The following is a 72,089-nucleotide window of genomic DNA, read 5'->3' as shown; positions in this document are numbered from 1 at the left end:
AACAATGAATATCATTTCACACCTATTAGATTGGCCAAAATGAGAAAAAAGGAAAAATATCAATGTTGGGGAGATTGTAGGAGAATTGGGACATTGATGCATTGCTGGTGGACTTGTGACCAGATCCAGTCTTTCTGGAGACCAATCTGGAACTATTCCTAAAGAGCAATAAAACTGTTTATACCCTTTAATCCAGCTATTCCAATTCTAGGTCTATAACCAGAAGAAATTATAAAAAAGTGGAAAAGTCCCACATGTTCCAAAATATTCATAGCAGCCCTTTCTGTAGTGGCAAAGAATTGGAAATTGAGGGGATGCCCATCAATTAGGGAATGGCTAAACAAGTTACGGTACATGAATACTATGGAATATTATTCTTCTAGAAGAAACCACAAATGATCAGTCTCTAGAGAAGCATGGAATGACTTAAAGGATCTGATGTGGACTGAAGGGACTAGGATCAAGAGAACAATGTACACATCAACCACAACATTATAAGATGAACAAACCTGATGGAAGTAGCTCCTATCAGCAGATCAGAGAGCAAGGACAAGCATATTAGATCAACTATGGACTACATTACTACATTATCCCCATCTGGAGGAAGAACAATAAATCAAAACAAAGCACACACACACACACACACACACACACACACACACACACACACAGCAAAATAAAGCAAAAAAAAACAACCCTTGGACAGAATGGGATCAAGATGCCAGCATGAAGGTAGGAATCTCCCTGGAAACTCAATCCCCCTAAAACTCCAAAAATCATCAAATTATAACTCTAGCCAAAATTTAGAGGTGCAGAACCCATAGAAAGACTGATCAATAAAATTTCCCAGTCCAAGACATCTTATAAGATCCACAGAAAAGGTGTGTTTCACCAGAACAGGAGTTTGAAAGAGCCATAGAGGACTTCTGGCCCAGATGGTGGAGAGAAGACAGGCATTGTACTAAGGTCTCCCAATCTTCCCTCATATATAATATGAAACAAAGCTCTTAACAGAAATCCAGTCAACAAAACCCAGAAAAGACAAGCTAGGAGAAGAATATCTACATCAAGTTTTGTCTTCTAGGATTCTGGTGAAGTGGGTGCACAAAGCAGAGACTCTGAAGGGAAACAAAGGGTGGGGTGAGAACCTGAGAGCAGGACTAGCCTGATCAATCACAGAGGCATTGGCTGGGAGCCTGACAGTCTGTGGCTTACCAGCAGGGCTGGAGGAAGAATTCCAGTGCAGGAGAGTTACAGACATAGATCCCTGTACTCCTCTGGTGTGGAGGAACAAACACAATTATAGCTCCCCGCCCCCAATCCCTCAGGCTCAGGTGTGAGCAGCAGAACTACATCAGCTCTGAATACAGAGAGTAATTATCCTGCCTCAGGGCATAGCCCACCATTGTTCAAAGATAAACATATACAGCAAATTCACCCACCACCTCCAGGCCTAGGGAGAGGGCCTCAAATCATGACCACAGACACTCCAGAGAAATCAAGCAGCACCCCCTACCGTCTGGCCCCCATGGAATTACTAAACTCAGTGAATAAAGCATCTAGGATCTTAAGACCAAACCTCTGTGAACCAATCCCTACTGCAACACAAGATCTTAGGAAAATGAAGAAAAGCCATTGAAAAGGAGGGTCCATAGAAAAATTTCTAGAAGGAAAAGACCCTAACACATAGAGACCTAGAGCCTCTGAAGAGAATATGATTTGGTCTCCAGGACAGAAAGAGTTCCTTGAAGAAATAGGGAAGGAGTTTAAAAATCAACTGGATAACTTGGGAGAGAAAATTAACACTTGCAAAAAGAAAACAAATCTTTGGAAAGTATAATTGAACAAATGCAAAATTAAAATGATTCTCTCAAAACCTCATTTGGCCAAATGGAAAACACTTTAAAAAACAGAATTGACTAATTGGAAAATGAGTTGCAAAAGGTAAATGAGGAAAATTCTTCTCTTAAAAAAGGAATGGAGTCTGTGGAAACTAATGACTTAATGAGACAACAAGAGACTGTTAAACAAAACCAAAAAATCAACAGCAAAACCACTGATCTTTCAAGAATAGATCAAGTAGAGATGACTTAAGAATTACTGATCTTGATGGAAACACTGAAGAGAAAATAAAAAGCCTTGACTTAATATTGCAGTATTTAGTGATTGAAAACTGCCCTGATATCAAAAAATTAGTGGTCAAAATAGTTATTGAGAGAATTCATTTGTCCCCTCCAGAAAGAGATCCCAAAATGAAACCATCAAGGAATATTGTGGTCAAATTCCAGAACTATCAGATAATAGAGAAAATCCTGCAAACAGCCAGAAAGAAACAATTTATATATACCAAGGAGTCACAGTAAGGATGACACAGGACCTGGCTGCATCAACATTAAGGGATTGAAGGGATTGGAATGTGATATTCTGAAAAAGAAAGGGAGCTTGGAAGGTAGACAAGAATTCATTATCCAGCAAAATTGATCCTTCTCTTCCAAGGCAAAAGATAGACATTTAATGAAATAGGGGACTTCCAACTTTTCCTGATGAAAATTCCATATCTTAATAGAAAATTTGTACTTCAAACAGAAGATGCAAGGGACACATGAAAAGGTAAAAAGAAGAGGTGGGGAGAGAAAAATTGTTATCCAATAAGATGAAACTGGCTACATCCCCACCTGGGAGAAAGACTTTAATAACTCTCAAGAATAATAAATCTATTAGTGTGAATATACTTAACCAGAAGTAATGGACACTCATGACTTATTTGCAAAACAGATTTCCAATAAGATGAAACTGGTTATATCCCTACCTGAGAGAAAGACTCTAATAACTCTCAACAATTGTTGTTCTATGAGAGAATATACTTAGCCAGAAGTAATGGACCCTCATGACTTATTGATGACTCAGAATGATTTAAAAACAATACTTCCTTAAATAGGGGGAGAGTAAAAAAAATGGGATGATAAAGGAGACTGGATGGGGTAATTCTCATTACATTAAGAGGTACAAAGGAACTATTGCAATAGAGGGGAAAGAAGGGAGGAGGTGAGAACTGCCAGAATCTTACTCTTATCAGATTTGGCTTAAATGTAACATGCACAACTCAGTTAAGTTAATAAACTTATCTTACCATTCAAATATTAAAAGTGGGAAAGGGTAGGGGGGTGAGGAAAAAGGGGAATCAACAGAAAGAAGGGAAGAAAAGCAGGGTAAAGGGTAATGCAGAAATAAAAGAGGAGGGGGCTTGGATATAGGAAGGCAAACACACTGAAGGTGGTGGTATTCAGAAACAAACTATTTGGGAATATAGATAAATTGAAAAAAGGGTGAAAATAAGAACAGAGGAAAGATAACATGAAGGGCAGTAAAGAGTTAGTAATTATAACTTTGAATGTGAATGGGATGACCTTTCCCTTAAAACATAAAGGAATAGCAGAGTGGATTAAAACCAGAACCCTACAATATACTGGTTAGAAGAAACTCATTTGAAGCAGAGAGATGCTCCACCTGAAGTGAAAACAGAAGGGCTAACAATCATTATCTCAGACAAAGCAGCTACAAAAATAGATTTCCTTAAAAGAGATAAGGAAGGAGACTATATCCTCCTAAAAGATATGATAGATAGAAAAGTAATTTCAATATTAAATATATATGCACCCAATGGCATATCATCCAAATTCTTAGAGGAGAAGTTGAAGGAGTTATTGGAAGACATAGACAGCAAATCTCTACTAGTGGGAGACCTCAATCTCCTGCTCTCTGATTTAGGTAAATCTAATCATAAAATAAGCAAGAAGGAAGTCAAGGGGGTAAATAGATTGTTAGAAAAGCTAGACATGGTAGAGCTATGGAAGAAACTGAATGGGGAATAGAAGGAAATACATTTTCTTTTCTGTAGTACATGACACACAAAAATTGACATGTATTCGGGTAAAAATACCTAATGATCAATTCTAGAAAGGCAAAAATAGTGAATACATATTTCTCAGATCATAATGCAATAAAATCACATGCAAGGGAGATATAGACACAAAACTAATTGGAAACTATGTAGCTTCATTTTAACAAATGAGTGGATCAAACAACAAATTTTAGAAAGAATTAATTATTTCATCCTAGATAATGACAATAATGAAGAAACATACCAAAACCTATGGGATTCACTCAAGGCAACTGTCATGGGATGCATTATATCTTTAAATACTTACATGAACAAATTAGAGAAAGCAGAAATAAATGACCTAAGTATGCAACTAAAAATTAGAGAAAGAACAAATTAAAAACATCCAATAAAATAATAACTTAGAAATCATAAATATTAAAGGAGAAATTAATAAAATTAAAAGCAAGAAAACGATTGAACTAATAAATAAGACCAATACATAGTTTTATAAAAAAAATTAAAATTGATAAAATGTTAGTCAATTTGATTAAAAAAAAGAAAGAAGAAAACCAAATTGCTGGTATCATAAAATGAAAAAGGGGAACTTACCACCAATGAGGAGGGAATTAAAATACTAATTTGGGAATTAATGTGCCTAACTTTATGCCAATAAATTTGAAAATTTAAGGGAAATGAATTGATATTTTCAAAAATTTAAGCTGCACAGGTAAAATGAAGAGAAATTGAATACCTTAATAACCCATTCTCAGAAAAAGAAATTCAATAAGTCATTACTGAAGGCCCTAAGAAAAAAATCTTCAGGGCCAGATGTATTCACAAGTTAATTCTATCAAACATTTAAGGAACAATTGGTTCCAATTTTATATAAATCCTTTGGAAAAATTGGTGAAGAAAGAATTCTGCCTAACTCTTTCTATGACTACAATATGGTGCTGATACCTATAACAGGAAGAGTCAAAACAGAGAAGGAAAATTATAGACCTGTCTCCCTGATGAATATAGATGCAAAAATCTTAAAAAAATCTTAGCAAAATGATTACAACAAGTTATCACTAGGACAATACATTATGATCAAGTAGGATTTATCCCAGGAATGCAAATTGGTTCAATATTAGGAAAACCTTTAGTTTAATTAATTATATCAACAACAAACCTATCAGAAATCATAAGATCATATCAATAGATGCTGAAAAAACTTTTGACAAAATACAGCACCCATTCCTAATTTAAAACACTAGAGAGTTTAGGAGTAATTGGATTGTTCCTTAGAATAATAAGCATTATCTATCTGAAACCATCAACAAGAATTTTATACAACCGGGATAGGCTAGAGGCATTCCCAATAAGATCAGGGGTGAAACAAGAATTACCATTATCACCACTTCTATTCAATATCAGATTAGAAGATTGTTCTGCAATAAGAGAAGAAAAAGAAATTGAAGGAATTAGAATTTGGACAGAAAAGACAAAATTCTCACTCTTTGTAGATGGCATGATGGTATACCTAGAGAATCCCAAAAAAGTCTTCTAAAAGACTAATAGAAATAATTAGCAAATGTATCAAAGTCACAGGATATAAAATAAATCCTCAACATTTCTATATATGACTAGCAAGATACAGAAGAAAGAGCTAGAAAGAGAAATCCCATTCAAAGTATCTTCAGACAATATAAAATATCTGGCTGTCTACCTGCCAAGGCAGACTCATAAACTTTTTGAAAACAATTATAAAACACTTCTCACACAAATAAAATCAGATTTAAATAACTGGTCAAATATTGACTGCTCATGATATGCCGAGCTAATATAATAAAAATGACCATTCGACTAAAATTAAACTACTTGTTTAATGCCCTATCAATCAAAATTCTAATAAATTACTTTAATGTGTTAGAAAAAAAATTTTAAGTAAATTCATATGGAGAAATAAAAAGTCAAGATTCTCCAGGGATTTAATGAAAAAGAAATGCAAGAGGAGGTGACTTATCCCTACCAGATCTAGAAGTATATTATAAAGCATCACTCATCAAGAATGTCTGCTATTGGATAAGAAAAAGAGTGGTGGATTAGTGGAGTGGACTAGATGCAACAGCAGGAATTGATTATAGTAATCTGCTGTTTGACAAACCCAGAGAGTTCAGCTATTGGGATAAAAATTCTCTCTTCAGTAAAATCTATTGGGAAAATTGGAAGTTAATATGGCAGAAACTTGGATTAGACCAACAACTCACACACTTTTACAAGTTAAGATCAAAATGGATATGGGATTTATAAATGAAAAAAATAAGATAAGCAAACTAGGAGTTCAAGGAACAGTTTACCTGTCAGTTCTATGGAAAGGGAAGAAGTTAATGAGCAAGGAAGAGATGGAGAACATCATTAAATATAAACTAGTCAATTTTGGCTACATTAAATTAAAATGCTTTTCCATAAACAAAACCACTGTAACCAAGATTAAAAGAAATTTAGTAAAGTGGGAGACAATTTTTACAACTAGTATTTCTGACAAAGGACACATTTCTAAAATATATTGAGAACTGAGAGAACTGAGTCCAATTTTTAAAAAGACAAACCATTCCTCAATTGACAAATGGTCAAAGGATCTGCAAAGGCAATTTGCAGATGAGGAAATCAAAGAGATGCATAGTAATATGAAAACTTGCTCTAAATCACTAATTATTAGAGAAATACAAATTAAAACATCTCTGAGGTACCACCTCATACCTCTCAGACTTGTCAATATGACCAGAAAAGGAAATGATCAATATTGGAAGGGATGTGGGAAATCTGGGACATTAATACATTGTTGGTGAAGCTGTAAACTCATCCAAAAATTCTGGAGAGGAATTTGGAATTATGCCCAAAGGGCAAGAAAAATATGCATAGCCATACCATTACTGGGTCTATACCCTGAAGAGATAAGGAAAAAGGGTAAAATCATCACTTGTACAATAATATTCATAGCAGCCTTGTTTGTTGAGGCAATGAATTGAAAATTAAGTAAATGTTCTTCAATTGGGAATGACTTAACAAACTCTGGTATATGTATGTGAAGGAACACTACTGTTCTGTTCGAAACCAGGAGGAATGGGAATTCAGAGAAGCCTGGAAGGATTTGCAAGAACTGATGCTGAGCAAGATGAGCAGAACCAGAACATTGTACACCCTAACAGGGGTGATGATCAACCTTAATGGACCTGCTTATTCCATCAGTGCAACAGTCAGGCACAATTTTTGTTATCTGCGATGGAGAATACCATCTGTATCCAGAGAAAAAATTGCGGAGTTTGAATAAAGACAAAAGATCTTTAATTAAAAATACAAAGGATTATCTTATTATATAATTTTGCTACTTCTTTTTTAAAAGTTTTTGCTAGGCAACGGGGTTAAGTGGCTAGCCCAAGGCCACACAGCTAGGTAATTATTAAGTGTCTGAGGCCAGATTTGAATTCAGGTACTCCTGACTCCAGAACTAGTGCTCTATCCACTGCACCACCTAGCTGCTCCAGCATCCAATATTATTAAATTAGCCTTTGACCCATTTTGAGGCTGAGTTTGAACTCAGTTACTCCTGACTCCAGGGCCAGTGCCACTGAGCCACCTAGCCACCCCTATTTCTTATTCTTTATGTTTCTTTCTTAAGGATATGATTTCTCTATTATCACATTTAATTTTGATAAATGCATAACATGGAAACAATGTAAAGACTAATAGACTGATTTCTGTTAGGGTGGGGGGAAATTGTAATTAAAATTGTAATTGTAAAATTATAAATTCAAAATAAATTAAATTTTTCTCAAAAAAAAAGAGCCATAGAGCAGTCGTACCACAGGGCAGCCAGGCTGTAACTCCAGCCTTCCAGGAACAACCCTTTAGATATCTGGGGCCTGTTGTGTCTGGGTCCCTGGCAGATGGGGTTGTTTCCAGCCTCTTGGTCCAGGAATCACTAGGGGAGAGCTTGAAGGAGTGATGAGAGAAACCTGTGAAACCAGAGTGAGCATGGAACATTAGGCTCAGGGCAGTCCTGTATTGAGAACCTGCAGAGATAATCAGAAGAGCCATCCAGCACTTCCAGAGCTCTCATGACACAGACAGTAAGGGGGTTGGGGGGAGACTGCAGAGGTCTCTCTACTCTCTCTGGGGCAGAACTCTGCAGTTTGCCAATGCTCAGATCCAGGTTGCAGTCTGGGCCTCCCTACTACCATAACCCAGCAGGGATCCTGCTCAAAGCTTCAGGGCAGAAGGAAGTGTCTGTGCTCATTCATATACCAGAGCACAGGCAAAAGAGCAGTCAGAGATTCTGATAAGACCTTGTAGGAATTAAGCTCCCTGTGGGGTGTCCTAAAAATGCCTCAAAGTCTTGGAAGTGTGGTAAACTGGTGATAGGCTGAAGAAATGAGCAAACAACAGAAAAAGAGGAATCTGCCCATAGAAAATTACTTTGCTCCCATGGAGGATCAAAATGCATACTCAGAAGATGACAAATTCAAAGTTTCTGTATCCAAAGCCTCCAAGAGAAATAGAAAATGCGCTCAGGGAACAGAAGAGCTCACAAAATCTTTGAAAAACAAGTAAGGGAGGTAGAGAAAAAATTAGGAAGAGAAATATAAGTGAGGCACATAAATATTGAAAACCAAGTAAACAGCTTGGTGAAGGAAATACAAAAATTTGAAGAAAATAATGTGTTAAAAATCAGTTTAGGCCAAAGGGGAAAAAAAAACACTCAAAAAGCAAATGAGGAGAAAAATGCCTTAAAAAGCAGAATTGACCAGCTGGAAAAGGAGATTAAAAAGCTCTCTGAAGAAATTAAATCCTTCAAATATATAATGGAACTTAAGGCAGCTGATGTCTTTGTGAAAAGTCAGTTAACAATAAAACAATACTAAAAGAAAAAAATATAAGAAAATGGGAAATATCCCATTGGAAAAACAACTGACCTTGAAAACAGATCCAGGAGAAGTAATTTAAAAATTTTGGGGCTAGCTTAAATTCAAGACCAGGAAAAGAACCTAGACTTCATTTTTTAAAAAATGATTCAGCAAAATTGCCCTGAGATTCTAGAAGCAGAGGGTAAAATAGAAATTGAGGAAATTCACCAATCACCTCCTGAAAGAGATGCCAAAAGAAAAACTCACAGTTATATTGTATTGAAATTCCCAACCCCCAAGTCAAAGAGAAAATACTACAAGCTGCTAGAAAAGAAAAAAAATTAACTACTGTGATTCTATAGTCAGGATTACACAAGGATTTGGCAATGTCTACATTAAGGGCTTGTAGGGATTGAAATATGATATTCTTGAAGGCAAAAAGAGATTATTTTACAAAGGAGAATCAACTACCCCCAAAAAAAGACATCCTCTTTCAGGGAAAAAGATGGACATCCAATGAAACAGGAGACTTTCAATATTTCCTGTTGAAATAATCAGAATTTAACAGAAAGTTTGATCCCCAATTACAGGGCTCAGGTAAAGCATAGAGATGGTGAATGAGAATGACTAATTGTGAGGAACTTAATGATGTGAAACTGTGTGTATTCCTGCATGGGAGGAAGACACTGGCAAATCATATGAACCTTCTCATTTATAAGAGCAGTTAGAGCATAAATAAGCACAGGAGGGAATTGTATGTATTGGTATAATATAGTGTAAAGGTGGAGACAATGTGTGATAAAAGAAAGTACCAGAGAAAGGGAAAGAAGAGGAAGAATGGTCTAAATTATTTCATATAAAAGAGTCAAGCAAATGCTTTTGCAATGGAGTGCAAAGGTGGAAGGCAAAGGGGGAATGTGTGAGTCTTCATTCTCATCAGAAATGACTCAATAACATACGCAATTAACAGGGCATAGAAATATATCTTACCCTAGAGAAATGAGAAGAAAGGGATGGGATAAGGGGGATGGAGGAGGAGATGGGGGTAGTAGGTGATAGAAGAGTGGGAATATATTGGGAGAGGGCAATCAGATACAAGAAACTTCTGAGAAGAGTGAGGGTGAAAGGAGAGAGAATAGAATAAATGAGAGTGAGAAGGAATAGAATGGAGGGAAATATAGCTAATAATAGCATATTTAGGAAAAGATATAAAATCAACTTCTTTGGTGGACTTATGATAAGGAAGGCAACTCATCCCAGAGAGAAAGCCATTAGAACACAGACTGAAGCACACTTTTTTCCCTCTCTCACTATTCCTGAGGTTTTTCTATCTTTTTTTGGGGGGGGAGAGGGTTTATGTTTGCTTTCACAAGATTATTGCAATAATATAAAATAAATAATCTATAAAAGGAAAAAAAGAATTAACAAAAGAAGCTAAAAATAACAATCCTTACTAATCTGATGACCACCTTATAAAAAATATCTCTTACGTATCTCTTTCCCTTAATCCCAATTACTTACATGGAAAATATCTAATACTAATCTGTAAAGATGTTTATCAAAATATGTATGTACAATGCTACTGACTGAGGGGAGGGGATAGGAAGGGAGGGTGGAAGGAAATTTGTAATTTGAAAATATGCATTGTAAAGGGATGAAAAAAAATAAAATGCTAATTTCAGCTAGAGGTTTGTGAAAAAAAAAAAGAATGAAATGGCAGCCCTGGAAGGTGAAGCCAGGATAGTAGAGTTAAAGGAGGGACTTACCTGAACTCTCCCCAAAACCCCTACAAATAACTTCAAATAATGATTAATCAAATTCTAAAAATGACAGAATCCATAAAAAGATGGAGTGAATTAATTTTCCATGTGAAGACAATTTGGGAGTTTGGCAAGAAGATCTGTTGCACCAGTGTGAGTGAGGAGCATAGTCCCCAAAGGCTATGTTAGTGAAAACCAGACCTGGTAGATGAGGAACAAACCTTGATGCCTGAATTAGTGGCAACAGTGGCAGTTTCTAAACCTCAGAGCACAGAAACACCAGACAACTTAGATCAGAAGAAACAAAAAGCAAACATGAAAACTCTGTCACACCAGGGTGAGAGTATAGCATAGTCCAGTGCAGACAAGTCACATCAGAGTTCCTGGGTCATCATACCAAGGACAGATTTTGGGAACCATTGCATCAACAGAAATAGTAACTGCTGCTTTTAGAGCTTTTATCCCACAAATAGTAAAGTGGTTGGAAGGAGATTACAGAGGTCTCTTTGCTAGCACTGAGGAAGGACTCTGTTGAATTGCCCATATTCAGATGGAATTACTGGATTTCAGGGAGAGGAGGAACAACAACCATAGGGGGCAGAACTCCCCCCAGTTCCATGGAAGAAAAAAGAGTTTGAAAGTTATTCACAAACTAGAGCACAGCCCAGGAGGTTAGAAAAATGCCTCTCTTTAGATCCTACTACCTTGGAAGAACTGAATACCTACAGGTACCTGAAGTATCTCTAAAAATAGTTGCATAAAACTATAGAAGCTTGAGACAGTGTGACCCTCTACTCTGGAAACTGAGTCTTAGTTTAGCAAAGAGACAAAAGCAAGCCATAGACTGATGAAATGAACAAACAACAGAAGAAAATATTTAACCCTAGAAAGTTAATGTGGTCACAAGGAAAATTAAAGCACATATGCAGAAGATAGTCAAAACTCCTACATGTGTAGCCTAAAAGAAAAATATGAATTGGTCTCAGGCCATGGAAGAGCTCAAAATGGATTTTTTAAAAACAAGAGAAGAAGAAAAATTTGGAAGAGAAATGATAATAATGCAAAAAAAATTGTGAAAAATTACTCAGTAAAGGTAAAGGAAAAGGACATGAAAAATTATGGAAGAAAGTTACACCTTAAAAATGGACTTGGTAAAATGCTTAAAGAGGTTCAAATCTGAAGGAGAAAAAAAAGATGCCTAAAAAACAGAATTGGTCAAATGAAAAAAAAGCCATAAAAATTCACTGAGGAAAAAGTTATTAAAAACAGAATAAGCCATTTACAAGGGAAGAACAGACTTCTGTTCAAGATGGTAGAGGGAAGGCAGACACTATGTTAAATGCCTGAATTTAACTCTCATCAGATTATGCCAAAAGTTAACATGCACACACTGAATTAAGTTGAGACACTTATCTTACCTTTCAAGTATTAAAAGAAGGAAAAGGGGAGGGAAGAAAAGGGAACTAACAGAAGGATGAAGGAGCAAAGGGGAAAAGGGAAAGAAGCAGGGGGGGTTTGAATATAGAGGGCAAACACACTGAAGGTGGTGGTATTCAGAAACAAAATACTGGGGAATATGGGTAAAGTGAAAAAGGGGGGAATACAAATAGAGGGACGATAGCATGGGGGCAATAAAGAGTTAGTAATTATAACTTTGGATGTGAATGGGATGAACTCTCCCATAAAAATAAGTGAATAGCAGATTTCATTAAAAACCAGAATCCTACAATATGCTGCTTCTAGCTAGAAAGAGAAGTCCCATTCAAAGTAACTTGAAAAAATCAAACTTGGTAGTTTACTTGTCAAGGCAGACACAGAAACTTTTTGAAAATAGTTACAAAGGACTTCTCACAAAAATTAACTCAGATTTAAATAACTGGACAAATATCAACTGCTCATGGTTAGGCCAAGATAATATAATAAAAATGACAATTCTACCAAATTAAACACTTATTTAGTGAACCAATCAAGATGTCAAAAAATTACTTTAAAGACTTGGAAAAAATTTGGAAGTAAATTCATATGAGATAAAAGATGTCAAGAATTTCCAGGGACTTAATGAAAGTAAGTGCAAAAGAAGGTGGCTTAGTCCTATCAGATCTAATATTATATTATGAAACATCAGTCATGAAAACTGTCTGGTATTGGCTAAGAAATAGAGTGGTGGATGAGTGGAATAGACTAGGTGCAATAGTAGAAAATGATTATAGTAATCTGTTTGATAAACCCAAAGACTCCAGCTTTGGGGATAAAAACTTTCTCTTCAACAAAAACTGTTAGGAAAATTGGAAGTTAGTATGGCAGAAATTTGAATTAAACCAAGACCTAACACCCTATACCAAGAGAAGATCAAAATGTATACAGGATTGATTTAGACATAAAAACAATATTATAAACAAACTAGTGGATCAAGGAATAGTTCACCTGTTGGATGTATGGAAAGGGAAGCAGTTTATGACCAAGGAAGAGCTGGAGAACATCATTTAAACATGCTAGATTATTTAAATTACATTAAATTAAAAAGGTTTTGCACAGATAAAGCCACTGTAATCAAGATCATAAGAAATATAGTAACTGGGAAACGATTTTTTTCAACTAGTAATTCTGACAAAAGATTCATTTCTAAAATATACAGAGAACTGACCCAAATTTAAAAAAAGAAGACATTCCCAAAATGAAAAAATGGTCAAAGGATATAGGGACTCAATTTACAGATGAGGAGATCAAGGAAATCCACAGTCATATGAAAAATTGCTCTAAATCACTAATTATTATAGAAATGCAAATTAAAAGCATCTCTGAGGTACCACTTCACATCTCTCAGACTGGCCAATATGACCAGAAATAACAATCATCAATGTTAGAAGGGATGTGGGAAATCTGGGACATCAATACATTGTTGGTGAGGCTGTGAATTCATCCAACCTTTCTGGAGAGCAATTTGTAATTACATCCAAAGGGCAAAAAAATGTGCATACCCTTTGATGCAGCAATACTACTACTGATGAGATAATGAAAAAGGGTAAAAACATCACTCCTACAAAAATATTCATCACAGCCCTGTTTGTGGTGGCAAAAAATGGAAATTAAGTGAATGTCCATCAATTGGGGAATGGCTTAATAAAGTGTGGTATCTGTATAGAACACTATTGTTCCATTAGAAACCAGGAGGGTTGGGAATTCAGAGAAGCCTGGAAGGATCTGCATGAACTGATGCTCAGCAAGATGAGCAGAACCAGAAGAACATTGTACACCTTAATAGCAGCACAGGGGTGATGATCTACCTTAATGGACTTGTTCATTCCATCAATGGAACAATCAGGCAGAATTTTGGGATAACCATCTGTATTCAGAGAAGTAATTGTGGAGTTCGAACAAAGACCAAACATTACTGTCTTTTATTAAAAAAACAACACATTCTCTTATTATGTAATTTTGCTATCTTTTATACTTTATTTTAATTCCTTAAGGATATGATTTCTCTTTCATCACATTCAATTTAGATCAATACATACCATGAAAACAATGTAAAACTAAACTAACAGACTGCCTTCTGTGGGGGGGGAGGGGAGGGAAGTGAGATTAGGGGGAAAATTGTAAATTCAAAATTCATAAATAATTTAAAAATTAGGAATGTAGTAAGTCAGAAACAATTTTTGCCACTATTTCTATCATGCCCAACATCACAAGCACTTTGTGAATGTGCTAATTGGGTTCCTTAAAAGTGTTCCATTGCCAATTTCCTGCACTGGGTAGAGCTCTGGCTCGCCACTCAGGCATTTCCTTGTAGAGCTGGCTTTTCACCTAGGAAAACATCTTTTTCCCCTAAATGAAAACTGAGAAGGGTGGTAGGACAGGGGAGAAGAAAGAAGAGGAGAGGAAGATGACCCTTTTGCTTTTCCTGAATAAGCCAAGCAATTTCATATAAGTGACACATAATCCATGAGAGGTAAAGAATAATTAGGAACATGAATGAACCATGTCATTTTTATTAACAAAACCAACTCAATCAAATGATCAAATCAAGCTAAATGATCAAAGGATTCAATTTCCAGAAAAATATATCACAACTATCCACCATTATAGGAATAATTGCTCCAAGTTATTATTGATAGGAAAATTATAATTAAAAACCTCACTGTGGTACCATCTCATACCTCTCTGATTGCTCAGTATAACTAGAAAGGATAATGATCAATGCTGGAGAGGATGTGGGAATGTATGACACTAATCCATTGTTGGTGGAACTGTGAACTGATGCAGGATCAATTTGGAATTATGCTAAAAGAGCGATGAAATGTGTCCTTTTGATCCAACATGAGCACTTTGATCCAGCATTACCACTACTGTTTCTATATCCAGAAGAGATCGTGAAAAGGGTTAAAAATCCCAGATGTACTAAAGTATTCTAAACAATTCTTTTAGGAGTAGAAAAGAATTGGAAATTGGAATTGGAATTGGAATTGGAAATCCATTAATTGGGGATGACTATTCAAATTGTAATATATATATATATATATATATATATATACATATATATGTATGTATGTATGTATGTATATTAGATGGAAACTATTGTCCTATAAGAAATCATGAGGGATGAATTTCAGAAAAGCCTGGAAAGACTTTCATGAATTGATGCTGAGTGAAATGAATAGAATAAGAACATTATATACATTTAAAACAATAAGGGTGAATGATCAACCATGATGGATTTGTTCATTTCTTTTTTCTTTTTTTTTTGCAAGGCAGTGGAGTTAAGTGACTTGTCTAAGGTCACATTGCTAGGTAATTATTAAATATCTGAGGCAAGATTTGAATGCATGTCCTCCTGACTCCAGGGCAGGTGCTCTATCCACTGTGCCACTTAGCTTCCCTGTTCATTTCAAAATACAATAATCAAAGACAATTTAAAAAGACTAGTGATGAAAGGTACTATCCATATCCAGAGAAGGAGTGGTGGATTTTAAATGAAGAGCAAAGCCTATTATCCTCAATTTGTTAAAGCTTTCTTATGTATTATGTCATTTTTTTTTCTCTGTAATGATTTCTTTCTTCCATTTGCATCTGATTCTTCTCTCATAACATGTGCAATATCGATGTATACTTTGCATGGGTATAAAGGTATAGTCTATATAAGATTTCTTTCTGTCTGGGGAAAGGGGAATGAAAGGGAAGAAGGGAAAAATTTTTAAAACTCATAACCTTGCAAAAGATTATTGATAAAAAGTACCATTGTATGTAATTAGAGAAACAAAAAAATAATATGTTTTTTAAAAGTATTTCTTTTGATCTAACAATACTTTTATTGGTTCTGTTTCCCAAAAGAAATGAAAATCAAAATGAAAAAGGATCTTCATGTACAATGACAGTTGTGGCAGTTCTTTTCTGGTGGTAAGAAATTGGAAATTGAGGTGAAGCTAATTAGCTGGGTAATGACTGAAAAGAATTGTGGTGTGTGATTATTGCTGCATATGCTTTCAGAAAAACTTGCATGAACTGATGAAAAGTGAAATGCACTGTTGGACAAAGTAACATCAATATTGTAGGATGATCAGGAGTGAATATCTTAACTTTTTTTTAGCAATACAATGACCCAAGACAACTCTGAAGGACTTATGGTGATGAATGTCATCCATTACCAGAGAAAGACTTGCTAGTCTTCAGAATACAGATTGAGATTTCTTCTTTTTTTGGGGGGGTGTATGTTCTTTTTTCAATATGAATAGTATGGAAATGTTTTACATGATTTCAAATTTATAACCTTTATCAAATTGGTTGCTTTTTCAATGAGGTAGGGCAGGGAGGGAAGAAGAGAATGAATCTGGAACACAAAGTTTTAAAAATGAATGCTAAAAAAATTGTTTTACATGCAATTGGGATAAAATTGAATACTCAATAATTAAATATTTAAAAATAAATAAATGGCAGTTTATTCTTGTCTGTGACTGGCTCAGATCCCACAATGTTAGTTGATGTCTAAAATTTAAATGAAGTTAGATACCTGAAGGATAATGAAGGTCAAGCACTTTTTCACTAGCTACCTATATACTGAAAATGCTGCTTCCTGCTTCTGGAAGATTTATATTTTAGAAAACAGATGTGCTTTGGAGCATGTGTGGACATTCTGTAATTGTTTCCATTTGACTAACCAATGGTGAAAAAGAGCTTCTCGCAAATCTTATATCTGGCACTTTCAATCACTTTCTCTTTGCCTCATTATTTTTAGGGCAGCTTTGAATCCTTTAATCATAGCAACCAATAAAGTACATGGATGTCTATAACCAAGTAATTTCTAAAACTCTAGAGCATATTTTGAAACCTTTGTCTTCTAAATTTTATTTTTTGCAGAAAGAGTAACATTGATGTCCTGGAGATATTATGAATGTGGCATATCTCTTGAAATTCTATTGTTACAGTGTAAATGTTTATAGTTGGAATAGCATCAATGTCCAGTGGAACAAGGAGTGACCTATAGAAATTAATGTCAGGGTTCCAAACTAGCAGTATATGATTCCATTTAGAAACCACCTAATTCATTTCTAAAAACAGCATTAATGCCATATGAATCCTGGAACACTGGAATTTCAAGGAATATGTTCTAGATTTCTGGTTGAAAGTGGGGAGTTTGATTGAAACACTATTATAATATTCAAGATAAGAGGTAATGAAGGATTGAGGCAATGGCTCTGAGTAGGAAAAAGATACAGTTGGGGACTTTTTTTAAGAGTGCTTTTATCTGACTTTTCTCTCTGTTCTAATGAGGTTTCATTTTGAATCATGACAGTTAAGATATTTATATAAATGAGAGTAATGCACAGACAAAAAGGTCACAGTAAAATATGAAAACACAGGACAGAGGTAGGAGACACTGTTGAGGCAGAATGATTAGTATAAGGTGACAGATTAGATAGTATACTTCACCATTAGAATCTTTTAAAATGCTTGTCTCTTTTGATTTTAAATGTTTTAGTTGAAATAACTTCAATGAAAAATATGATTGCAGTCAACTGAATTAAATCAGCATAATCTAACTTTCTGCTTGTCTATTGATTGATACATATGTATTAGTCTGGATATGGTATTTAACTTTATCAAATCAAATTCATATTTTGCCTCTAAGGCCTTCTTCCTGTTCTCTACATTGTACCATTCATCCCCCACACACACACGCATGCACGCACACACATGCACACACACACACAAACGCACATGCACACGCACATGCACACATCCCTAACTGCCAGAATGGAAACAAAGCCAATCTAATGCTTGAAAGCATCATCTTTTCCTTGAAAGACAGGATGAAGACACTGCAGTTTTCAAAACTGAGACAGCATTGAATTTCGTGTAATTGGAAAAAGCCCTTTGGTGTGATAAATGTAGTCATTAATTTAATAACTGGCTCGATTGAAACCACTTACAGTCAGTTTTGAAGTTGAAATTATTAAGGATAAAAGCCTCTGCCAAGCAATCACAGATTTCCTGTCTGATAGAAATGGGCTATGAATTTGAGAACATTCCGCCTTTGTAACCTCTAAAGTCTACACAGAATTCAAAAGGCAAAACTAGAAATATATCACACACACACACACACACACACACACACACACACACACACATATATATATATATACATATATATGTATATATATATGTATGTATATACAATCATTCCAGGGTTAGGAGGTTTATATACCCTTATATGTATAATGCCCCATCATTTATAGAAAACTGTCATATTAAATAATGCTTATTATAGAACCATATCTTGGGAGCCTTAGACCATGACTACATTAGAATTTTTATTTATACTCTGAATTTGGTTTTGGGAAATTCAATCTTCCATGCATGAAAAGATGACAATTGTCAGAAACTATGATGACAAAATTAGCTCAGTAAATTCTTCAATTAAGTTTTTCATCCATCTTTGCATTTATCCATCCAGAGCAACAGTACAAAATAATATATTTAAAAGAAAATACCCAAATGTCCAATGGAATAACATTCACAGTGTCATTTCATAGGATTAGAGTTTTCATAATAGCACTTGTTTGAAAATTTCCTGGATATCCTGATAAAGTCTATCAATATTCAAGCAGTCTTATGATAAAAATAAAGCAGCATTTTATTCTATGAACATTTTTATGGTTTCCAAATAAAAACCTATCATATCAACATTGGAAAAAGAATAAGCCCACAAATAGACCTTCTTAGTATCCTCATATAATTCTATTTGTTAGAATTAAATTTATAGTATTGTTACAGAATGCTCCACATTTCCAAAGTGACATCAAATATTCTCAATGTTAAAGTTGTGCTAAAATTCAAGTCTAAATCATAATCTTATAGTACTGCACAGAGCATATGCCTAAATAACCAAATAAGTTAAGATTTAGATTTCATTGGTAGAAGATAGGAAAACTTCTTCCACAAATGCAGCTTACCACTTTCTTTTCAGAGATTTGATTGGAGCAGCAAAAAGATTAAATTAACTGTTCAGTTTCAACAGGCAAACATGTCAAAATGACACCTGATAATAAGGCTATCTGATTTTTTGATCCTTTATTTCAGACTGTCTAAATAATTGTAAAAACTAGGAAATATGAAAAATATAGTAATAAAAGATTAATCAAAAATTTTGGATCAATAAAATAATTATGTATCTTGAATAGATGTAGAAAACAAAGAATTGAGCCTTAGTAGAAAATTAGAATGAAAATTATTGAATTATAATTCTTGCTTTCTCTTAGTTTTGTTGCATTAGCTGTCATTAAATTTCCCCAGGTTTCAGTTTTGTCATCTAAAAATGAGGTATTTCAACTGTACTGTTTTTCAAATTTAATGTTTTATTTTCAAATTTACATTTAAAAACCATTTGACCATTTTTTGCTTTCAGTTTTGGAGTTTCACATTGTCTCCCTATCTTCCCTAAAGTTCTTCATTGAGACCAGAAGCAATTTGACATAGGATATAAATGTATAGACCTGCAAAACACATTTCCATATAAATCATGTTGTAAAATAAAACTCAGGTGAAAAACTACAAGAAAATTAAAAAAAAAATCTGTCTTCAGGTCGCACCAGTATTTTCTCTAGAGATGGAGAGCACCTTTCATCTTAAGGCTTTCAGTATTGTCTGGAATCATTGTATTGCTGAGAATAGCAAATTTTTCACAGTAGATCACTGTATAATGCTATTAATTTTTGTACAGTGTTCTGATTCTGCTCATTTCAATTTGTATCAGTTCATACAAGTCTTTTCAGGTTTTTCTGAGAGTACCTATAACACAATAGTATCCCATCAAAGTCATATAAAATAACTTGGTTATTCATTTCCTGATTGATGGACATCCCCTCAATTTCAAATTCTTTATCTTCACCAAAATAACTGCTTTTCTTTTGTTTAAATGTTTTTGGGATTCAAACGTAATATTATTATTGAAGAAAATGTAAAATATCTCATTGGTAAAACAACTGACCTGGAAAATATATTCATGATAGAAAATATAAGAATAATTGAAATACCTGAAATCCATGTTCAAAAAAAGACCCTGGATAGCATTCTTCCAGTAATCACCAAGGAGAACTTGGAGCAGAGGATAGAACACCAGCCCTGGAAAAGTGATTAAGATATTGGGGGAACAACATTCAGGAATACATATGACCTGGTTCTATCAACCTTTAAGCATTGAAGGGCCTGGAATAGGATATTTTTGAATTCAAGGGAACTTGAATTACAACGAAGAATTAACTACTCAGTAAAATTGAACATGCTCTTTCAAGGGGAAAGATGGATATTTAATGTAATAGATCAGTTCCAAACTTTCCTGATGAAGAGAACAGAGCTGAATTGAAAATGTAATATTCAAGGAGACTCAAGAGAGATATATAAAAAGTTGAATGGGGTAAAGAAAAAACTCCCCTACCTGGGAAGAAAATTCTTATAACTCTTAAGAATCCCAACTCTATTAGATGGAGTTTACTTAGGCTGAATGTATGGACTTAAATTGATTTTGATGGATTCATTTTAAAAAACAAGACATTAAAAATGAAGGGCAGTGTAATGAGATGGAAAGAAGGGCATGGAAAAATATAGTAATTTGCATCACATCAAGAATTACAGAGACCTATAACAAAAGAGGGAAAGAAGAGACCTGGACCAAAAAAAGGAAACATCATAGAGTAAATTATAAGGAAAAACTGTCCAAATCTACTAGAAAAAATATAACCATATAACTATGATTTTTTAGGTTGTTGCAAGGCAAATGGGGTTAAGTGGCTTGCCCAAGGCCACACAGCTAGGTGATTATTAAGTGTCCGAGAACGGATTTGAACTCAGGTACTCCTAACTCCAGGGCTGGTGCTCTATCCACTGTGCCACCTAGCCCTCCCCATCTAGCTGCCCCATCATATAACTATTGAAAGAATCCATAGAAACCCTCCAGAAAGAGACATGAAGACAAAACTTTCAAGGATTGCAATAGCTAAATTCTAGAACTGTTAAATAAAGGAAAGAATATTGCAAGCAGAAAAAAGAAAATAATTCAAATACCAAGGAAACAATCAGACTCACACAGGAAATATCAGCCTCAACACTGAAGGATCAGAAGACCTCGAATAATATATTTCAGAGAGCAAAGGACCTGATAGACCTATGGAAGAATGGAGATAGAAAGGAATGTACTTTTTTTTTCTGCAGTACATGGCACTTACACAAAAATTGACCATGTACTAGGACACAGAAACCTAATGATCAATTGCAGAAAAGCAGAAATGGTGAATACATCTTTCTCAGATCATATGCAATAAAAATCATATGCGATACCAGGCCAGGGAGATGTAGACGCAGAACTGATTGGAAACTAAATAACCTCATTTTAAAGAATGAGTGGATCAAGTAACAAATTATAGAAAGAATTATTTCATTTGAGATAATGACAATAATGTTACAACATACCAGAACCTATGGGATACACTCAAGGAAGCTGACAGGGAATATATTATATCTTTAAATGCTTACACGAATGAATTAGAGGGGGAAAAAAAGGAATCAATGAACTGAATGTGCAACTAAAAAATTTAGAGGGGGAAGCTAGGTGGGGCTGTGGCTAGAGCACCAGCCCTGGAGTCAGGAGTACCAGAGTCCAAATCTGACCTCAGATGTTTAATAATTACCTAGCTGTGTGGCCTTGGGCAAGCCACTTAACCCCATTTGCCTTGCCAAACAAAAATTTGGAGAAAGAACAAATTAAATACCCCCAATTAAATACCAAATTAGAAATTCTAAAAATTAAAAGAGAAATTAATAAAATTGAAAGCAAGAAAACTATTGAACTAATAAATAAAACCAAGAGCTGGTTTTATGAAAAAAAATAATAAAATTCATGAAGTTCTGATCAATTTGATAAAAAAAAAAAGAAAGAAGAAAACCAAATTGCTAGTATCATAAATGAAAAGGGGGGAACTCACCACCAGGGAGGAAGAAATTAAAGTAATAATTTGGAATTATTTTGCCCAACTATATATATCAATAAATTTGACAGTCTTAATGAAATTGGTGAATATTTATAAAAATATAATTTGCCCAGATAAAATGAAGAAGACATTAAATACCTAAATAAACCTTTCCCAGAAAAAGAAATTCAAGAAAACACTATTGAACTCCTTAAGAAAAAATCTCCAGGATCAGATGGATTCACAAGTGAATTCTATCAAACATATAAGGAACAATTGGTTCTAATTCTATATAAACTCTATGGAAAAATAGGTGAAGACAGAACTTTGCCTAACTCTTTCTATGATACCAATATTGTGCTGATACCTAAACCAGGAAGAATTAAAACAGAGAAAGAAAATTATAGACCTATCTCCTGATGAATATAGATGCAAAAATCTTAAATAAAATCTTCAATTGGGGAATGGCTTAACAAACTGTGGGATATGTATGCTATGGAATACTATTGTTCTGTTAGAAAACAGGACTTCCTCCCCCCTTAAGGGCAACAACCAGGGACAATTCTGGGCTATCTGCAATGGAGAATGCCATCTGTATACAGAGAGAGAATTATGAACTTTGAACCAAAACTAGACCATTACCTTCAAATTTGAAAAAAACCTGTTATATTAATATACAATTTTACTATGTCATACTTTTTTTCTTCCTTAAGTATATGATTTCTCTCTTATATCATTCAACTGAGATCAATGTATAACATAGAACTAGTGTAAAGACTAACAAAATGCCTTCTGTGAGGGGTGGGGGGGAGTAAAGCAAGAATGAGGGAAAATTGTAAAATTATAAAATTGTAAAATTCAAAATAAATAAAATCTTTAAAAAAGAAGAGTTGCATAAAAAAGGTAAATGAAAAGGGGAAGGAAAAAACAAAACAAATGTTGTTTAAGACCATCAAATTATATACAACCCTAAAAGGGAAGACATAATACTTCTAATTCTTTAGAATTTTACTTCTCATATGATAATTAAAGGGTAGAATATAATTGATGAGAATGAACCTAAAGGATATGGGTATTATTTGAGTTTGTCTCTCCATTGAAGAGGTTGGAGATGAAGTCACTATGTTGGGGACAAAAAACCCTGAGGAAAAACAGGGCTGTTAACTTAAACTTAAGTGTCTCATTATCCTTTTACCCTCTTTACTCCAACTGTGCTTAGCAACTTGTCCAATGAGGGCATCATACATTGTGAGCTGCTGAGTCTGTGTCTCTATAACTTACAATAATTTATAAAGTTCTCAGGTGAGACTTCTGGAGTCTCCCAGTTATTTAGAGCCCTTTAAGCATCATAAAGTGTGAGGACTTGAATCAGTGTCTCCTGTAATTTATAATCATTTATAAAGTTTTTAGGTGTGAACTCCAGAGCCTCCCGATACTTAGAGATCTTTAAGATTCTTACAGTTAATTAGATCATGCTTTGACTTAAATGTTACATCACTTAAGGAGGGGTTTAAGTACCCTGAATGAGGAGGGAGGTGGTGAAATGGAAGAAAGAATAGGCCTTGCTATACTTAACAAAGGGTTAAGTACCCTGGGTGGGGAGAGTAGGGGGTAAAGCATGAAAGAAAATAGGTCTTGTTTCACTTAACAAGAGGTTACCCTGATCTTGGGTAGGGGAGGAAGAAGGGGGGGCTAATATGTGAGGGAAATTAGGCCTAGAGCAAGGGGCACAAATAGTTCAGAAAATGATATGACTTTGTATGGTATTTTGTCTCATGAGAGGATTCTGTGTACTTGAAAGATGCCTGAAAAGGGGAAAAGGTAAAAAAATAATTTAATGATAATTTGATGCAATTTGAAATAATGTTGCTTATTAAGCAATCAAGGAAACAATCTGTGATGGTACCTTCAAAAAGCAATCAAATAATGTGCTTGATGATACCTAATTAATTGTATTACAGCAATAAATAACACCAAGGGAAAAGCCATAAAGATTTATGATTTTAGAGGCAAAGAAAGGAGAATGTGAATGCTGACTAAATTCAATTTAATAGATTTAAACCAGGGTGGGAATAAGATACATTCCCCCTTGGATTTAAAAACCTAACCTAATCTATGGGAAGGGGGAGACTGGGAAAGAGAAAGATAAGGGAAGAAGGGACTAATAAAAGGGGAGATAAACATAAAAGTGAAAATAAACTGAAGGTTAAATTTTTTTTAAAACAGAGAAAGAAAATTTTAGACCTATCTCTCTGATGAATATAGATGCAAAAATCTTAAATAAAATCTTAGCAAGATTTTATTTATTTTGAGTTTTACAATTTTCCCCCATTTTTGCTTCCCTCCCACCCCAAAGACTACAGAAGGCATTCTGTTAGTCTTTACATTGTTTCCATGGTATAAACTGATCTCAGCTGAATATGATGAGAAAGAAATTATATCCTTAAGGAAGAAAAATAAAGTATGAGATAACAAAAGTACATAATAAGATAACATTTTTTTCTAATTGGGAGGTAATAGTCATTGGTCTTTGTTCAAACTCCACAATTCTTTCTCTGTATATAGATGGTATTCGCCATTGCAGATAGACCAAAATTGTTCCTGGTTGTTGCACTGATAGAATGAGCAAGTCCATTAAGTTTGATCATCACCCCTATGTTGCTGTTAGGATGTACAATGTTTTCCTTGTTCTGCTCATCTTGCTCAGCATCAGTTCATCCAAATCATTCCAGTCTTCCCTGAATTCCTATCCCTCCTGGTTTCTAATAGAACAACAGTGTTTCATGACATACATATACCACAATCTGTTACGCCATTCCCCAAATGGAGGACATTCACTTAATTTCCAATTCTTTGCCACCTCAAACAGGGCTACTATGGATATTTTTGTTCAAGGGCTGTTTTTACTCTTTTTTCTTAATCTCTTTGGGGTATAGACCCAGTAGTGGTATTGCTGGATCAGAGTATGCACATTTTTGTTGACCTTTGGGCCTAATTACACATTGCTCCACCAACAATGTATTAGTATCCCAGATTTCCCTCCTCCCTTCCCACATTGGTCATTGTCCTTTCTGGTCATATTAGCCAGTCTGAGAGGTGTGAGGTGGTATCTCAGAGATGCTTTAATTTGCATTTCTCTAATAAGTAATGCAATTTTTCATATGACTATGGATTGCTTTGATTTCTTCAGCTGCAAATTGCCTTTGCATATCCTTTGACCATTTGTCAAGTGGAAATTGACTTTTTTTTATTTCAAAATTTGACACAATTCTCTGTATATTTTAGAAATGAGTCCTGTGTCATAAATATTAGTTGTAAAACTATCCCTGTTGAATATAATGAATATAATGCTGATAGATGATTCTTATTCTGAGCAACAATCCATTTATTCCTACATTCTCTAGTTTTTGTATTAGGAATGGGTGCTGTATTTTGTCAAAAGCTTTTTCAGTATCTATTGATATGATCATATGATTTCTGATAGGTATGTTATTGATATTAATTATACTAACAGTTTTGCTAATATTGAACCAACCCTGCATTCCTGGGATAAATCCTACTTGAACATAATGTATTATCCTAGTGATAACTTATTGTAATCATTTTGCTAAGATTTTATTTAAGATTTTTGCATCTATATTCATCAGAGAGATAGGTCTAAAATTTTCTTTCTCTGTTTTAAATCTTCCTGGTTTATGTATCAACACCATATTTGTGTCATAGAAAGAGTTAGGCAAAGTTCTGTCTTCACCTGTTTTTCAAAAGACTTTATATAGCATTTGAACCAATTGTTCCTTAAAGGTTTAATAGAATTCATTGCGAATCCATCTGGCCCTGGAGATCTTTTTAGGAAGTTCATTAACGTCTTCTTGAATTTCTTCTTCTGAGATAGGACTATTTAGGTTTTAAACTTCTTCTTCATGAAATCTGAACAATTTATATTTTTGTAAATATCGATCAATTTCACTTAGATTGTCAAATTTATTAGCATAGAGTTGGGAAAAATACTTCCTAATTATTATTCTGATTTCCTCCTCATTGGTGATGATTTCCCCTTTTTCATTTATGATATTAATAATTTGATTTTAGTCTTTCTTTTTTTTTAATAAAATTGTCCCAGAGGTTTATAATATTATTGATTTTTTCATAACACCAGCTCTTGGTTTTATTTATTTGTTCAATAGTTTTCTTGTTTTAAATTTTATTAATTTCTCCTTTAATTTTTAGATTTTCTAATTTTGTATTTAATTGGGGATTTTTAATTTGTTCTTTCTCTAATTTTTAGTATCATATTTATTTCATTGACTTTTTATTTCTCTAATTTATTCATGTAAGAATTTAAAGATATAATATATCCAACTGACAGCTGCTTTGAGTGAATCCCATAGGTTTTTGGTATGTTGTATCATTATTGTCATTATCTAGTTGAAATAATCTATTCTTTCTATAATTTGTTGTTTGGTTCACTCATTCTTTGAAATGAAGTTAAGGGTGGCTAGATGGCACTGTGAATAGAGCACCGACCCTGGAATCAGGAGTACCTGAGTTCAAATCTGGCCTCAGACACAATAATTACCTATCTGTGTGGCCTTGGGAAAGCCACTTAACCCCATTGCCTTGCAAAAACTAAGAAAGGAAAAAAAACCTAAAATAGGTTTATTTAGTTTTCAATTAGTTCTGGATCTTTATCTCCCTGGCCCAGTATTGCATAAGATTTTTATGACGTTATGATCTCAGAAAGATGTATTCACTATTTCTGTCTGTCTGCAATTAATTATTAGGTTTTTATGTCCTAGTCCATAGTCAATTTTTGTGTGTCATATACTGCAGAAAAAATTGTATATTCCTTTCTATCTTGATTCAATTTCCTCTATGGGACTATCATATCTAGATTCTCTAACAATCTATTTATCTCCTTAACTTCTTTCTTGGATTTATCTAAATCTGAGAGTGGGAGGTTGAGGTCTCCCACTAGATGAGTTTTGCTGTCTATTTCTTCCTGTAGCTCTTTCAACTCCTCCTCTAAGAATTTGTATGCTGTGCCATTGGGTACATACGTATTTAGTATTGAAATTACTTTATTGTCTATGGTACCTTATAGGAGGAAATGGTTTCCTTCCTCATCTCTTTTATTGCTATCTATTTTTACAGCTGGATTGTCTGAGATAAGGATTGCTACTCCTGCATTTTTTTTTCACTTCAGCTGAAGCACAATACATTTTGCTCCATCCTTCTACCTTTACTCTATATGTATCTCTCCACTTCAAATGAGTTTTTTGTAAGTAGCATATTGTAGGATTCTAGTTTTTAATCTACTCTGCTATTTGCTTACATTTTTAAGGGAGAGATCATCCAATTAACATTCAAAGTTATGATGATTAACTCTTCATTTCCCTACATGCCATCTTCTTTCTGTTTGTATTTTTCCTTTTTTCCCTTTATCCATATTTCCCAGTGTTTTGTTTCTGAATACCACCACCTTCAGTGTGTTTGATCTCTTATATCAACCCCCTACCCCCTTCTTTCCACTTTCTCTTTTCCACTTCTTCCCTTCCTTCTGTTAGTTCCCTTCATTCTCCACCTCCCCATCCCCCCATCCACTTTTCCTCTTTTAATGCTTGAAAGTTGAGGTAATTTTCTTAATTTAACTGAGTGTGTCTAAGTTAACTTTAATCCAAGTCTGATGAGATGAAGAATCAGGTGTTTCTTATCTACTCCCTTCTTCCCCTCATTTTCAATAGGTCTTTTGTACCTCTTGATGTAAGGAGTTTTACCCCATTCAGTCTCTTCCATTCTCCCATCTCCTTACTATCCCCCTTTTTAAGGAGGTATTGTTTTTAAATCATTCTGAGTCACAGAAAAGTTATGAGTGTCCATCACTTCTGGCTAAGTATATTCTCTCTAATAGAGTTACAATTCTCAAGAGTTATGAGACTCTTTCTCCCATAGTCAGTTTCATCTTATTGGATAGCAATTTTTTTATTTCTCTTTTTTACCTTTTCATGTGTCTTTTGAGCCTCCTGTTTTATGTCCATATTTTTGATTTAGCTCTGGTCTTTTCATCATGAAATCTTGGAAGCCTCCCATTTCATTAAATGTCCATCTTTTCCTCTGGAAGAGAAGACTCAGCATTTCCATGTAGTAGATTCTTGGATGCATTCTAAGCTCTCTTGTTCTTCAGAATATTTTATTCCAGGCTGTTTGATGCCTTAATTTTGCTGCAGCCAGGTTCTGTGTAATCCTTCCTCTGGCTCTTTGGTATTTAATTTTTTTTCTTTCTGGGTCCTTTCAGGATTTTCTCTTTTATCTGATAGTTCTGGAATTTGGCCACAACATTCCTTGGTGTTTTCATTTTATGATTTCTTTCTGGAGGGAATTCTATCAATTCTTTCAATAACTATTTTTGCCCTCTGGTTCCATGATTTCAAGGCAATTTTCCATCACTTAACCCTGTAATATTAAATCTAGGTTTTTTTGTCTTCAGTATTTTCAGGAAGGCCTATAATTCTCAGGTTCTTCCTTCTTGTTCTGTTCTCCACATCAGTGGTTTTGCTGATGAGGCATTTTACATTTTCTTCTATATTTTTGATCTTTTGGTTTTTTAAACATAATCTTGTTGTGTCATGAAGTCATTAGTTTCTGCCAATTCCATTCCTTTTTTTTGGTAAGGCAAACAGGGTTAAGTGGCTTGCCCAAGGCCGCACAGCTAGGTAATTACTAAGTGTCTGAGACAGGATTTGAACCCAGGTACTCCTGACTCCAGGGCCAGTGCTTTATCCACTATGCCACCTAGCCGCCCCCATTCCTTTTTTAGAGAAGATTTTTCTTCATTTATCTTTTTCATCTCTTTCCCAGTTGTTCAATTCTATTTTTGAAGGAGTTTTCCATTTTCCCAAATGTAGTTTTGAAAGAATCATTTTCGTTTTGCATTTGCCTATTTGAGGATTTGAGAGAATCATTTTCTTTTTGGATTTACCCAATTGAAGATCTGAGAGAATTATTCTCATTTTGTATTTGTCCAATTGTATTTTTTCAAGGATTTGATTTCTTCTTGGGAGATGTTAATTTTATCTTGCAATGTGCTAATTTTTTGTTGAGTTTCTTTACCCAAATTTTCCATTGATTTTTAAACTCTTTCCTGATTTCTTCAATGAAGTCTTTCTGGGCTGGAGACCAATTCATATTGTCCTCAGCATTGCTAGATTTCTTTGGGTTAGGATGTTTTACTTCTAAGTATTTCTCCATGGAACCCACTCTCTGGCCTTTCTTCATCTTTCTAGGATCTTATCTTGGGGGGCGCTGGATCTCAGAAGTTTGCTTTTGAAGATCCTAGAGGTCTTGTTCACTTGGATTAGTTGTTCCAAGGGGCTGCCAATAGAGAGTGCTGTTTGCTTTCTCTGGAGTGTTTGGGCCCTCAACAGCAGGGTCTGAGTTAACCTTGAAAACTGGGCTGGGTCCTCTGGGAGGGAGTTAATCTCTGTTGATTGAACTCTGTTGACCATATCTTTGCCTGAGGGGGTGGGGAGTTTGTTGTTTGTTCTGGGCAAATGGTTTCATTGAAATTGTGGAGCTCAGGTCCCTGGCCCAGCTGGTTGTACTCCAGGTGTGCTCTGAAATTCTGTGCTGGAACTCACCCTCCTGGAGTTCCTCTCCCCTTTGCCAAAGGCTCTGCAGTTAAAGTTGGATCCTGCACCTGCCACTCACCAAAGTCTCTACAGCTGAGACTAGCCCTCTGGCTTCCCCAGCTGCTGTTCCTATGCTGGACCCTCTGCTCTCATCTCCTGGTTCACCCATAGTCTCCTGAGACAAACCTTCTTCGTAGGTGTTCTCCTAGCTTCTCTTTCTGGGTTTTGTTGATTGAATTTCTGTTAAGAGGTTTCATTCATGTTTTTTTCTGAGGGGAAAGAGAAACACTTACTAAAGTGTCTGTATTTTCTCCACCATCCTGGACAGAAGTCATAAAGTTAAATTTTTAAAAGAAAAGGGAAACATAGTAAAATTTTTGTAAGGAGGAATAACAAAAAGAAAGAGAAAAAATATAAATGGAGAAAGATATCATGGAAAGAAATGTGGAATTAGTAATCTTAATTATAAATATGAATGGGAGGAACTGTCCCAGAAATGGGAAGTGGATAGCAGAATGGATTAAAAATCAGAAACCCACAATATGTTGTTTACAAGAAATATATTTGAAGCAGAGAGATGAACACAAGGTAAAGGTAAAAGGTTGGGGCAAAATATAGTATGCCTCGGATGAATTAAAAAAAAAATCTGTGGTAGTGATCCTAATCTCAGATAAAGTGAAAGTAAAAATCAATTTTATGAAAAGTGATAAGGAAGGAAACTACATCTTCATAAAAGTCACCATTGGTAAATGAAACTGTATCATTACTAAACATGTGTGCAACTGGTGGTAAACATCCAATTTTCTAGAGGAAAAACTGATTGAATTACAAAAAGACATAGACAGCAGAACTTTAATAGTCAGAGACCTCAATCTCCCTCTCTCAGAACTAGATAAGTCTAGCAACAAAATAAACAAGAAGGAAGTTAAGAAGGTGAATTAAATTTAGAAAACTTACATATGATAGACATCTGGAGAAAACTTAATGGGGATAGAAATGAATATGCCTTTTGCTCAGCAGTACATGGTTTCTACTCCAAAACTGACCATGTACTAGGGCACAAAAACCTTATAATAAAATGTAGAAAGTCAGAAATATAAATAAAGAGTTCTCAGACAATATGCAATAAAAGTTACATGTAATAAAGAGCCATGGAAAAATAAACCAAGAACTAATTGGAAATTAAATAACATTATCTTAACTAATGGGTGGATCAAACAACAAATACTAGAAATAATAAGTATATCTAGAAAATGATAATAATGAGATGTCATATCAAAATTTATAGGATGTAGCCAAAGTAGTTTTGATGGGAAACTTTATATCTCTAAATATCTATATGAATAAATTAGTGAAAGAGGAGATTAATTATTTGGGTATGCAACTTAAAACCTAGAAAACTAACAAATTAAAATTCCCTAATTAAATACCAGATTTGATATTCTGAAAACCAAGTGAGAGATTAATAAAACTGAAAGCAAGAAAATCATCTATCACATAAATAAAATTCAGTTGGTTTTATGAAAAGGCCAATAAAATAGAAAAGCTTTGGTTAATCTTATTTAAAAAAAAGAAAGAACAGAACCAAATTATCAGTATAAAAAATGAAAAGGGTGAACTAACTACCAATAAGTAGGAAATTGAAGAGATAATTTGGGGTTGTGAATGAACCCAACCTTTCTGGAGAGCTACATGGAACTATGCCTGAAATGCAATAAAATAGTTCATACCCTTTGGCCCTACAATGCCAATTCTAGGTCAATATCCAAAAGAAATTATAGAAAAAGGAAAAGTCCTACATATTCCAAAATATTCATAGCATTTTTTTTTGTAGTGGCAAAGAATTGGAAATTGAAGGGGATGCTTATCAATTGGGGAATGGCTAAACAAGTTATGGTACATGAATACTGTGGAATACTATTGTTTTATAAGAAGCCATAAATGGTCATATGCTAAGGAAGCTTGGAATGACTTACAGGATCTGATCCTGAGCAAAGGGAGTAGAACCAAGAGATCAATGTTTACACTGACAACAACATTGTGAGATGAACAACACTGATGGAAGCAGCTCCTCTCAGCAGTCCATTGAGCTAGGACAATTGTATTAGACTAGCTTTGGATTATATTATCCTCATCCAGGGGAAGAAAAACAAAACCAAACCAAACTCACAAAAATTCCCAATGCTACAAAATCTGATTAACACTTTATAACATTTTTTCTTATATATTTCTTTACCTTAATTCCTCATACTGAAAATTACTAATCTGTATACATGTTTATCAAAATACGTATATACAATGCTAACCTGACTGTTCACCTGCTGAGGTGAGGAGGGTGGAAACAGAGGATGGAATTTTTTTTAAAATTAAAAATATATATATATATATGTATATTGATGAGAAAACATAAATTTTTAAAAATTTATAAATGAAAGAAGCAAGGGGGAGAAAATTGAATTGTACTCTCATCAGATTTCACTCAAAGAGAAAGCAAAACATACTCTCAAGTGGGTTTAGAAATTTTTTCTTACCCTTCAAGTATTAGGAGGGGAAAGAAGGCATGGCAATAGGGGGAGGTCCAGAAGAACGGGAAAATAGAAAGAGGGATGAAAAGGGAGGCTGGGTGGTAGAATGAGAGGCTGCAGATTGAGTGAGGTGGTATTCAGGAGTGAAACATTGGTGAGGAGTGATAGACTGAAAGGAAAGGGAAAAAATTACAAATAAAGGGGAGAAAGCATGAAGAGTCATAAAGAATTAATAATTCTAACTCTGAATGCAAGTGGAATGAACTCTCCCATCAAATGGAAGTGGATAGCAGAATGGATTGATTCCTGAAATCCTACAATATGCTGTTTATAAAAAACACCTTTGAAGCACAGAGATACACACTGAGTAAGGGTAATGGACTAGAGCTGAATATATTACCCTTCAGGTGAAGTAGATAATTTGATTTAAAAAAAAGAAAAAAGAAAACCAAATTATTAGAATCAAAAATGAACAAAGTGAACTCACCACTAAAGAGGAGGAAATTAAAGTAATAATTCAGAACAATTTTGTCCAACCATATGCCAATAAATTTGATAATCTAAGTGAAATGGATGAATATTTACAAAAATATAAGTTGCCCAGGTTAAATGAAGAAGAAATAAAATACCTAAAAAACCCTATCTCAGAAAAAGAAATGCAACAAGCCATTGATAATTGCCTAAGGAAAAAATTTTCCAGGGCCAGATGGATTCACAAGTAATTTTAAGGATTGGTTCCAATTCTATGCAAATTCTTTGCAAAAATAGGTGAAGAAGGGGCAGCTAGGTGGTGCAGTGGATAAAGCACTGGCTCTGGAGTCAGGAGTACCTGGGTTCAAATCCGGTCTCAGACACTTAATAATTACCTAGCCGTGTGGCCTTGGGCAAGCCACTTGACCCATTGCCTTGCAAAAAACCTAAAAACAAAAATTAAAAATAGGTGAAGACAGGACTCTGCCCAATTCCTTCTATGACAGCAATTATGCTGTTGATACCATAAACTTGTAAGTCAAAACAGAGAAAGAAAATTAGAGACCAATTTCTCTGATGGATATGGATGTAAAAATGTTAAATAAAATCTTAGCAAAGTGATTATAGCGTGCTATCATTAGGTCAGCACACTTTGATCAAACAGGATTTATTCCAGGTATACAGAGTTGGTTCAGTATTAGGAAAACTATCAGTTTAATTGACTATATCAATAATATACCTAACAAATTATATGATTATCTCAATAGATGCTGAAAAAGCCTTTGACAAAATATAGTACCCATTCCTATTAAAACACTAGAGAGGGTAGGAATAAATGGATTGTTTCTTAGAATGATAAACAGTATCTATCTGTAACTATCCACAAGCATTAAATGGGATGGAGACAAGGAAGAAACATTCCCAATAAGAGCAGGGGTGAAACAAGGATGCCAACTATCACCACTACTATTCAACGTTGTATTGGAAATGTTATCTTCAGCAATAAGAGAAGAAAAAGAAATTGAAAGAATTAGAATTGGGATGACGAAACAAAACTCTCACTCTTTGCAGATGACATTATGTTATGCCTAGAGAAACCTAAAAATCATCTAAAAAAATCTCCTAGAAATTATTAGCAACTTTATCAAAGTTACAGGGCATACATAAGTAAACCCACATAAATCCTCAGCATTTGATTCCTCAAATGCAAGATTCAACAGCAAGATTTAGGAGGAGGAAATCTCATTTAAAATAACTTCAGGCAACATAAAATACTTGGGAATCTACCTGCCAAGGCAGACTTAGAATCTCTATGAAAACAACAATAAAACATTTCACACAAATAAAGTCAGTTTAAATAACTGGGCAAATATCAACTGTTCATGGATAGGCCAAGCTATTATAATAAAAATGACAATTTGTCTAAATTAAACTGCCTATTTTGTGCCATACCAATCAAACTTCCAAAAAAACACTTTTAATCAGCTAGAAAAAAAAATGTAACTAAATTCATATTGAGAAAGAAAAAAAGTAAAAAATATCCTGGGATTTAATGAAAAATGAAAAAGAAAGCAGCTTTGTTTTACCAGATCTAAAATTATATTATAAAACATCACTCATTAAAACTGTCTGATAGTGGCTAAGAAATAGAGAGGTACGGGTGGCTAGGTGGTGTAGTGGATAAAGCACCAGCCCTGGAGTCAGGTGTAGCTGGGTTCAAATCCGGTCTCAGACACTTAATAATTAGCTAGCTGTGTGGACTTGGGCAAGCCACTTAACCCCATTTGCCTTGCAAAAACCTAAAAAAAAAGAAATAAAGGGGTGGATCAGTGGATTAGACTAGGTACAAAAGAGACAGCAGGAAATGATTATAGTAGTCTGCTGTTTGATAAACCCTAAGAGTCCTGCTTCTTGGATAAGAACTTACTCTTTGATAAAAATTGTTGGGAAAATTGGAAGACTTTATGGCAGTAACTTGGATTAGACCAATATCCCTAACCCTAATCTAAGATAAGATCAAAAGGGGTGCAGAATTTAGACATAAAAGACAATATTATAAGTAAACTAGGAGAACAAGGAATAGTTTACCTGTCAGATCTATGGAAAGGAGAGCAGTTTATGACCAAGGAAGATACAGAGAGTATCATAAAAAAATGAACTGGATAATTTTGATTCCTTTAAATTAAAAAGCTTTTGCACAAATAAAATCACTGTAACTAGGATCAAAAGAAATGTAATAGATTGGAAAACAATTTTTACAACTAGTGTTTCTAGTTGTAGTTTCACTTCTAAATTATATAGAAAGCTGAGTTAAATTTATTATAAATACAAGTCCTTCCTCAATTGATTAATATGACCAGAAAGGACAATGAATAATGCATTGTTAGTGGAGTTGTGAACTGATACTAACTTTCTGGAGAGCAATTTGGAATTATGTCTAAAGGGAAGTAAATATGTACTTACCCCTTGATCCAGCAATACCTCTATGGGTCTAAACGCTGAAGAGATCATGAGAAAGGGTAAATTCATCACTTGTACAAATATAGTCATAGCTCTGTTTGTGGTGGCAAAGAACTGGAAATCAAAGAGTTGTTCATCAATTGGGGAATGGCTAACAAAGTGTGGTATATGTATATTATGGAACATTATTATTCTATTAGAAATCAGGAAGGATGGGATTTCAGAGAAATTTGAAAACATTTGCACAAGTTGATGTTGAGTGAGCTGAGCAGAACAATAAGGACTTTACACACCCTAATAGCAACAAAGGGGTCATGATCAACCTTAATGGACTTGCTCACTCCATTGGTGCAATAATCAGGGACAACTTTAGCTTGTCTGTGATAGAAAATACCATCTGTATCTAGAGAAAGAACTGTGGAGCTTAAACAAAGAACAAAGATTATTACCTTCAATTAAAAAAAAGTTGCTTTATGTATTATATAATTTTGCTAACTCTAATATTTTATTTTGTCCTCAAGGATATGTATCTTTTTTTTCTTTCAACACCTTCAATTTTGATCAAAGGATAGCATGGAAACAATGTAAAGATTTTCAGATAGCCTTCTGTGGAGGGAAGGGGGCAGGGAAGGGTAGGCGGGGGGAAAATTGTACAATTCGAAATCTTTCAAAAGAATGATAGGTAGAAACTACTATTGTATATAACTGGAAAACAAATAAAATGTATAATTTATAAAACAAAACCAATCAAGATTGAAAGGAAGGCCGTAAGATGGGAAACAATTTTTACAACTAGTGTTTCTGACAAAGGTGTCAAAATTTTTAGAGAACTGGGTCAAATTTATAAGAATACAAGTCATTCCCCAATTGCTAAATGGTCAAAGAATATAAAAAGGCAATTTTTAGATGAAGAAGCTAAAGTTATCTATAGCAATGTGAAAAAAATTCTAAAATATTATTGATTAGAGAAATGCAAATTAAAATATCTCTAAGGTACCATCTCACATTTATCTGATTGAACAACATTACTGAAAAAGAAAATAACAAATGCTGGAGAGGATGTGGGAAAATTAGGCCACTGATGTCTTGTTGGTGGAGTTTTGAACTTATCCAATATTTCTGGAAAGAAATTTGGAATTATGTCCAAAGGTCAATAAAACTGTTCATACCCTTTGATCCAGCAAAACTACTACTAGGTTTGTATCTCAAAGAGTTCATGTGAATGGATAAAAAATCCCTATGTGCAAAAATATTTGTAGCATTTCTTTCCATAGTGACAAAGAATTGGAAATTGAACAGATGCTTATCATTTGAGGAATGGCTAAGCAAATTGTAGTAAATGAATGTGATGGAATACTATTGTTCAATAAGAATTCATGAGAGACAGGACTTCAGAATAGCTTGGAAGTCTTGCAAGAACTGATGCAAGAACTGATGTGTAGTGAAGTGAGTAGAATGAGAAGAACATTATACACATTAACAGTAACATTGAAAGAAGATCAATTATGATGGACTTATTCTTTTCAGCAGTATAAAGAAAATTTTAAAAGACATATGATGGAAAACAACATCCATATCCAGAGAAAGAAATAAGGAGTTTAAATGTAGACCTAAGCTTACCATCTTTAATTTTTAAAAGTTTTCTTATATATCTTGTTTATCCCTATTGTTTTTCAGTTTTGATTTGATTCTTTTCTCAGAACATAACTAACATGAATCTATGTTTAATTTGGTTATAAATGCTTGGCCTATGTTGTTTTCTGTCAGGGGGAGGAGGGAGGCAAGGAAGGGAAAAGTGTAATTTTTTAAAGCTTGCAAAAATAATCTTTGAAAATTAAAAAAAAAAGTAGAGAGAGATGTAGTGAATTTAAACCATAGGAAACTTCTTGGGAAAAGTCACATGAAAATAATGCAAATGAATGTAAGACCAAATAATAATGGTTTAATGATTTTTCTCCTTTCCCTTTAGGTTTAATTTCTCTTTCACAACATGACTTAAATGGAATCATGTTAAATATGATTGTACATTTACAACTATTGCTAGATTATTCAGTGCCTTGGGGAGGAGAAGGGAAGAGAGGGTAGTAGAAAAATGTGGAACTCACAAATTCGCACATGGATGAATGTTAAGAACTACCCATGCACATAACTGGAAAAACAAAATAAAATTTCATTTAAAAAAATTGACTTGACTAATTCCTACTTGGTAAGCATTCTGGACTGAGACAAAGAGCTTCCTCTTGTTCTAGATCTTTCTAAGCTAGAGGAAATGTCACCACTCCTTATCACTAGACTTTTCAGATAAAGAAAATGATAGAAATACCACATTACCAAGCTTGACACAATTCACAGCAACTCTTCTGACAAAATAGATGAGGACTGAACTAATACAAATTTTTCAAAATGAGCTCACCTGTTGGTAACTTAATCAACATCTTGCCTATACTCACTCCTCAATAGTTAACATTTCCACATACTTCTACTTTCCAAAAAATGAGGGAGACATCTGTTTGTCCTTGATTTCAATTCCCTTCAAATTTACTCAATCCTCTTTAAAATAACACATTTCAAATTTAACTCTCTTTTGTATTGTGTCATCTTAAGCAACTTTTCCTCCATTTTATCATTCATTGAAATTTCTCATTCCAGAAGACATCGTTTCCCTTACCTACAATATTTAAAATATTGATTTCATTTTTTATTAATGGGTTACTCACCTAGTCTCAATAGGTCTTTAACTGCAGCTAGGAAATCATTTCCATCCTAATTCACCATTTCTCTCTCTGTCTTTCTGCAGCAACAATCTCTCCTCCATTCTTTTATAGCATCTCCTCCTCTCTGTACACTGGGGACTTAGAATTATACATTACCAACAAAATTTTAGTCATTTGCCAACTCCTACTCTTTTTCCTTCTTTCTCTTCTCATATCGTTCTTATTATTCTAGTTTGTGATGATGATGTGTATCTTCTACATCTATTTATATGCATGCTTTCTCCCATATTCTACAACATATTTCTACTTTCATAATACCCACTCCTGCTCTAATCTTCCATCTTTCCTTATCAACAGGTTACTTCCTTGCTATCTACAAGAAATTCTGTCTACTTGTAAAAAATGTTTACTAAAGGCAACCATGCCATCTAAAACAATTAAACACCTCTAAACAATTAAACCTACTTACAGTCAGTTCCTCCATGGGCACTTTGAAGTACCCTTTGAAGAGTAGGCTACATGTGAAGGACCACAAAGACTCTCTGGTCTCAATGTCTATCAACCATTTTGTCTTACTTATTCTTACATGAATCATATTGCATCAATAAAATAAAATATTTTAAAATATATAAACTTGCATTATGAAATTGATATACAACTTATATGGAATTAATTTATTTACAAAGTACAGAAGAATTTATGCATATATATACCATCTGTAATCCAACTCTTCAAAATATGACTATGAAAATACTAAATAAAATCTCTTTGTACTTCCCTAGGTTATATATCTCTTTTTTCAGGCTTTAAGCAGTATTTAAGATTTAACCTTTGGCAGGACAAAGTGAGGCAAGTATTTTCATGGAGAATAAAGTTCATGTTTCTATGAGTCCAGTCTTTTCACAGACAATGGAAAGAATCAAACAGGATACATAAGCTCTATGTCTGCAAAAATAAAGATTAAAGGTGTCTGTGAATTTTCAGTTTTTTACAAACCTTATTATACTTAATGGGATTTAAACACTCAACATCAAGTAGAAAAAAGAGCTCAGGGACTTAATTTTGTTCTGATTTATATTTTTGCAACTCCTATTATAATCCACAAAATACTATATTCGTTCTACTGAAGGAAATGCTTTGACCTAGAGTTTTCCAAATGAATTTCTTCTTAAATCACATTGGAAAACACAATTATTTTTCAAGAAAATTTTTCTTGAAAAATCTTAGAATTGAAATTGTTGCCTCAACTGGTAGTTACTTGACTTCTGAGCACATATTTTCATCACTGAAGTCTTACAGGAAAAACTATTTTATGTAACTTATTAAGTCTTTTATCCTTTGAAAGCATTTTTAAACTAATTTATTTTCAATATAATGGTATAGAATTTTTAAAGCAATTTTCCTTTTCAATTTAAAAATGAATTGGAAGTATGGAAGTACTTGGGGCTTATTTTTTGACATTTTATGTGATGAACAGAGATTAGTATAATGCACAAATGGGAAGAAATATGACAATTTTAACACATAAAGGAAATAACCTCTTATGTTTTAAATGGCCAATATATACAGGCTTTCAAGGATATTGTAGCTACTTTAGAAATAAAAGGAATAAATGGAGATTGGTTTTGATTAATAATAAAAGTACTTAATATATATTAATATCACAAAAGCTAGATATGAGTCAATAATTATAAGAATACATTACCATGACTGTGGCAACTAAAAATTATAGTAAGGAGTTTATTTGGTGAAATATCAGAGAAGTCTGGGTCCTAAAGATGATCTCTGAATTCTCATCGAATAAGTCTATCAACTGCTGTTTCTGAGGGGTGAAAGATGAAAAATATGGAACTGGGTATCAAACCTATATGATGAGGTCTTAATGAGAGTGTCACATTACTCCTAGGTATTTGTGCAGGTGAAAGTCCTTCAATAGCTAATTGCTATTGAAAAAGTTTAAACTTCATCTCTATGATGCTCTTTTCACCTACAATCCATTAAAATGACTCAGAGAAAGCTGTATCTCCCATGTTTATATTATAAAGTAACATTTATGTGTTTGCATGTTGAAATATTTTTTTCAGTTTAAAAATACTTGACTATCTATCACTAATTCCCAGACTTTCTTATCTTTGCTCTGTGTAATTTTATTTGTATCCCTAATGTTTTCCCCACAATTAATGCTTATAAAAAACTTTTTGAACTGGTGAATACATTGATGTAGAGAATACTTGAAGAAGGATGTCTTTTTAGCAAAGAAAAGCAATGCCTCACCTACTAAATAAGATACAACTGACTAGGAACATCAGAAGACATCCTAGAGTCTATGAATGTGCCAGAAGTAAAGCCTTGAACCTACTTCTTCCTCTGTCTGAGGTTATTTCATTATCCATGATGCTATAGTGCCTCTCTTCATTTCTGTAATTTCACTAACTCAATTTCTTACATGATCTTCTTGAAAAAGACAGTTAATATGGAAATATCCTTGGAGTTTGGGGTTATAAGAACAAGTAAGGAATTCTTATATATTGGAAATCTATAAGTCTGAGTTCAGATTCTTGGTATGTCCTCTCTTATTATCATTCATAATTGTACATATTAAGTACCTATTATATTCGTTCATTGTGTGAAACTTTGGGTTTGCAAATAAAAACAAAAGAAAATCCCTGTTCTGTAGAACCTGATGGAGTAGATGATATAGAAATAACTATATACAAATCAGATGCATGGAGGATAATTGGAAGCTAGGTGTCGCAGTGGATATAGCACTGGTCTTCACATCAGGTGGGTGGAAGTTCAAATCCTTCCTCAGACACTAGGCCCGTACAATCTGTGTGACCTTGAGCAAATCATGTAACCCCGATTGTCTTGCATCTGGGGCTGTCTCCAGTCATCCTAATTCAAATCTGACCACTGTATCCAAATGACTCTATAGGAGAAAGTGAGGCTGGTGACTTAGTACAGAACCCACCACTCAAATTCCATTCATATGCTTTTCATGTCACCTCCTCCCTAATTTCATGATCTTCTTAGAAAACAAAGGACAAATATAGAGGATTATTTAAAGAGGCTAGTAGCTCTTAGAGGAACAAGAAAGGCTTCTCATAAAAAAATGAGATGATAACTGTATACATGAGATGGACTTAAATGAAAAATAGGGACTCTCTTATTGTAGAAATAGAAAGAAAATTGACTTAGAGCTAGATGGAAGTTAGAGATTCATGTTTATCTCAGTTTAAGGAATCAAATAATCAAATAACAACTATTAAGCACTAAAGATGTACCAAGTATTCAGCTAGATACTGGAATACAGACAAAACCTTATATCCTTGACCACAGGGAATTTTCAACCTTTTAATCAGAATTTCTGAGCCACTCACACTACCTGAAAAGAAAGTCCTCAGATTGTTGAAGTAGTGATTTATCTTTAATTAGAGCTAATATCTCTAAGGGTATGTGGAACTCAGTATTTCATATATTTTTTTTTACCAAGTGACTGTTTTTGCTTTCCATATGAAAGCAAAGATTAAAATGTTCTTTGAAAATTAACCCTGAACTTAAATATTGATTTTTTTTTTGTTTCAGCTTATATACTTGGGGGGAATTAAACTACTAAAAACAGTTCGCAATCAGGTAGAAGCTAAGTTGTGAAATGGATGAAGCTTAAATTTTCTGTTCCTTATCATTACTTTCCAGCACCCAATGATCACTTGCTGCATAACTTTAGTGTCACCTTAAATTTCTCATTGAAATTTACCACACATATTTAAACTCTTGGTCAAGTCCTGTGCTCTTTCAAATATCTCTCCTATATGTCCTCTTCACACAATCATTACATTGACAAAGTTTCTCATCATCTCACCCCTAAATTATTGCAGTACTTTTCTTCCTGGTCTGAATAGCTGATGGCAATCTTAACATGATGGTCTAACTATATCATTCTCTCCCCAACAAAAAAAAATACTATTGTCTTTGTGTCTTTCTATTACCTTTAAAGTCAAATTTAAAATTCCCTTTTGACTTCCTTCAACCTTTCTCCACTTCTTATACTTTAGTCATTTCCAAATACTACAGGATTCAACAATAATGGCCATCTTGCTGTTCTTCAAATGCACACACACACACACACACACACACACACACACACACACACAAACACACACGCACATTCATTTATTTTTTATCTCTATGCACATGTTCATTATTAAGTTACAAAATTTTCTTCCACCATCCCTTCCTAAGTCCTTACTGTAGTGAAAAAGTAAGGTTAGCATTGTACATATATATTTTTAATAAACATATTTTCAGATTAGCTACTTTTGATATTGGAAATAGGATTAATGGAAAGAGATACATAAGTGATGATGTTTATAAAGTGTTCATCAGATTCTGAAGGGGTGATTTCTTTTGTTTTGTTTTTTTTTCTTCCTCTGGATGTGGATAACATTGTCCATAGCTGGTCTGATATGATTGTCCTAGTTCTCTGAACTGCTGAGATGAGCTGTTTCAATCAAGGTAGTTCAAGTCATAATGTTGTTGTTAATGTGTGCATTGTTCTTTTGATTCTCCTCCCTTTGCTCTGCATCAGATCCTTGTAACTCATTGCATGCTTCTCTAGAGTCCGACCATTTATGGTTTCTTGATGGGTATCCACTCAATTCACAATTCTTTGCCACTACAAAAGGGGCTGCTATGAATATTTTGGAATGTGTGGGATTTTTCCAACGTTTTATGATTTCTTCTGGATATAGGACTGGAATAGGAAATGCTGCGTCAGAGAGAATAAACATTTTTATTGCTTTTTGGTCATAGTTCCATATTGCTCTCCAGAATGGCTATATTCTTTAACAACTCCACCAGCAAAAATGTCCCAATCTCTCCACAAGCTTTCCAACATTGATCATTTCCCCTGTTTTTTTATCTTGGGCAATATGATAGGATATCACAGTTGTTTTGCTTTGCATTTCTCTAATCAATAATGATTCAGAGCATTTTTTCAAATGGTTATATATAGCTTTAATTTATTCATTTGATAATTGTCTATTAATATCACTTGACCATTTATCAATTGGGGAATGACTTGGAACCTGATAAATTTGTTGCAGTTCTCTATATAGTTTAGAAGTGAGAGCTTTAACAGAACTCCTTGATGTGAAGATTGCTTCCAGCTTTCCGCTTTCCTTCTTAGTTTGGCAACATTGATTTTTATTAATTTGCAATTCTCTAATCAATATAGTCAATATCATTCATTTTAGAGTTTGTAATATACTTTAATTCTTGTTTGGTCATAAATTTATCTCCTTTCCATAGAACTGATGGAAAGATTATTTCTTTGTCTATTAGTTTATCTATGGTGTCTCCCTTTATGTCTAATTCCTGTACCCATTTTGACCTTATTTTGGCATAGGGTGTGAGATGTTGATCTATGACTAGTTTTTGTCATACTATTTTCCTGTTTTCCCAAACATTTTTGTCAAATAGTGAGTTCTTATCTGAGAAGCTGATGTCTTTGGTTTTGTCAAACAGTAGATTGCTGTGGTCATCCATTGCTGTTGTCATTGGAGCTATGCTAAACCACAGGTACATTAATCTATATCTTAACCTGTTCCAGACAGTATTGATTACTGCCATATTATAATGTAGATTTAGATGTGGTAGAGCTAGGCCACATTCCTTTACATTTTTTTCATCAGTTCCCTTGCTGTTGTTTCTTTCTTTTTCTATTTTAACTTTATTTATTCATTTATTTTCATCCATATGCACAAGTATATTTTTAAGTTACAAAATTTCCTTCCACCTTCCATTTCCACCCCCCTCCCCTTAGAAACAAACAATCAGGTTAGCATTGAACATACATGTTTTGATAAACATGTTTACAGATTAGTTATTTTTGTTATGAGGAATTAGGATTAAGGAAAAGAGATACATAAGAGGTAATTTTTATAAAGTGCTCATCAGATTCTGAAGATTTGGTTTTTCTTTCTTTGTGTTTTGTTTTGTTTTTCTTCCTCTGGATGGTGATAACATTGTCCACAGCTGTTCTAAAATGGTTGTCTTAATTCTCTGAACTGCTACGAGTTGCTTCCATGAAGGCTGATCAACTAACAGTGTTGTGGCTGATGATCTTGTTGTTCATTGTTCTCTTGGTTCTACACCCTTCACTCAGCATGAGAACCTATAACTCATTCCATGCTTCTCTAGAGTCTGACTATTTATGATTTCTTACGGAACAATAGCATTCCATAGTATTCATTTACCATAACTTGTTTAATCATTCCCCAATTTTTGGGCATCCCCTCAATTTTTAATTCTTTGTACTACAAAAAAAAGAGCTGCTAAGAATATTTTAGAACATTTTGGACTTTTCCCTTTTTCTATAATTTCTTTTGGATATTGACCTAGAATTGGAATTGCTGGGTCAAAGAGAATGAACAGTTTTATTGCTCTTTGTACATAGTTCCATTTTGCTCTTCAGAAAGGTTCGATCCATTCACAACTCCATGAGCAATGTGTCATTGTCGCAATCCTCCCACAATCTCTCCAAAATTGATCATTTTCCATTTTTCTCATCTTGGCCAATCTAATAGTTGTGGAATGATACCTCATTGTTGTTTTAATTTGCATTTCTCTTATTCATAATTATGTGGAACATTTCTGAAAACGGTACATTCATATCCTTTGATTCCCAATTTATCAATTGGGGAATGACTTTGTAACTTTATAAATTTGATGCAATTCTCTCTATATTTTAGAAATCAGATCCTTATCAGAAGACTTAGTTATGAAGATTGTTCCCAGCTTTCTAGTTTCCTTCTAATTTTGGCAGCATTAATTTTATTAGAGAAAAATCTTTTTAATTTAATGAAGTTGAAATCATTCATTTTGATGTTTATAACATGCTCTAATTCTTCTTTAGTCATAAATTTATCCCATTTCCATAGATCTGATAGAGTATTTTTTGATCTATTAATTTATCTATGTTGTCACTCTTTACATCTAAATCCTGTACCCATTTTGGCTTTATTTGGATATAGAGTATGAGATGTGGATCTATGCCTAGTTTTTGCTATGTTATTTTCCAGTTTTCCCAACAATTTTTTTTCAAATATTGAGTTCTTATGCCTGAAACTTATGTCTTTGGGTTTATCAAATAGTATATTGCTGTAGTTGTTTATTGTGACTTCTTTTGAACCTATTCTAATCTATTGTTCCATTGCTCTAGTTCTTAAGCAATACCAAGGAGATCTGATAGCTGTCAATTTACAGTATAGTTTTAGATCTGGTTAGAGCTAGACCACCTTCCTTTACATATTTTTCAATTCCTTTGCTATTCTTGATCTTTTGTTGCTCCAGATGAATTTTGTTGTTATTTTTAGCTTGCTAAAGTAATTATTTGGTAGTTTTATTGCTATGGCAATATATAAGTAATTTAATTTTAGCTTGTTCTAACCAATAATTTTTTCAGTTATTTAGATCTGACTTTATTTGGGGAAAATATGCTTTTTAATTGTGTTCATACAGTTGTTGGATTTGTATTGGAAGGTAGATTCTCAAGTATTTAATGTCAAAGGAATTCCTCTTTTTATCTTTTGCTCTTGAGCTTTGTTGTTCACAAGTAGAAATACTGATGATTTGTGTGGGTTCCTTTTATATCCTACTACTTCTCTGAATTTGGTAATTGTTTCAAAGAGATTTTTCGACAATTTTCTCAGGTTCTCTAAGTATACCATCATATCATCTGAAACGACTGAAAACTTTGCTTCCTCATTGCCAATCTTGATTCCTTCAATTTCTTTTTGGTATCTTAATGCTATAGCTAGCATTCTATTACTATATTGAATAGCAATGCTTATAATGGGCATCCTTGTTTCACACCTGATTTCACTGTAAATGCTACAAATCTAATCCCATTACATATAAAATTTATTGATGGTTTCAGATAGATAACTATTATAATGAAATCTCCATTTATTTCTAAAAATTTTTTAGTGTTTTCAATAGGAATTGGATGTTGTATTTTATTAAAGATTTTTTCAGAATCTATTTGAATAATTATATGATTTTTGTTGGTTTTGCTATTGATATGATCAGTTTATTGAGTGTTTTCCTAATATCGAACCATCCCTGTCTGCCTAGTATAAATTGTACCTGATCAATAACTTGTTGTAGTTTCATTGTTAAAATTTTATTAAAGTTTTTTGAATCAATGTTCAGTAGGGAGATTGGTCTGTAATTTTCTTTGTCTATTTTGTTTCTTCCTGGTTTAGGTATCAGCAAAAAGTTGGTGTCATAAAAGAAATGTGGTATAATTCCTTCTTCTACTTTTTTTAAAATGTAAAATAGGAATTAATTGTTCTTTAAATGTTTGGTAGCTTTCCCTTGTAAATCCATCTGGACTAGAAACTTTTTCTTAGGGAGTTTATTGATAGTTTCTTCGATTTCTTTTTCTGAAATGGGGCTTTATAAGTAATTTATTTCCTCTTCTGTTAATCTGGGCAGTTTGTATTTTTGTTAATATTCATCCATTTCACTCAGGTTGTCCAATTTCTTGGCATATAGTTTGGTAAAGGTGCTCTGAATTATTTCCTTAATTTCTTCCTCATTGGTTGGTAGTTTACCCCTTTCATTTTTCATACTAGTAATTTGGTTATCTTTTTTTCTTTTTAAATCAGATTAACCAAAAAAATTGTCTATTTTATTGGCTTTTTCATAAATCCAACTCAGTTTCATTTTGAGATCAGCAGTTTGTTTGCTTTCAATTGAATAAATTTCTCCCTTGATTTTCAGAATGTCTAAGTTGCTATTTAATTGAAGATCTTTAATTTGTTTTTTTTCTAGCTTTTTCTAGATGCATACCCAAATCATTGATTTCCTCTTTCTCTATTTTATTCATATAGGCATTTAGAGATGTAAAGTTTCTTCTCAAAACTGCCTTGGCTGCATCCCATAAATTTTTCTATGATGTCTCATTATTTTCATTTTCTTGGATATAATTATTTATTATTTCTATTATTTGATGTTTAAACCACACATTATTTAAGATGAAGTTATTTAATTTCCAATTAATTTTGTTTTATCTTGCCCTGACCCCTTTATTACAGGCAATTTTTATTGTGTCATGGTCTAAAATGTGTGTTTATATTTCTTCTGTCTTTCTGCATTTTATTATAGGATTTTTGTGCCCTAGGACATGATCAATTTTTGTATAGGTGCTATCTACTGCAGAGAAAAAGCTATATTCTTTTCTATTTCCATTAAGTTTTCTCCAGAGGTTTATAATATCTTTGCTTTCCAAGATTTCATTCACCTTCTTAAATTCCTTCTTGTTTATTTTGTGGCTAAATTTTTCTAGTTCTCAGAGAGGGAGAGTGAGGTCCTCCATCATTAAAGTTTTGCTGTCTGTGTCTCCTTGTAATTCACTCAGTTTTTCCTCTAGGAACTTTGATGATATGACATTATGTGCACACATGTTTAGTAATGATATAGCTTTATTACCAGTGGTCCTATTAAGAAGATGTATTATCCCTTTTAATAAGATTGATTTTTTTCTTTTAAATTAGCTGTGATTAGGATTCCTTCCCCTGATTTTTTTTAACTTCAACTGAGGCATACATAATATATTTGGTTCTACCTTTTACTTTTTCCCTATGTGTATTTTGCTTCTTCAGATGTGTTTCTTGTAAACAATATATTGTAGGATTCTGGTTTTTAATACATTCTGCTATAAACTTCTGTTTCATGGAACAGTTCATCCCATTCACATTTACAGTTAAGTTTTTACTAATTCTGTATCTCTCTCCATTTCCATTTTTCTCTCACCTTTCCTCATTTCTACTCACCAAAATTTTTCTCCCTTTCCCCTTTGGCTTTTCTTTTAAAATTTAACTTCCAGTTTATTTTCATTTGTTCTGACTTAAGAGTGTTTTGATTTTTTTCCTTTCCCCCAACCCAGTCCTGGATTGCACTGTGGTTAAGAGCCTCTTGCTGGTTTTCCTGCTCTTCTGTCTCTTGGGCTTTTCTTTCTCTTTTCCCTCTAAGAGAAAGACCTTCACTGTAGACCCTCCATGATGTCTACCATTGAAACATCTTTGAATATTTTCTTTTTCTTGGTGGTATCTGTAGCTTGAATGTCAGAGCAGAGGCTTCATTTATAATTGGTAGAGAAAAACTCTAGGAACATGTCAACATCATGCAGCTATCTTGGCTCTACCTTAGAACTCTCCTAATTCTAGTCTTTATTGGCTTCCTTAAATACTCGGTTCTTATCTTCTACATGCCACTGCCTTCCATATGAGATGACTCCAATTTATATTTCACATTTCTTGTATATTTATAATCATTTGCATGTCATATACCACATTATAATGAGAGTTTCAAGAGGGCAAAGTTCATGTTTTTGTCTTTCTTTGTACCTTCAGCACATAGCAGATTTGCATGATATAATAAGTAGTACATTAGTGCTACCTGATTGATTAAATTCATTATTAAGAAATTGTTACTGACTATTGCTTTCCTAGAAAAGTCAAATAAATTGACATAAAAGAGAGCTTTATGATGGAATTATTTCCATTGTGACAAGAGATATTTTGAATAAATATTGTACCTCTAAAATCATAATGTATGCTCAACTAACAATTATGAGTTGGATTGGGGAAGTTTTTTGGTGAGATTATGGAACAAAGAAAGTATTTTGTGTCACAATAAAAGCTGTTTCTTTTGAACACTAGCTTATGAAGCACTGAATTATGACTTTGGAGAAAAAATGTCTAAGAAGCAGTCTGTTCCTAATTCCCAAATTTCCTCTGAATATTAATAGGATTTTCCAGCAACACTCTTTGTATAAAATCAAAGATTTTTATCACCTAACATTTGAATTCCTTGTATCTACTTATGGTTTATATTAGAATTTTGCTCCTTAGAGTTTGAGGTTTCTTTCTATTTTCCAAAAGAAAATTCCTTCATTAAATAAAGAGTAAAAATTACATGTGTATTTCTTTAAGAAAATCTGAATGTTTGTCACATTTTTTATGCTACAATATGTGCAAGTACTTTTTCCAGATGTAAATTGCATTATTTTATTTGCCCTCAAAATACCTCTTCATAAAGGTAATATTTCTCAATTAAAGGAAATAAAAATCAAGTAATTTTTTGATGATTTAATATATTTCCTCCAATTACATGTAAAAATGATTTTAAATTTTTTTAAAATTTGACTTCCAAATTCTCTTCCTCTCCCCTCTCCCTCCCCAAAATTGAGATGATAAGTAATCTGATATAGTACATGTGAAACCAATAATTCATGTTATAAAAGAAAGCACCAAAAAATAAAAAAATAAAAAATAAGCAAAAAAGAAAAGGATAATTTGACCTTCATACACATTCTATCAGATAATTTTGTCTCTGGATAACAATGGCAATTTTCATCATAAGTCCTTCAGAATTGTCTTGAAACACTATTGGTGATAATAGCTAAGTCATTCATAGCTGCTACTCATATGATACTTTTGTTACTGTGTGCACTGTTCTCCTAGTTCTGATCATTTTACTTTTATCAGTTCAGGAAAGTCCTTCCATATTTTTCTGAGAGCAATAAATTTGTCATTTCTTATGGCAAAATATAACTACTTGCACAAGTATTTCCCACTTGATAACTATCCCTTCAATATCCAATACTTTGCCATCACATAAAGAACTACAATAAATATCTTTTTCTACCTATTGATCCTTTTTCCTTATTTTTATCTCTTAGGGCTACAAACTTAGTAGTACTTTTTTATTTGATTAAAGAGAATGCACATGGTTTTGTGACCCTTTGGCCACTATTCCAATTTACCATACTGAATGACTGAATTAGTATACAATTTCACCAACACTGCAATAGTATATCAATTTCCCTATTTCCACTTCAACATTTGTCATCTTTCTTTTCTATCACATTAGCCAGTTTGATAGTTGTGGGGTAGTAGCTCAAAGTTGCTTTAATTTGAATTTCTTTAATTAATAATGTTTTGGAGCATTTTCCCACATGATAATATATTACTTTGATTACTTAGTTTGAAAATTGCCAATTTATCATTTGAGAAATGACTTTCATTTTCACAAATTTGGCTTAGTTCTCTATATTTTTGAGGAATGAAGTCTATCAAGAAACTTGCTGAATTTCGTTTCAAACTTACTATTACAAATTGTGTCTCCATTCTGTTTTCCCTGCTCTCTCACTTTTCACTCTTTCCTCAAAAGAATTTTGCTTGTCTTTAACCTACCCTGTCTATGTATACTCCTTTTAACTGTTATAATAATGTGAAAATTTTTAGGAGTTACAAATATAATTATCCCAAAAACAATTGTAGAGTTTAGCCTTATTGAAACCTTTATGATTTTTTTCTTGTTTACCTTTGCATGCTTCTTTTCAATTTTGTATTTGGAAGTAAAGATTTCTCTTCAGGCCTGGACTTTTTTTTAAATCAGGAATGCTTGAAAATCATCTATTTTATTGATTATCCATTTTCCTTTGAATGATTATACTGTTTTCCTGGGTACATGATTCTTAGTTGTAATCCTATCTCCTTAGACTTCAGGAATATCATATTACAAAACTCTTATCTTTTAAGGTAGAAATTGCTAAATCTTCTGTGATTCTGACTATTGTTCCATAATATTTGAATTGTTTCTTTAAAGATTCTTGCAATATGTTCTCTTTGACTTGAGAGTTCTAGAATTTGACTATAGTTTTCATTTTGGAATTTCACTAAGTGATCAGTGTATTAATTCAATTTCTATTTCCCCCTCTGATTCTGGAATATCAGAGCAGCTTTCATTTATAATGTTTTTGAAAAATGTTTATTTTTTTGGTTTTCTTTTAATTTTTAAATTATCTCTTCTAGATCTATTTTCCAGATAAGTTTTTTCAATTAATTATTTCACATTTTCTTCTACTTTTCATTTTTTTTGATTTTGTTTAATTCATTAGCTCTTTTGTTGTTGAAAAATATTTTTCCTTTCATCCCAGATGAATATGTTCTGCCAAAATTGAACCAAAATATAAATTTCACAGGGGATCAATTATAATTGCAATTTATGTCAGTTTCTTCCTAACTATTCTATAAAGGGTCTTAAAACAACTAATAATACATAATGTTTGCAGAAAACATGCACTTTTTTCAACCTAACATGCTTTATCGTCAATAGTGGAAAAATTATTCCAAAAAATATTTTTAGATAGTTGTTTATATTGCTACATTGAATGGTAGAGCTCAAAGCAATCATTCACTTGCCTGGTACATACACTGTTTGCAGTGTATGATACACTAATGTCTCTCACGTTTTGCCCTGTTACTACCTAACTCACAGTCATATTTGTGACACTGAGTATGACAGTGAAATATTTTCAGTGACATGAAAAATATTGGTCAGTCAGCTGATTAGGAAGAGGATTTGTTGATGGTCTGCCAAGCATCTGCATGTAACTGTACACTGGTATTCTATAAGGCAGCCATCAACAACCCTTTCTCTGAATTTTGTACAGGAGTTCCCAGAATAACCATTTACCAGGGCAATAAGTTGTAAATTGGCTAACACATTTTACAGGCTTATGACTATTTGCATAACATGCCAAGAGCTGATCAAAAGAGTCTATATGTCCTGTTTTCATATCATATTCCTCTATCATACTAGGCATTTCAATGTCTATACTATTGAGATTGCCTTGCTAGGGAATTACTTTGCCACAAAAAGTATTTATTGAGTTAGAAAAAAAGTTGTAAGTAAATTCATGTAGGGAAATAAAAAAGTCAAGAATTTCCAGGGATTCAATGAAAAAAAAAGTGCAAAAGAAGGGGGCTTAGCCCTACCTGATCTAAAATTATATATATATATATATATAAAGCATCAGTCATCAAAACTTTCTGGTATTGATTTAGAAAAAGAGTGGTGGACCAGTGGAATAGACTAGGTGAAATAGCAGGAAATGATTACAGTAATCTGCTGTTTGATAAGCCCAAAGAGTCCAGCTATTGGGATAAAAACTCACTCTTTGATAAAAACTGCTTGGAAAATTGGAAGTTAGTATTGAAGAAAGCTAGATTAGACCAATACCTCACACCCTTTACCAAGATAAGATCCAAATGGATACAGGAATTAGACATAAAAAAACCATACTATAAACAAATTAGAAAGTCAAGAACTTGTTTACCTGTCAGATCTATGGAAATGGAAGCAGTTTATGACTAAGGAAGAGATGGTGAACATCACTAAAAAACAAACTAGATGATTTCAATTACATTAAATTAAAAAACTTTCACACAGACAAAAACCACTGTAACCAAGATCAAAAGAAATGTAGTGAACTGGAAAACAATGTTTACAACTAATGTTTTTGACAAAAGACTCATTTCTAAAATATACAGAGAACTGAGTCATATTTTTTTAAAAAAAAATAAGCCATTCCCCTGTTGACAAATGGTCAAAGGATATGCAAAGGCAATTTACAGATGAGGAGATCAAAGCAATCCATAGTCATATGAAAAATTGCTCTAAATCATTACTTATTAGAGAAACGCAAAATAAACTTCTCTGAGGTACCACCTCACACCTTTCAGACTGGCCAATATAACCAGAAAGGAAAATGATCATAGTTGAAAGGGTTGTGGGAAATCTGGGACACTATTACATTGTTGGTGGAGCTGTGAACTCATCCAACCTTTCTGGAGAAAAATTTGTAACTACACCCAAAGGGCAACAAAATTGTGCATAACCTTGGACCCAGCAATACCACTACTGAGTCTATACCCTGAAGAGATGATGAAAAGGGGTAAAAACATCCGTTCTACTAAAATATTCATAGCAGCCCTGTTTGTGGTAGCAAAGAATTGGAAATCAAGTAAATGTCCTTCAATTGGGGAATGGCTTAGCAAACTGTGGTACATGTATGTCATGGAACACTATTGTTCTATTAGAAACCAGGAGGGCTGGAAATTCAGGGAAGCCTGGAGGGATTTGCATGAACTGATGCTGAATGAGATGAGCAGAACTAGAATAACACTGCACACCCTAACAGCAACATGGAGGCGATGATCAACCTTGATGGACTCCCTCAATCCATCAGTTCACTAATCAGGGACAATTTGGAGATCTCTGCAATGGAGAATACCATCTGTATCCAGAGAAAGAATTGTGGAGTTTGAACAAAGACCAAGGACCTTAAATTTAGAAGTAAAACCTGATATCTTATTGTCTGATCTTGCTATCTCTTATACTTTGTTTCTTCCTTAAGGATATGATTTCCCACTCATCACACTCAATTTGAATCAATGTATACCATGGAAACAAATGTAAAGTGACAAATTGCCTTTGGTGGGGGGAGGGAAGTAAGATTAGGGGGAAAATTGCAAGCCTCAAAATAAATAAAATCTCTAATCTAAAAAAAAGTATTTATGTATAGTTCAAATGAGTATGAAATACTTTATGCCCTGCCAGCAGCAAATGGTCAAATTGTTCCACAATTGGGGTAACAAGCATTGTTGTCTACTTCCATGAGCATACAAGCATGACTGAAAAGGAAAAGATACTGGACATGACTGAACTCTTGCACACAGCAGTCTTGCCTACAGTCAAATGTATTTACCTCACACAGAAAAACAGTTAACTTCCACCTATCCAATTCTACTCTTTTTCAATTTTCTTCAGGGAGCTTTTGTATTTCATGTACTGTATGGTAAATTTTACTTTTTAAGAAATGCATTCCTTCAGTGAAATTTTGTGCTGGTTTCTCTATTTGACCAAGTCTGCTTTCTATGTTCTCTTCAATGAGTTTTTGTAGATCTTTTCCCATTTTGCAATTATATTTTGCAAGATATTATTGTTCAAATTAAATATTTTTGTATCTCTTTTACTACTCCATCTATTCTGTTTTTTTAAGTTTCTTTTTACCTCATGGTACTTTTTATGCCTCTTTTACCAAATTGTAGACTTTTTTCTCCATTAGTTTTTGGACACTACTGTCATTTCTCTTTCTATTTTCTTCTACTTCTTACTGATTTTCAAAATTCTATTTGAACATTTCCTTAACCTGAGACTAAATCATATTTTTATCTGAGTCCTTTTATTAGTAATTTTGACTTTGCTATCTCCTTCCAAGTATGTAATTTGACCTTCCTTGTTACCATCATAACTGTCTATATTCAGATTATGTTTGCTTATTTTTCCAACCTATTTCTTGATTCTTATCTCTACACTAAAGTGAGAATCTGCTTCCAGGGTGGAAGATGCACTTACCCAATCTTCAAGGTTTTATGCAGCTGCTTTTCAAAATTAATTCTATAGATCTTCAAGCTTTCAGTCCTTTAAAGGTGATATGATCTAAGGAGAGGTATGTTTACTATTCTTCTGGCCTATTCCCTGTTCTGGGCATTAATTTCCTTCCTCAAATTTTGGCTAGCATCCTAACTTTCCAGTGGCCATAATATCTAGTGTGTTGTGCTTCTCCTTGCCCTAAAACTTAGACCCAGGTGTATAATTCAGATACAATTATGGGTAATGCAAAAGATTCCTATTCCTTTTAACTGGAAAATGTCCCTTTAATAGCTTTTGGACTAACTATCCTTTCCCATTGCCTTAAAAGAGAGCTCCTGAAACAGTTAATGCCACCACTAATTCATTTGCTTTCAAGACCTACTACTGAGTGGCACAGACTGCACTAGACAAAGCTCCATTGAGACCCTGGTGCTACTGACCTTTCTTAGATCTTTGTTTTTCTTAACTATAGTAGGAAAGGTAGGGTTTTTCTCTAAACATATAAAATGTAACTAGGGTGGGACAAGTGGGTTTTGTCCTCGTTCCTCAAATTTAGAGGACCATTGAAGCCTTTTCAATTTAGTAACAATAATGTTTAGTAATTAGTTATCAAGAAAACCTTAACTTCCCAATGACCTTTTTCCTGGAGACAGATTTAAATAAATAAATAAATCGGAAAGATTTATGCCACCAGTTCCAGGCATAAATAGTCTTAAGCAGGGAGAGAGCTTGTTTCTCACAGTAGTCACACTTTACTCTAGACAAAGGTTGTCATCCTTTTTTTTCCACATTCTTTCTTAACTCCCTTATTGCTTCATGTTTGAACCTCAGAACTAATGTGATTATCTTTTTTTTTTTTTGTTTTGGTCTTTTGCCATCATCAGCATTTGCATGATTAGTATTAAGGTGCCCTGTTTGAACTCATTGATATTCTTTATGGAAAAATTGGAGCTTTCAAGAGAGAATTTTACTAATAGTCAAAGGAAATAAAGGGAAATAAAACAGGATCAACAAATATAGAATAATTGAATTCTATGTCATGGATACTTTATGCTGAGAGATTCCTAAAAGATACAGAGGACTGAAGAATTTCCTTTTGTTAATTAGACCCTTTTAAATTTGGTTAGCTTGCTAAATTGATTCCGCCATATGAACATTTAATACCTTAGGAAAAATTTCTTATCTTTTCATGGGAACTCCATTTCTCGTATCCTAATACCTTTTGGCAATATGATACTTAAATTTTGGAATTTCTTTCTTATGGTCTGCTTCACATTTAAATTCCTATTAGATACTATAAAGAAGAGTTATAAAAAAGAGATTATTGAAAAATTTTAGTTTTTCAAATTATTTATTATAAGGAAAGATTAAGAGCTACTCTGACAAAGTTTTCTAGTATCAGATTTTTTTTAAGATTTTCTTTATTTACTTGAATATGAAAAATCAGAATTTTCATACCTAATTCTCTGATTAAACAATGTTGAGAGCTGTAACTATTTCCCTTCAAGAGGACATAAGAGGGGCAGCTAGGTGTGCAGTGGATAGAATACTGGCCCTGGCTTCAGGAGGACCCGAGTTCAAGTGTGGCTACAGATCCATAATAATTACCTAGTTGTGTGATCTTGGGCAAGTCGTTGCCTTGCAAAAAAACAAAAATAAAAAATAGAACATAAGAATGAATTGGTCAGGTGACAAAAAGACCAACATAATGAATGTAAGTGAGAATGAAAAAATAAATGAATTTGTGACTTGAAGAATAAAAAAAGGTCTGTAAGCTTAGAGAATTAGAATTGGGTATTACATTGGTAAATATACTAGAAAAAAAAGTCATACAGACCCTGAGTCAGCAATGGAAAAAACAAAACAAAGGAAAAATTAAATGTCAAAATTAGAATAAAGTGTATAGAATTTGCAATATGATCCCCTTTCATGTGCAAAGCAAGTTAAGTAAGATACAATACTAAGAAATGTAAAAAATATGGGATAATTTCCAAAATATTCATCCATTTATTAAACAACTATTATTTACAAATCATTCTTTATGGTAAAAATACAGGAAATAAGATTAGGTACTTACAGAATAAAATTTATAGTCTAGAAAGAGAACTATGACACATTCCTAAGATACAAAAATCATATAATAATTATAATCCAATGACATTACTGAGTTGTGACAACATGCAGAGAGAAATTATAACATATTCTGAATATAAAGAAAGATAAGCTTGTATTTGTTCATTCAAAATTCTTAATGTGTCATAAAGAAACTCAAAGAATTTTACATTTATCAAGCATTATTGTGAATGAGGGCTTTATAAAAATTTTGGAGTATGTGAGGATATTTTTCTTTTATTTTTTGATGGTGCCCTTGGTGCATAAATCAAGTAACAGAATCTTGAAACTATGTGGATATTTTAATCACTTTATATAAGTAATTCCAAATTGCTTTGCAAAACAGTTGTTTCATTTGTTTCTCACAGTAGTTGTGAAACAGCAATTTATCAGAGTAGTTACTCTACCACCACCTAACTCCAACATAAAATGTATCTATATTTTGTCTTGGGTATTTTTTTTGGTTATTTTTAGTAATTTTCAAAGTATGAAGTGAAAACTCAGAACTAGTTCAATTTTAATTTTAATTATTAGGTTATTTCATTTTCAATTATTTTAGATCCATCTCTCCATAGCCCTTAATTGCATGAGTTTCTCATTGCATCATGATCTGAAAAGAATGCATTCAATATCACTGCCTTTCTGCATTTAATTATGAGATCCCTAACACATGGTTAATTTTTGTGTGGGTGTCACGTAACACGGAAAAATGTATGTTCCTTTCTGTCCCCATTCAATTTTCTCCAGAGGACTGAAATATCTGTTTTCCAACATTCTATTCACCATCCTAACATTTTTATTACTTATTTTATGGTGGGATTTATTTAATTTTGAGAACAGGAGGTTGAGGTACCCCACCAGTACAAGCTTTCCTTTCTATGTCTTATTGTAACTTCTTTAGCTTCTCCTCTTAGAATTTAGATACTATACTAGTTGGCACATACATGTTTAGAATTGAGATTAATTCATTGCCTATGGTACCTTTTAAAAGGGTGTAGTTTCCTTCCTTATCATTTTTTTATTTGGATCTATTTTAACTAATATATTGTCTGAAATAAGGATTATTACCCTTTCATTTTTCACATCAGCTGAAGCATAATATGTTCTGCTCCAGACTTTTACCTTTACTCTGAGTAGAAATTTCTGATTCAAATGTATTCCTTGTAAACAATATATTATAGAAATCTGTATTTTAATCCACTCTGCTGCCATTTTGATTTTATTTGTGTCCATCCCATTCATATTCACCATTATAATTACTATCTCTTTTTTAGCTTCTGTAGTATCTCCCTTCGGTTTATAGTTTTTCCCTCCTTTCACCTTATTTCTTCTCTTCATTGTCAAAAATAATAACACTTAGTTGGAGGAAAAAAAGAATAGCCATATTTAGAATTATGGCATGTTGGAATAACCTTCTAAGTTTATCTAGCTAAAACCTAAAATGAGCAATATCATTTCTGACAAATGTTCAGTCAACTTCTTGTTAAAGGTCTCCACTGAGTGGAACCCTCAACCTCTCAAGGTAGCCCATTCCACTTTATAATAGCTCTAAATGTTCAAATATTTTCCCAAGCATCTAGACATAACTTATCTCTTTAAAACTTTTATCTATGCTATTCCATGAAAAAAAACAAGCAAAAATTCCTCTTCTCTCCTCCTGTAAGGCAGACTTCTACTGGAGGCTGTCTTTCCTACTCTGGATAAGTCCTCTTTGAGACATCAAAGAAGTGTTCAAAGAATCCCTAGGAGTTACCCCATCTCTTTCTGGAGACAAACATTGCTCACTGAAAGTTTGCATTTTTGATTGCCACTACTCCTGAGCTAGAATTAAACATAGCATTTTTTATGCTGAAGTCAAATTTGCTAAAAAGAAATTTTACTTTCAAATAATGTTGATCTTGCTGTTAATGTTTATTAAAGAATTATGGACTTTCAATATGGAAAGTCTAGTAATGAAATTTTTCCCTACTCACCTATCAGGCAAATACTCACTGAGGATCAACAACCAGCTTAGTCAATTCAGAAAGAGAATAAAAATAGCATTCTAACTGGCTATTTGTAACTGTGTAGACAAAACATTTAGTTGACAAGATGAATTTTCTCTGCTCAGTGTGTTGTTCTGGTGTCATCCAGGCACAGCATGTTCTCAGTGGGGAATGAATCTGTCCCTGCTTGAGTTGTCATCATAATTTCTAACTACTGAACTGCAGGGCTTGTGAATGTAGTTTCTATTCTTTAATATCTCTGTAGTTGATCTGGTAATTGAACCACCAACAAGCTAATATAAAATACCAAATGTCTGTAACTTCTGAACTTATGTAGGTGTTTAGGAGATTTTTAATTACTTTCTGTTAAAGACATCAGCTCTATCTGCCTATTTCAATTAATCATTTGGATTCAGTCAGGTTCCTCTTATTGATTCCATGTCAAGATGACTATCAAATCAGGAAAAATATTCATTATATTTTCTATACAATATAGATATAACTCCCATTGCCTCCCTACAAATAACACAATGTGACATGGAATATGACCAAGATTTTTTTTTCTAACAGTGTGGAAACTGCTGGGTCACCAACAGATAAGGTCTCAAAGTATCATAAGTTTTAATGACCAGGAGCTCACTTTTCCTAATTTTCGCTCAGGGTCATATGTAGCTAATAGACATTTTGTAGCTTATTGGTTTGTATCAATATAAAATACTGGTTTGTGTCAAGATAAAATAAAAGATACTTTGTATTTTTATTCTGCCATTCCTAAGGTCTTTGAAAAATGATATATTTAAACTTTATATTATCCCTGTGAAACTAAAAACATTATGATTTTATTTAAACTGAGAGGAACGAAAACATAGAAAAGGCTAATGTTTTCTTCAAGGTCACTTCAACAGAATGGTTTCTTTTTAAACAGTTCCTATGTTACAATTGCACCCACAGAAAGTAAAAAAGAGATCCACTTGATCAGGGAATATTGTAGGAAGAATTGATTTTAGCATCAGGAAGACAGGTTTGAATGCTCTTTCAATTAATCAATAAATATATTAATGAATAAGAATTTAATATGTCTATACCTTGCCATTAACTATCCTAATCTCCACAGTTAAAAAGATAAGAAATTAACCAATTTCTGCTCTCAAGAAACATTCAAACAGAAGTCTTATGTACATATATATGGATTAATAGAATTGATAACAACTTAGAGAGGGAGGTCCCTGTTCTCCATGAAACTATGATAAGGAAACATGTATGAAGCACAATTTGAGTTGAATTTGAAGGAAGTAAGGCATTCTCTTTGGTGGAATGACAAGGTGGTACCCATTACACAGAGTGATGGTCACTATGAAGGAATGGAGTTGAGTGAAGAAGTGCCATGTTTGGGGAACAAGATGAAAGTTTAGTCTTTAAAAGAATGAAAACAGTCATATATTTGTTGGGAAAGTAGATTATGAGAATATAATTAAGGATTTTAAGAGTCAAACAGACGATTTTAAATTTGAATATAGAAGTAATAAGTAGTCACTATAGTTTATTTAGTAGAGTAGTCTTGTGGCCATACATAGTTTAGGAAATTCCTTTAATGACTTTTGTCATCTATCATCCACAACTGCTCATAGCTGCTGAAATTCTCTTATTTGATCAAAACAAATTTCCATTCCATATTTACTTTTCCTTTTTTGCCACCTAAGATTATTCCTTAACATTTCTGAAATCTACCATTGTTTCAACCGCCAGTGCTTAATAAATAATTGAAACCATGTTTGCAGTAAAATTGAATGAAATATGAATCAATTCTTCATCCCAGTCATTTATATATAACGGCAGGCATTTTAGGAAGAAACTCTCTAATGTAAGTTAAGTGTGGATATTGGTTCTGAACATGATAGCTCTAGGTATCCTATTTTATAATATTTTTGAGTAATTATTTCTAAGCATGTGTGTGTGTGTGTGTGTGTGTGTATGTTTAGTAAGAGGGTATACAAGTATCACAACTACTGACTGGATAGCAATATGCTACAACTAATTAGTGAATAAAATGGAAACCTAAGGAAAATTCAATGCATATTCAATGGAAAGTAGTAAGAATTTTTTTTTAATCAATCAGGATTAGAAGAAGTAGAAGTAGAAGAAAAGTTGTATCAAACTTGAGGCTTAGAGATAAGTAAGGACATCTTAAGACCCACCCAATTCTTTGATTATATCTACCCAGCATCATTAATACCTGAATGGAAGTCAAAATAACTTACTGCAGCTAGTGTCAAGAACAACAAAACTTTACGAAGCACCTGAAACACCTACTATGTGCCAGATACTATGCTAAAGCACTCTTGAATTATTGTTTCATTTGATCTGAGAAGTAGGTACCATTATCATTCCCACTTTACAAATGAGAAAACTGAGGCAAATAGAGGTTAGTTGGATTACTCGGGACTGGATTGGGCAACAGCTAGCAAGTATCGAAGGCCACACTTAAATTCAAATCTTCTTGACTGTGGAAGCAGTCAGGTAGCTCAACAAATAGTTGGGAATCAGGAAGACTTGAATTCAGTTCTAACCACAAATTCTTATTAGCTAGACAATGCAGAAGTCACTTAGCCTTTATTTGCCTTAATTCATTGGAGAAAGAAATGACAAACTACTCTATTATCTTTGTCAAGGAAGCTCTGTGGAGAACATTGACATACTTGGTACTTTATCTACTCTTCCATTTTGGGGGGTCTTCTCTTTCATTGTTCATTTGACATGAGAAGGACATTTCTTTCTTTCCTTTGAGGACATTTCTGTTCCTTCAATGAGAATACAGAAAGAAACAAGTGTATGTACCTGTCTTGGGCTTTTACTAGATGGAGAAGGCATAATTTATGTATTTATGCATAGATAAGAGGGACCTTTTTAAAAACTTGCCTCTTACATATACCTACATACCAACTCCACCCTTCCTTTCTTGATTCCTCCTGAACACTAAAAGTATCATGTTTGTAAACTCTTGCTTAGTTTTATACTACTTATAATTATGTTATTTACCTGATTTAGCATTAATCTCCTTCAGTTAGGAAACTGTATTATTTGTCATTGTTCTCTTGAACTTATCACACAATAGTGGAACAGAATGATCTAGTATATAATAGAGTATTGGACCTGCATTTAAGAAAGCTTCAAATCCTACCCTAGAAAATCCTCTAAAATAGCTACTTTAAAAGTCACAAGATATAAGTCAACAGGAATTGTTAGTATTTCCACATATTACTAACAAGAAAGGGCAGCAAAAGATAGAAATAGAAGTCTTTTTAAATTTATTTTTTCTTTTCTTCCTTCCTCTCTCCCTCTCTTTACTCCCTCCCTTCCTCCCTTCCTCCCTTCCATTATAAGATGTTCGTGAATATTCATTGCAAAGTGAGTAAATATTTTTTATTAAGGCATCTTTTCCACAAATGCCTCCTTCTCTAATCAACAGATTGTCTAATATAATTCTATGTTGAATATTTCTCTCTTGTTTGTATGCCTCAAATAGCGTGGAAGTTCAGGGCCCTAGTTGTCAAATTGGCAAATGTTTCCACTATAGCTTAGAATCTAATCAGGATATACAAAATGGGGTTCCATAGCCCCAACTCCCATCCTTTGCCCAGTAGCAGACCCAAAAGTCTGGATAACAACTCTCTGACCAACACTTAGCAGATGGGTATATGCAGTGATAATCACAATTTTCTTTACTGTAATGTATTCTGACAAGGGATCCAGGTACCATCATTACATCTCACTTGAGTCTTAGTCCACCTAACTCTGTAAGTTGTACAGTTCAGAGTATATGTACCCTGATTCCAAATATAATTCCACAGGTTTTTGTTACTCCCCAGGAAAATATCCTGTACAGACAATAGTCACTCTGAACTGACTCAGTCTTATGTCACTGGTGTTTCTTTCCTGTCGTCTAGAATCCTGTGCCCTAGTGTATCTCTGATCAGGAACTGAGAATCTAAGCAGGACACACTGGGACTGACACCCAAGGCCAATTCTCAAACTGCTTTGGACCACCACAAATATAAAAGCTAGCCACACCAAAAGACTGGGCAATGACTTCTGTCAGATAGATTTAAATCCCACCATTACTAATACCCTGTTCTCAAGAGATAGGACCCCTCCCTAGATAGGATATACAGACTCATTTAGTAAATAATCATGCCACCCAATAATCTGGCCCTCCTTTTCTCTCAATGGAATATATATTCATCATGCCTCACTTCTTCCTTTTCATCAAAACTTTAATTATCTATAAAGACCAGGAAGGGGTATCCCACTTACAGAATCAAGGGGAAGAAGTTACTGGTATAAAAAGTGACAGAATCGCCTGACTAAACAATGTACACATAGGCAAGAGATGGTGAAGATGAATTGGTCCGGTGTCTCTCCTTCTCTCTTGTCCTCTCTCCTGGAAACATTTGAAGTCTTTCTGTACCTCCTTAATCTGCTCCAAAATATCCTCTCCAGCTCAGGTGACTTGTTGAAGCCTTGTCTTTTGATGAGAAACTGCTTAACACTTTACTTAGACCAAACATACATGCTTTCATCACAAGATACAAAGATTCTGGAGCTTATAACAATTTACAACAATTTTGTCTTACTTACTTGTCATATTGACATAAATACTTCACTTCAAAACAATAAACTTACATAATTGCTTCACTTCAGGAGAAAACTCCCCTGAGCTTGCAACATGTACATTTTTTAACTTTTTACTCTCATTACAATAATGACTCAAACATCCTTAACCAAAATGAATTTTTTTCTTCCAAAAATATTCCCAAATAGACCACAGAATTTTCCTTTTCTTTCCTTATCTGACTCACATTCCTTTCCTTAATTCAGAATTGTAATTACCCTAAAAATTTCCCATTCTTTTTCCAACCTAAATATCCCCTCTAATATAACAATTAAGTAATCTTATTTCCTATTTAAACATGTAGTTGACATGCAAACAACATTAAACTACTTGGGAATGTACCTGCCAAAGCAAACTCAGAATCTATATGAAAACAGCTATAAAACATTTTTCACACAAATAAAATCATATCTAAATAACTGGGCAAATATCAGTTTCTATTGGGTATAGTAATATAGTAAAAATGGCAATTCTAGCTAAATGAATTATAATTTGGTGTCATAGTAATCAAACTTCCAAAAATTATTTTGGTGAGCTATAAAAGGTAATAACCAAATTCATGAAATATCAAGAATATCAAGTGAATTAATGGAAAAATGCAAATGAAAGTAGACTGACCAAATCAGACTTAAAATTATAAAGTATCAATCATCAAACCTGTTTGGTACTGGCTATGAGACAGAGTGGTGGATAATGGAATGGATTCGGTGCAAGCAAACAACAATATGTCTATCCAGTAAATGTCTATCCAGCTTCTGGCGCTTCTCTCTCTCCAATTAAGAACTGTGGGAAAACTTGAAGCTAGTGTGGCAGAAATTAGAAATATAGCAACTTCTCATACCCTAAACCAAGATAAGATCAAAATGGGTACAGGATTTAGATAAAAAGTTAATATTATAAGTCAATTAGGATAGAAAGTAATAGGTTACCAGTGAGATATATAGAAAGGGGAAGAGTTTTTGACCAAAGAAGAGATAGAGAACATTATACAAAACAAGAAAAAATTATGATTACATTAAATTAAAAAGACTTTGCATAAGCAAAGCCACTACAACCAAGAGTAAAAGGAATGTAGTTGGGAAACAATTTTTGGAACTAGTGTTTTTAATTATTTCTAAAATATATAGAGAACTGAGTCAAATTTATGAAAAAAAATAAAACCAAGTCATTTCCCAAATTATAAATGGTCAAAGGAGGAAAGGCAAATCTCAAATAAAAAATCAAAGCTATCTATAGTCACATAAAAAATACTCTAAAATCATTATTGATCACAGAATTGCAAATTAAAACAACTCTGAGGATCCACCTCACACCTATCAAATCAACCAATAAGACTAGAAAGGAAACTGTTAAATGTTGCAGAGGATGTGGAAAAGATAGGATTCTAATGCATTGTTGGTGGAGTTGTGAACTGATGCAACCTTTCTGGAGAGGAATTTGAAATTATGCTCAAAGGGAAATATAATTGTTCATATTCTTTGATTCAGAAATACTATATTCATATCAGTTCTTTTTGTAGTGGCATAGACATGGAAATTGAGGGGAATGCCCATCAATTGTGGAATGACTGATCAAATTGTGTTTTATATGTATGCAATGGAGTACTATTGTTCTGTAAGAAATCATGAGGGATGGGATTTCAGAAAAGCCTGAAAAGATTTATATGAATTGATGCAGAGTGAAATGAGCAAAACTAGAACATTATAATAAGTTTTTTGAGAAGCTTATTACTGGCATTCTAACATGTCCAACTCATTGTAGTTGCACTCTCCATGGTAATGTTTGAATGCTAGGCAGTTTAGATGGAGAAAGGACCTCAGTGTCTGATATCTTCTCCTGCCAGGTGGCCTTCAAAATCTTCCTAAGACAATTTAAATGGAAGTGATTCAAGTTCCTGACATGACATTTATAGATTGTTTAGGTTTCACAGGCATTTAGCAATGAGGTTAACCAAAACAACTCTGTAGACCTTCAGTTTGGTAGCCAGTCTAATACCTCTTCTCTTCCAAGCTTTCTTGTGGAGCCTCCCAAATACTGAGCTAGCTCTGGCAATGTGAATGTTCACTTCATTGTTAATGTGTTCTTCTTGGAAAGTACTCTGCAAAGTAAGTGAACCTGTCCACAGTATTCAAAACTTCTCCATTTACTGTAGTTTATGGTTCCACATATGGATGATGTGATGCTGGCTGAAGGAGCATCTGTGTTTTCTTGGTGTTAATTGTTAAACAAAAACTAGCACAAACAGTAGAGAACTGATCCATACTTTGTTGCATCTAAGCTTCAGAGGCTGCATTGTGTTAACAATTATCTGCAAACAGAAGACCATGTAACAACACTCCCTCCACTTTGGTCTTGGCTTATAGCCTTTTCAAGTTAAAGAATTTGTCATCATTGTGGTAGCTGACCTTGAGGCCATGTTCATTCTCAATAAAGGTGTTTAATAAGGTGACTGAAAACATCATGCTAAAAAGTATGGGAGCAAGGAAACATCTTTGTTTTAATCTGTTGGTGACTGGGAAATCTCAAAAGCATCATCTACTGTACAGAACCTGGGCATGCAACTGATAAACTTCTCTGGCAAACCAAATTTTGACATAATTTTCTATAAACCCTTGTGACCGTCAGTATCAAAGGCCCTGGTCAGATCTACAAATGTTATATAGAGACCTCTATTTTGTTCCTGGCATGTTTCCTGGAGTTGTTGGGCATAAAATACTTCAACTGTTCCTTTACCCTTTCTAAAGTCATATTGGCTCACAGGAAAGTGATAAATTTCCAGGTGAAGGATCAGCCTATTGAGAAGGACTCTAGCAAGAATCTTATCAGCAATGACAAGAAGAGAAATATCCCTGTGATTGTTACAGGACAATCTATTCCCTTTACCCTTATAGAGATGGATGATGGAGGAATCCTTTACTTCTTGGCTCTTCATGTCATATAACATGGAAAATTTCAGTCAGTTTTTGAATGAACATTAGAGCCACCTGTCATCCCCCCCTTTTTAGATCTCAGCTGGAATAGAATCAGCACCAGGTGCTTTGCCACTCGAAAGGAGCCTAATTGCATTCAGTTGGAACTTCATGGAGAAAGATAGAAGCTACTAAATGGAAAAAGAAAACTCCACAGGAATTACCAGCAGGATAGTTCATCCATCTCTAAGAAGGCAGCATTTGATTCCAACAAAAGTAAAGTCCAAGAAAAGGCTAGAGAGATGTAGGATTTTTGGCTCAGTAAGAAGACAGATGAAATTATTTTGTTGACAGTAACAAGAATTCAATTTTTTGCTGACAGTAACAAATCAAAATAATTTTATGATACCCTGAATGTTATTTATGGGTCAAAGACATATGGTACATCTCAACAACTCAATGCTGATAGATTCATAGCAATAGGGACTTGATCCTAGAGTGATGAGCTGAATACTTCCATAATGTTCTTAACAGTTCATCATCAATCAATGGAGAAGTCATTGACCATTTAGTCAATCTGACCCTACATGAAGTTCCAGGGGTTAGGTAAGAACTGAGATAAAAGAGGACCTAATTTGCCATCACATAAGAATTACCAGGGAGGGGAAGACTCACAGTTTCCAATCAACACAGAAAAAAAATGCTATCAGAACTAAAACATTGAGTAAGGGAGTTTGGGTTATGGATTTATTTCTGGTCATTAAATGAAAGATGTGAATTTAAATCCATAGTAACTACATTTGAATCTCTATGGACTTTTATCTAAGCTTGGTTCTTTTCTGAGCTCTATGTAAAGAAATATGTAAAAAATAATAAAATATATAAATGAGGAAATTTTAAAAAATCTTGCTAACAAAGTCAAAGCTATCTTACAAAATACAAATGTCTAAAAATTAAAATACTTTACACATACCCATGTATGTGACTCCTCACATAACCAGAAGAATTATATCTGATGGAGGAAGAAGAAAAAGGAAGAAGAGGAAGAGGAAAAGGAGGAGGTATTTGAAATGGAGGAGGAGAAGGAGAAGACAGAACAGAAATAACAGCATTGTCCACCTTGAGCTGTCAGATCAGTCCATAGTACATAGTCCATGTTATTTCATTCTCAAAAAAAGACCAGTAACATTTTGGATGATAGTTTGATTTTCATATGAATTGAATTTAAATAAGATAGAACTGCACAAAGTGGTCACCTACACTCTCTCTTGAAGTCATTAAAGTCCAATGACAAGAAAAAAGTCAGCATGATTGGTTATTGCCTTGACATCTTTGATATCTGACCAAGTCCTAAGCACTCTGTAAGACTTGCTTCAGCTACCTTAATGGCTATTGGAACAAATTCCTCTCATCTACCCATTCCACAGGGGAAAGTTTTCATATATTTGAGGTAGACATCCTCATAACTCTCAGATAGGTTTGAAGTATGTCAGTTTCCTTCAATCTGGTTTAACTCACCTACTATGATAGTTTAGCAAGGTGTGACCACAGTGTAGGCTGCTGCTTTTTTAGAGCCAAAGGTCAGAGTTGGGTGAATCTGGTACTCATCAAAGTTATATGAGTAGCCCAGAATAGAAATTAGCAAGTAACTTTCACCAGAAAGTTCACCATGCTTTTGAGCATCATATACATCCCATAAAGATGCCACTGATAACAGCTAACATACATATATGTGTAAATATGTGTAGACATATATGTACATATACATAAATATATATGCATGTGTGAGTGTGTCACACACACACATGCAAGCACACACATGGATGGAGTTTTTTGGATCTCTAAGATGTTAAGGATTACCCAGTCATTGCATCAGAGATAAATTTGATCCTGACTTATATTTGCATCTTTAAATGTTATTTTTGATTTGATTGACAGTGGGAGATATTATATTTGAATAAAGATTTTCCCAATCTGAAGTCCAGTATTCTATACAATGCAGCCAGATATGACCATTTGAGTTTACTAATAATCTTTAATTTCAGAATTCCCCTTCTTCGACCCTTTAAAATTTCTTAATTTTGTCATTTGTACTTGTCAGTCTTTTTAGAACCACTAGCAATAGAAATAGCATAGGAATACTATCCAAAATTATTGCCCAAAAGAAGAATGCTATAAAATTGAAAAACAAAAAGATATTCATTCTGGTATTTTTTTTGGACAGGATATAGGTCAAGACAATTTTTTTGGTCTTGATTGTGAGCCTAAAGCTCCAAATAGATGTTCAGTGTTTAAATCACCACAGATGCCTACTTAGCTTTGTTCATTAGGTAGACAGTAGCTATTTGTGGCTAAATTTTATACTCAGAAATAAAGCATTCTGAAAAATGTGCTTCCAGAAAGAGAATATTGTTCTGGGAATTCATCCAATTTGTATCATTCATCTGTTACTTTAATTAAGTCATTGAAACTGATAAAATAAAATGTATCTGAAGTTGAGAAGCAATAATCAGGGAAGAATATTGGCAAAGTAATTCTAGTCATTTACAGTAGTTGAAAGTAAAATACTAGTTACAACTAAGATTTCAATTTTTTTTTCTTTTGGACTCAAAATTGGGAACGTAGACTACTGTTTAAACCCCTATAATTTGGAGCAATTTGTAATTTTATCAAAGAAAATTTGCCAAAATTCAGCTGTAAAAGTTATGCAAAGTAAGGCAGACATATCAAAAACAAACATTTTTAAATGTTCAATTTGAGAGAAAAACTGTTCCTCCCAGGATTTCCTGAATACTCATGTGAAGGCTGTTGCAACGTTTGTGCCAGCAGTTGGCAGAAAGTATTTGTGTTATATCTTCTGGGAAATACATTATTCCAAATGTGACTTCAAAAAAATGGGGTGTTCTATATCTTAATTGACCAGAAACTTTAAATGTTATTTTTGATTTGATTGACAGTGGGAGATGTTATATTTGAATAAAGATTTTCCCAATCTGAAGTCCAGTATTCTATACAATGCAGCCAGATATGAACATTTGAGTTACTAATAATCTTTAATTTCAGAATTCCCCTTCTTCGACCCTTTAAAATTTCTTAATTTTGTCATTTGTACTTGTCAGTCTTTTTAGAGCCACTAGCAATAGAAAGAAAGTTGAAAGAAAATATTGGTCCTGGTAATATGATTAATTTAATCAGTGTACTTAGACAAGTCACAGCCTTTCTGGACCTCAGTGAATTGATTTATTAATAGAGATGATTTGTTTATTCAAAAAGTTTGGTGGGGTAGGGAGTAGGGGCAGGGTAAGTGGTAGAGTAGGTTGAGTGCTGACTCTGGACTCAGAACAACATCATACTGAGCTGAGATCTGGCCTCTGACACTTGCTAGCTAAGTGATCCTGAGTAAGTCACTTACCCTTGTTTCCTGGGGTAGCTAGATAGTGCAGTGGATAGAGCACTGACCCTGAAATCAAGAGGACCTGAGTTCAAATCCAGACCCAGACACTTAATAATTACTTAGCTGGGAATTTCCAGGCCAGAACCAAGATGGTGATGTGAAACTAGAATGCTCCTTGGAGTTTTTCCCCTGCACAGCTATAAAAACTAAAGATTCCCCCCTCCAAAAAAAGACAAGATCCAAAGAAAATTTCAAAAATAGCCATCATGGAGCATGTTCAGGGAAGGTCTTTCTCTTTGGGGGAAAAGGGGAAGTAAAGTTCAGCTAGGATGGAGAGCAGGAAAGCCAGTGGGATAATTTTAGGCATGGGGCAGCCCTGGTCCATGTCTTGAAAGTTTGACAATTGCATAGGTTCTGGCAACTATATAGTAGAGCAGTAGGGAGGTTTTCATTCCCCCCAAAAGTCTGAACCCTGGGAACACTGGGATAAAAGACAGAACTGGGTTGGAAACAAACCACTGCATAGGCAGAACCTGAATATAAAAGAGAAAGCAAACCTCTGCAAAAGTCAAGGCCTGGACTGCATAGGCAACATCTTAGTCAACCATAAGTCAGGAATCACACTCCAGTCCCATCATAAAAAAGTTGGAACTATACTTCCTACACCAGAAGAGAAGAAGTCAAACAATAAAGATGACAAAAAAATGAAAAGAGCTCTTATTACAGAAAACTACTATGCTGATAAAGATGATAACAATGCCACTTAAGAAGAAAACAGTGAAAAACGTACAGCAGAAGTCTCAAAAGAATCTATGAATTGAACTGAAATCCAAAAGCTTATAGAAGAGCTTAAAAAAGAATTTAAAAACCAAAGAAGAGAGGAAGAAGAAAAATTGAAAAAAGAAATAAATAATTAGGTAAATTAAGGAAAATTGACCAAGAAAGTAACTCAATTAAAAATAAAAATAACCAGGGCAGCTAGGTGGCGCAATGGATAGAGCACTGGCCCTGGAGTCAGGAGTACATGAGTTCAAATCTGGCTTCAGACCTTTAATAATTACCTAGCTGTGTGGCCTTGGGCAAGACACTTAACCCCATTGACTTGCAAAAATCTAAAAAAAAAGTAATACTGGAAAAGGAATGCAACTAAACAAAGAGCAAAATTATGCAACTAGAAAAGGAAATACAAAAGCTAACTGAAGAAAATAATTACTTTGTTGTATGACCTTGGATGAATCACTTAAACCCATTGTCTTGCAAAACCCAACAAAACAAAACAAAACAAACAAAAATACTTGTTTCCTTCTGCTTCTCCATCAGCAAAATGAGCTGTAGAAAAAAAAGGCAAAACACATCACTGTCTTTCTCAAGAAATCCCAAGTGGTGTCAGGAAGAGTAGGCTATTACTGAAAAATGAATGAACAACAAAAATTCAAAAATGTATTCATTTTATTAGTCTATACTTATTTAAAATAATGAGCATAAATAAAAAAATATTGTTCCAGAAAGGACTTTAGGTTCAACTTATTAATCAGTTCGAAGTTTCTATCTACAAAATCAAGAATAATTATTCAACTAGTCTGACTGGTTATTCTTGTCAAAAAGTCTAAGTAATATTTATTTCTTTAGAGACTTCTCAATCTTCTTATCAGTCACTTTGCCAACCTAGTTAGAATTCAAGGACAATGATCAGGATGCTGAGGTACCTGATTTTTCAGAAAGAGGCAACAAGAGATTAGGTAATATTGTATAATGATGATAGTCTTTGAGGAGCATTGGGCAACTTGATGTTGTGCAACCTTCATGGTCAAGACAGAAAAGAGGTTGATAACTTTCCCTTTTCTCTGTTTTTGCATTAAAGATCAACTCTTTACCAGTTCAGGTATGGTTATTGCCTTGATGACCACCACCTATAGGTTAGAGATACAATAATAAAGAATAAAATTTAAAAATTACTAACCTATATTTTCTGTTATTTTATTTTAACACTAAATATTTTAAGATTTTTACAGTGTTAGAGTTTACAATCTTAATAACAATGAACTCAGTAAATTGCATGACATTACTGTTAACTTTAGGACAGCTTTAATTGATAGAAAGTTTTCTTCGTATTGAGCTAAAATCTAACTCACTATGATTTCCACAAATTAGTCATATTGTTCTGACCTCTGCAACAAGAGAGTATAAATTGAATTCATATTTGAAGGGGATAGCTTTTGAAATATTTGAAGATAGCTAAGAAAGACATTTGAAGAGGAAAGAAAGAAAGACATGGTAAAAAGTAATTGTATGCTTTTGGGCCAGGAACCCTTAGTCTTCTCCTCCTAGATTGATTCTTTGCTTCATTTTTTTCTAACCTGATTTAATCAAGAAGTGAACATTGCCTCAGTCACACTGATATACTATTTAAAAAAGCCTTAAATTTAAAAGAGAAGGTCTCTGACTGCAACCAGGATCCATATCTGGTCACTAGACTCAGATGAATCCTGAGGAAAAAGTGAGGATGGTGACTCTTCACAGTCCTCCCTCACTTAAATCTAATTCACATAAATGTAATGGTATCACCTAAATGATGTCATAATCCTTACCAAAAAATGGACAAGCAATAACTTCCACTGAAACTATATTTTCACAAATAATGCATTATCTCAGCATTTTTTGATCCAAGATTTTATGTCTGAAAATCAATGAAAAACTGGATAGTGGACATGAACAGTCTTTAGTTCATTATAAAGCAAGAATTATTTAAAAGACACTGTAGGGATAATTATCTGTCGGAAATTAAGTTGGGCTCGTCTTGGCATGAGAGCAATAGAAATTGATGAACGATTCAGTTATTCTTTTATTATTTATATAACTACAGCAACATTTATATAACTCTTATTTTGTGCCAAACAATGCACTCAGCATTTTGCAGTTATTATCTCATTTGATCCTAACAACAATT

The sequence above is a fragment of the Macrotis lagotis genome, chromosome X (genome assembly GCF_037893015.1).
Source record: "Macrotis lagotis isolate mMagLag1 chromosome X, bilby.v1.9.chrom.fasta, whole genome shotgun sequence".
Classification (NCBI taxonomy): Eukaryota; Metazoa; Chordata; class Mammalia; order Peramelemorphia; family Peramelidae; genus Macrotis; species Macrotis lagotis.
The sequence above is the reverse complement of the archived record's forward strand: the minus strand, read 5'-3'. Positions refer to the sequence as shown.